The 69,528-nt window shown below is 47.3% G+C and overlaps 6 protein-coding genes across 19 annotated transcripts in view; 2 read left to right on the top strand and 4 right to left on the bottom strand.

The window, feature by feature from the left end:
- Ndufa6 (NADH:ubiquinone oxidoreductase subunit A6) overlaps window positions 1–1,345 on the top strand; it is a 4,294-nt gene extending 2,949 nt beyond the window's left edge. Inside the window, exons 2-3 of the mRNA XM_038342395.2 lie at window positions 1–36; window positions 1,127–1,345. The exon at window positions 1–36 is cut by the window's left edge and continues 80 nt beyond it. Of these exons, the coding sequence (XP_038198323.1) occupies window positions 1–36; window positions 1,127–1,258 (168 nt within the window). The 3' untranslated portion in view covers window positions 1,259–1,345. The remainder of the gene's footprint in view (window positions 37–1,126) is intronic.
- A 1,132-nt stretch (window positions 1,346–2,477) lies between these two features.
- Smdt1 (single-pass membrane protein with aspartate rich tail 1) lies at window positions 2,478–7,179 on the bottom strand. Its single transcript, XM_038343598.2, has 3 exons — window positions 6,895–7,179; window positions 5,265–5,405; window positions 2,478–2,707 (listed from the first exon to the last, which is right to left on the bottom strand). The coding sequence occupies exons 1-2, from the start codon at window positions 7,078–7,080 to the stop codon at window positions 5,268–5,270; spliced, it is 324 nt and encodes a 107-aa protein (XP_038199526.1). The 5' UTR covers window positions 7,081–7,179; the 3' UTR covers window positions 2,478–2,707; window positions 5,265–5,267.
- A 211-nt stretch (window positions 7,180–7,390) lies between these two features.
- Pheta2 (PH domain containing endocytic trafficking adaptor 2) lies at window positions 7,391–13,410 on the bottom strand. Of its 9 annotated transcripts, none has more exons than XR_005286965.1 (5): window positions 13,300–13,410; window positions 10,729–12,929; window positions 10,287–10,411; window positions 8,845–9,925; window positions 7,391–8,808 (listed from the first exon to the last, which is right to left on the bottom strand). XR_005286965.1 is itself a non-coding variant. In XM_038343597.1 (3 exons), the coding sequence occupies exon 3, from the start codon at window positions 9,715–9,717 to the stop codon at window positions 8,938–8,940; it is 780 nt and encodes a 259-aa protein (XP_038199525.1). In that variant the 5' UTR covers window positions 9,718–9,925; window positions 10,287–10,411; window positions 10,729–13,389; the 3' UTR covers window positions 8,823–8,937. The 9 variants fall into 9 exon arrangements, 1 of the variants encoding a protein (XP_038199525.1); XR_005286966.1 differs by having other exon boundaries at window positions 10,729–11,512; window positions 11,665–13,389; XR_005286967.1 differs by having other exon boundaries at window positions 10,729–11,751; window positions 13,300–13,386.
- A 214-nt stretch (window positions 13,411–13,624) lies between these two features.
- Naga (alpha-N-acetylgalactosaminidase) lies at window positions 13,625–23,426 on the top strand. The gene is made up of 10 exons (XM_038343697.1): window positions 13,625–13,725; window positions 14,179–14,260; window positions 15,038–15,173; window positions 16,073–16,244; window positions 17,609–17,786; window positions 18,043–18,137; window positions 18,737–18,898; window positions 19,902–20,099; window positions 22,228–22,371; window positions 22,810–23,426. Exons 2-10 carry the CDS (start codon window positions 14,245–14,247, stop codon window positions 22,924–22,926), a joined length of 1,218 nt encoding a protein of 405 aa, XP_038199625.1. The 5' UTR covers window positions 13,625–13,725; window positions 14,179–14,244; the 3' UTR covers window positions 22,927–23,426.
- An 18,598-nt stretch (window positions 23,427–42,024) lies between these two features.
- On the bottom strand, window positions 42,025–63,775 carry Wbp2nl (WBP2 N-terminal like). The gene is made up of 5 exons (XM_038343568.1): window positions 63,708–63,775; window positions 49,914–50,022; window positions 49,516–49,657; window positions 49,260–49,352; window positions 42,025–42,453 (listed from the first exon to the last, which is right to left on the bottom strand). The coding sequence occupies exons 1-5, from the start codon at window positions 63,767–63,769 to the stop codon at window positions 42,098–42,100; spliced, it is 762 nt and encodes a 253-aa protein (XP_038199496.1). The 5' UTR covers window positions 63,770–63,775; the 3' UTR covers window positions 42,025–42,097.
- Window positions 63,776–67,393: 3,618 nt separating this feature from the next.
- Window positions 67,394–69,528, bottom strand: part of Septin3 (septin 3) — a 23,945-nt gene continuing 21,810 nt past the window's right edge. For 4 of the 6 annotated variants that reach the window (XM_038342355.1, XM_042055668.1, XM_042055669.1 and 1 more), the window contains one exon: window positions 67,394–68,754. In XM_038342355.1, the coding sequence (XP_038198283.1) occupies window positions 68,689–68,754 (66 nt within the window). In that variant the 3' untranslated portion in view covers window positions 67,394–68,688. The other 2 variants (XM_038342354.1, XM_038342357.1) reach the window with 1 other exon arrangement.

Below are 69,528 nucleotides of genomic sequence, written 5' to 3'. Positions count from 1 at the left end.
ACCGACCCCAGAGTGGTTGATCTCCTGGTCATTAAGGTAACTAACCCTCTCTGATGAACTTAAAAGATCCGCCAGCTTGTCTTGTGCTTCTGAGTCTTCAAGTGAATACTACCTTCATTAAAAACCAGTTGCTGCTGGGTGGGGGCGCACACCTTTAATCCCAGCACTCAGGAGGCAGAGGTAGGCAGTCTCTGTGAATTTGAGGCCAGCCAGGGCTACACAGAGAAATCCTGTTTCAAATTCCCCTCCCCACCTAAAAGAAAGGGGGGCAGGGAGACAGCTCTTGACTTAGCAACTATTGCTGTTTCCTAGTTCAACTGGAGGTCACCATTTCTTTTATTTTTAAAGCCAGGGTCTTACTGTGTAGACCTGGCTTGGCCCTGAGATCTGTCTGCCTCTGCCTCTGCCTCCCAAGTGCCAGAATTAAAGGCATGGAGGTCTCCACTTTTGAAACACTCACTATGTAGCCTGGGTTGGAATCAGACAGCCTCTTACCTCAACCCCCAAATAAGCTTGTGAGATTGCTGAAGGGGAAGTCCACCAGGGCCTCGCATTTTGTGACATTTTAACAATGGAAAGCAGGGCAGAGGCAGGTGGATCTCTGTGAGTTCAAGGCCAGCCTAGTCTACAAGAGCTAGTTCCAGGACAGCTCGAAAGCTACAGAGAAACTCTGTCTCAAAAAACTAAAAAAAAAAAAAAAAAGGGAAGCAGGAAAGATGCCACCCCACCCCTGGAAGTCGCTGTCTCACCTGTATGCCAACCACCAGAAGAGGGAAGCAGGATGGCTTCGGGGATGGTACAAATGAGGTCAAACTATGGCCTTGTGTTTCTCAGGCCAGTCATGGTCCATCAGCAGTAGCTCATGGCAAACCAGGAAATACCACAGAACTGTTACATAGAAACATGACGTTAAACCAATTGTGTTGTGCAGTCCTGGGAACCTGTTAGTTACTTCTCTTTGAAAAGCGGCAGGTCATTGAGTCCCACCACCCTCCAAATGCAGAAACTCGCCTTAGAAGATTTACTTACCCAGGGTCATTAGCAAGTCCATACCAGAGTACTGAACTTGAGTGTTGTGCTCTTCATTTGATGGCTTGAACTGACTACCTTCCATTCACGTGCACAGGGGAAGATGGAGCTCCAGGAAACCATCCACGTGTGGAAACAGCGGACACACATTATGCGGTTTTTCCACGAAACAGAAACACCGAGGCCAAAGGACTTCCTGTCCAAGTTTTATATTGGCCATGACCCATAAGGTGCATGTTAATATTTAATTATTTTAGAGTATAAATAAACTCATTATTTGATGGTTGTTTGTGATAAACTTGCACTGGTGAACCCATTTCCTGTGGTCTCTCACTTGCATAAGTATGTGTGTCTTTGGTGTACATGCCATGTTTATTCCCTTTTCCTGGAGTGTGGCGCTTGCTGTCAGCTGTATAGGATCCTTGCATGAGGAAGCAGGGAGGGATAAGGCTTCTCATCTGTCCAGACTCTGTCCCCATAGCTATGAAGCTGAGTGAGTCTGTTACTGTAGTTGTGCTTACTATGCATGCACTTAGTTATTATAGTTGTACTTCTAAGATTGGGATCTTGGTGTTAAGGCTCTTCCTGTCAGAGGGAACAGAGCCCACACTATGGGGGCAGCAGTAGGACTGACAAGATGATCTATTTTGCCCTGGAAAATGGCTGCTCAAGGCCTAGACCTTCTACTTAGAAGCACTGATCTTTAAAATGAAATTAACTTCCTACTCATTGTGCAGGCGCACAATCATTCAATGCAAACAAAAAACAGACTCATCCTAGTACTTCTGCACTTTATTCAAACAGGATCTCATGTAGCCAAGGATAGCCCCATACTCACTCTATAGCCACGGATAACCTTGAACTACCAATGTTCTTGCTTCTGCCTCCTTCCCTGAACAGTCCTGAATGCTGGCGAAAGGTACTCAGTCTTTAGACATACTTACTGAGTGACCCCACACCCAGAAGCCCAAGTTTTACAAAACATTCTAACTATTAAGAAGTATCAAAACTCCACGTTTGGCAAGTGGCAACCCCTCTAGGCTTAAGGCTACAGTTAGCTTAAGTGGCTCTGAGGGAAGATTTATAAAGTAAACAGAAAATTTAAGTCTCAGGATGGGGGTTAAGGGGATGGAAGATGGCTCATTGGTTAAGAGCACTTGCTGGTTTTGCAGAGGACCAGAGTTGGTTCCCAGAACCCACTTGAGACAACTCATAATCATCTTTAACTCCAGTTCCAGGAGGATCATATGCCTTTGGCCTCCAGGGGCACCCATAAACAGATACACAGTTAAAAATAAGTAAAGGAGAAAAAGTTCTTGGTCCTCCCTGATGATGTCTGTGGTTGTGTAACAGCCTGGATATCCTGGCTTTTAATAAGATGTTTCCTGAACACAGAAGAGACGACAAAGTGCAACTGAGCCTGCTGGGAGTGAGACACGGGAGCAGCCTTTCAGTCACACACGGCTCTTGTTTATTATGTCACTCATAGCTTCCAGTGCTCTGTGGACAACACATTTGAGGGAAGCTCCCAGAAACAGGATTCTGGGCTGTTGTCACAAACCATAAGGAGGTGAGGCTGAGGGCTGGCTTTCTCTGACCCTTCTGCCAATAGGGAAGGAGCTGAGCGTGCGACCACTTCGTCTATTAGTGCTTTCTCCTTTCTGTACTTCTCCATGTCCTGTAAGAAAGGCAAGCATGAGTCACTTTAAATAATAAAGCACACACAGTCTCATGTAGTCCAGGGTAGTCTCAAACTCACTGTAGCCAAGGATAATCTTGAACTTGTCCCTGCCTCTACCTCTCCAGTGCTGGGATTACTGGTGTGTGCCACTAGAAATACCCAAGGCATTTCTCTTCTGCTTTCTGAGATAAGGGCTCCTGTTGCCCAGGCTATCCTTGAGCTCTGCTTCTACTTCCTGGGTACCAGGATCACAAAAGCTTGTGATGCCACACCAGGCTTTAGCAACAGTCACTTTTTTTTTTTTTTTTTTTTTTTTTTTTTTTTTTTTGGTTTTTCGAGACAGGGTTTCTCTGTAGCTTTGGAGCCTGTCCTGGAACTAGCTCTTGTAGACCAGGCTGGTCTCGAACTCACAGAGATCCGCCTGCCTCTGCCTCCCGAGTGCTGGGATTAAAGGCTTGCGCCACCACCGCCCGAACAGTCACTTTCAAATAGGAGATAAAGGGCCGGGCGGTGGTGGCGCACGCCTTTAATCCCAGCACTCGGGAGGTAGAGGCAGGCGGATCTCTGAGTTCAAGGCCAGCCTGGTCTACAAGAGCTAGTTCCAGGACAGACACTAGAAACTACAGGGAAACCCTGTCTCGAAAAACCAAAAAAAAAAAAAAAATCAAATAGGAGATAAAGGGAGCTGTAGCAAAGACAAGGAAGAATGGGTGGAGTTAAGACAGAGTGGTACAACAGTGGACTAATACTTGGAGACTAATTAGTGGACTAATACTGATAAGAATGCAGGTAACTCAAGAAGTGACTCAGCCTATCAGAGCCCGTACTGAATCTGGCAGAGGACCAGAGTTCAGTTCCATAAAAAAAAAAAAAAAAAAAAAATGGCTCTCAGCTACCTGTAACTCCAGCTCCAAGAGATCTAACAGTCTCTGGCCTCCATGAGTACTGTATTCATACACATAGACACATAGGCATAAGGCATATAAGTAAATATTAGAAGAATAAAATGATGACTCCTCAGAGAGCCCACTCTGGGATGACCACAGAAGACATGGCCCTCTCAAGGTTACTTCCTCCTGTAGCTGGGAATACGGAAGAGAAAAATGCCATAGGAGGTATGACCAGATCACAATAAGAATGTCAGGCAGAGAGACAGGAGTGTCTGCCTGTGACAGTCTATAGCCATGCAGCATACATTATAGCACAGGAAATCAACATGGGAAAGCTAAATGGGAAGAGTACTGGGAGCCCTGCAACAAGGGTTTGCAAGCAGGATACTGGCTAGGCTGGTGCAGTAACAGGGTACACATCTTTAATCCTAGCATTCAGAAGGCAGAGGCTGGCCGATTTCTGAATTTGAAGTCATCCTGCTCTCTATATATATATGAGTTCTAGGACAGCCAGAACTACATAGTGAGCTAACTCAAAAACCTGAGAGCAGTGAGGATTTGCTAGTTGCCTTTTAAAAACTGTATTTATATGCGTATTTAGCATGTTGTGGGTGTTGGATCCCCTGGAGCTGGAGTTACAGGCGGCTGTGAGCTGCCCAAGTGGGTGCTGGGAATAGAACCTCGCTCCTCTGCCAGGGCTATCAGCTGAGCTATGTCTCCCACCCCTTTGCCAGGGTCTAAATTTCAGTCAGAAGCTGTTGGCCTCACTAAGTTGGTTAAGAATCCTAGACACCAGGACCTAACTTTGCCATTAACCTCAGACACCAATTTCACAGCTGTCCTGATTCATCTGTAAAAATTCAAGATTCCGCGGCTGGAGAGACGGCTCAGTGGTTAAGAACACGGGCAGCTCTTCCAGAGGACCCAGGTTCAATTCCCAACATCCACATGGCAGCTCACGGTTGTCTATATTTCCAGGGGATCTGACACCCTCACACAGACATATACACAGGTAAAACACCAATGTACATAAAATAAAGACATTATTTTAAAAGGTCCAGGTGTTGGTAGCACATGCCTTCAATTCCAGCACTCAGGAGGCAGAGGCAGGCGGATCTCTGTGATTTCAAGGCCAGCCTGGTCTACAAGAGCTAGTTCCAGGACAGGCACCAAAGCTACAGAGAAACCCTGTCTCAAAAATTAAAAAAAAAAAAATTTTTCAAAATTCCTTGCACACTTCTCAGGACTGAGTGCCCCTCCCCTTCCCCATATTCCCTTTTTACTTGTCTCTTATTTCTACTTTCCCTTTACCCGCCTCAGGATTCACTGGTTTACCCCTCCACTTCTGAGGCAGAGGCTACATGACTTGTATAAAGTGTAAAGCATATTAAATCATCAAGAAAATGTCAGCTGACTGGATGAAGGTACATCAAGGGCAACTGAAAGGCTAGCTAGGATCTTAACCTATTGGCAGAGATTAACAGTGACTCTCTCAGTCAAATTACCCCATCCAACGTAAGAAAAAGACAGACGTCTCAAGTGGGTGAACTCAATGAGCCTTCTGCCTTGAGCGTAGCTGTGCTGCTACAGGCCAGACTGCATCATGACCAGAAGCTCCACCCTACTTCTTGTTCCTGTCCAATGAGGAAAAAGGCAAGTCTTACCTGTTAATCGTCATCGTCATCATCCTCTGGAACAAAAATGTCATGCTCCTCAAGAAGAGCAGCAAAGTTCTTGCTAATGAGTGTCCCAACATAGAGAAAGGGGATCACAATGGAGAACACACGGAGAAGACCAAAGGACATCTGCGGAGAGAGAAGTGCTGTGAGCCCTGGAGACCAGTGGCTGCACCTCAAGCCCTGGCCCTCAGGAGCATTTCCTCCAGTGACCCCAGATCCAGACGCCAGCTGGGTTTTAAAGTCTTTGGAAAAATTCAGAGCAACAAAAAGGCAGTGAGTTTGGTGGCCATCAAAACGGACGCCAGAAAGAAAAGCATAAAGCTAAACTAAATGTAGGAAAATAAGCCACTAAAAATTAGGGCACCACCTGCTAATTCCTTGCAAAAACCATAAACAACTGAGTGAGAGACCAGCATGGCTAGACTGTGGTCAGCTCTACACACAACAAAGTGAGTTTCAGGGGCTCGAGAGATGGCTCAGCACTTAAGAGCTGGCTCCTCTTCCGGAGGACCTGGGTTTGGTTCTCAGCACCCACATCAATTCTCATAAGGAAATAACTCCAGTTCCCTGGAACACCACGCCCACTTCCGGCCTCTGCGGGCATCTGGCATTAAGTGCTGCACAGACATACACGCGGGTAAAACAGCCAGACACATTAAAAAATGAATTTAAGAAGATGTGCAGTGAAAGGCAGTTCTCTCTTCAGTAACTGGTGCCTGCTGCCTGAGAAACTGCAGCACATTAAACTTTAAAACTATGAAAAGACAGTATGGACTGGAGGGAAGCAGGCGGCATTTCACGAGTGTTTGCTTTCTGGTTCCCCTAGCTGTGCCTTTTTATAAAACAGCTAAAGCTTCCTGCTTCTTGCTGTGAATTCCGACTGGTCAACTGTTAGTACGGGTCAGACTACAAAAGATTTCGTTAACTCTTCGCCTCTACACAGCCCCCCAGACAAAGGCACACCTTTCGTATCAGAGACTTTCCATTTTCTTTAAGAGCACTGAGGGCAAGTGACAGCGTTCAGTGGTGGAAAAAAACAGGACGTGGTCCTCGCTGTCAAGACCTAACTCTGCCACCAGCTTCGGACGCCGGCTCGGTCCTGATTCATCTGTAAAAACCTTTCTGCAAGATTCTCTGCACACTTCTCAGGATAGAAGGGCCTGCTTCTTCACGTCCTTTTTCCTTCATTTCTTTTTTTCTTTTTGCTTTTTTTCTTTTTTTGCTAAGAATATTACTTCCGCATTCCCTTCTTATTTCTTCAGGTTTGTTTAATCTCATCACCTCTGAGATAGAGATTGCGTGATTTGTATAAATTGACACAAATCTCTTCTTCTAGCCCTAGAGAATGGGTCATTGAGTCCCTCAAGACAAGACAGTGCACGTTCCGCTGCTTGCCTTCCAGCTTGTGTCCAGGAATCCAGCTTAGCACTGGTTTTAAGCATTTTTCCTCCACCTGTCAAAGTTAGCAACCCAACAGCGCAAATTGGGGTCCTAGGTTCACAGCCCAGTCCGTGCCAATACTATGATTGGCCTCTAAGCCTGTCAATCAACACAGACCACACACACTCCCCCAGTGACTGGCCTCGATCCCTTCGCCCCGCCTCGTTAGACTCACTTTCACCGGCTTGGGCAAGATGGCTCCGCTACGAGTGACGACGACTGACCTCGATGGTACCAGGCTGCGGCCTGAGCTACCCGGTACGACGGAGACATCGCCACCTCTCCTCCCGCTCGGCCCGCTCCAGAGAGCCCCTGGTCGGATTGCTATCCGGGCCAGCCGGCCAGCCGCCGAGGACGCCATCTCCTGCTCCGCCCCTCGCAGGGGTCCACACCCCGCACACCCAGTTTGGCCTTCTCGCAGAAAACCCGCCTCCAAGCCTCGCGAGACTCTCGAGTACGGACGCACAGCTTTTACGCCTGCGCAGTACCCGCGTTCCTGTCGCCGTGGGAAAGCCCCGGGTACCCGCCCTACGTGGTGACGTCAGGAGTACAACGACGCCCCTCCCGTGCTCCGGAGGGCGGGGCCGTCCGTTTGGAGCTCCCTTTGTAAAGGTGTTAGTGACCTTGGCCTGTGAAAGACTTGTATTAAGTAAGGAACCGAAATGTGTAATGAAAAACTTTACTTGGTATTTGAATTTATAAAAAGAAACTTTAACAATAAAAAGTTAACAAGAGCCCATAGCGTCTGTGAACACTCGAACAACAGGTGCAGTGAGCAGAAGGCTTCCCATAGGGCGAGGGAACAAGCAAGAGCAGAACTGTACCGGTGGAGGTTGCACCAGCAGGACAGGTTCCCGGACTCACTCAGTCGCTAGGTTCGGACTCTGGCTTCGCAGCTCCGACTCTTCATTTGTAAACACGGGTTATAATAACCAAAATGAATAATTTTTTTCTGAAAGGGTCTCGCGTGTAGCTAGTCAAAAACCTTAGATGGCCTTGAACTCCTGATCCTTCTCTACTCCTTTGCGACCACACCCTGCAAACTTTACTGTTCTAAGAAAACAAAAACCTAAAGGGCAGGCCTTCCCGAGAACCAAGAAGGGCTACAAAGCAAACAAAACCAAACAGGGTGTGGTGATTCATAACTATAATCCCAGTGCTTGCAAAGCTAAGAATGAGTTCCAGGCCTGTAGAGGCTACAAAGTGAGACCTGGTCTCCAAAAACCAAACTGAAGAATGAACACTAACAACGTTAGCAAAGGCGTAGTACTGTGTGTACAATCAAGGGCAGATGGCTATGACGCTATAGGCAGGCTGAGAACCATGCCTGGCAACACAGGACCTGGCCCTGGCCAAGGAGACCATGAAACTCAAGTCTCCTGGAGGCCAAAGACTGGCCTTTAGGCCTGGGTGGATCTGGGTCAGGTTGCCCCAAGTCCCCAGACAGGGAAAGCAGGGTGGTCAGGAAGAGGCAGTTTTGTTGGGGAAAGAGGTATAGCTCTATCAAGCCCCACATTTTCCCACAGTCACCGTCACCGCACATACATAAAGGGACAGATGGGCCTGGCTTCTGGCTCTGTAGACCCAGCCATTTGTCCTCTTAGAAGAAAACAACACTTGGCATGATACAGGAGAAAGTAGCCACGAGGGTTCTTGGCAGACAAGCCGTGGACAGCAGATCAGGAAGGGCCGCTCCTAGATAAAGGCTGCCTGCCTCTCCCAGGGCCATGGCCAGCACTGGGCACTGACAAGGTGGCGGGGGAGAAAAATCCCCCTTAGCACCGGAAGAGCCTCTCCTACAGAGAGCCCTGCACAAACCATGTCGATGTCAGTCCTCGGGCAACGTCTGCTGGCACCACTGGCATTCAGATGCCCAAGACTTCTTATGTTGGAAATTACAGCTAGAGTGTCCGGCAGGGGCAGGGGGCACGGCCCCTTCTGACATTACAGTATGTTCCCATCAGCCACCCGGCCTTTCTAGGCCTCAGGACACAGGTTGGAAGTCAGGATTCCTCAGTTCACTCCAGGCAGAGGGGAGGATTGCAAGTTGGAGAAAGTCTACAGAGCAGGAGGGGGACACACACACACAAACACACACACACACACACATACACACACACACACAGCAATCTGAGAAATGAGTAAACATTTAACTCCTGAAGTACTGACCCTGGCATCCTGGCCAGCAGGCCAGGGTCACAGTGCAAAGTGCCGGGACTCAGGGCCTGTCCTGTTGCTTGCTCTCTGGCTGGCTCCCCTTGGCCCTCTGCTGCCATCCTCGCCTTAGCTCCATGATCTCCTTCCCATACCAGTCATGCAGGGTAGAGAAGCAGGAGGTCTCAGGGGACACAGGGCTCTGTCCCCTGCTTAGGAGGAGGCTGGCAGGGCCCTGTAACTCCCATTCAGTCAAATCCCGACCCATTGGCCTGCTCCCCCTTTCTTCCACAGAACCATTGGAATTTCGGTCCCTAGGGAGAAAGTAGCCATTCTCAGGGCCTGGAGCTGAGCGGTCAGGAGTCCGAGGCTTACTGCAGCTGGCAACAGACTTCTGGGACACACAGCGATGCAAGGCCAGGCTCTGACGGGCATCCTGCAACTGGCTCTCCAGTTCTCGAACTACAAGTCTCATGTAGCCAAAGCTGGCTCGGGATAGTGCCTTTACCCAGGCCTCCTGGGCAACCTGCCCATCTGCTGCCAGCAGGTGCGGGTGCACTCCAGGGGCATCAAAGCGAATGGCGAAGGCAAATTCCTCAGGCACAGGAGCCTCGGCCAGCTCCACCGTGCAGCCCTCCAACACCACCAGGCTCAGAGGGGCCCGGCTTTCTCTATTCTCAAAAGAGAATAGCAGGTTGCCCTTGAGCACAAACCAGTATCTTCGGCCAGCACCACTGGAAGTAGGTGCTGTCCCTGGTCCCCCCCAAGTACGAAGGAAGCCAGTGTGATCTGCTGGAGAGTCACTCAGGGCATAGTGGGTCACGCTCCTCTTGTTCAGCTTCATGGCTCCCACAAGAACGCTGAGGTAGAGATGGTAGCCCCTGGAGGAAAGGACCCAAGCTCAGAAGACCTCCAGCCCAGTCCTGTGGCTGCTACTGTGTCCCTGCAGCTCTCAGACTTCATCTGTGAAGGACACTGACTCGTCTTCCTTGCTGTTCTTTTCAAAGGTCATGAAAGGACCACACACACACACAAACTGGATTATCAAAAAACTGTAACAGAAAAGACAATGGTATCAGAAGAACAAGAATGGCAGGACATTGATATGGTGGTTTTCTGTTTGCTTGTTTTTTAAAAGATAGGGTCTCATGTAGCCCAGGTTGCTCTCCAACTCACTATGTATCCAACTGTTTCCACCTCCCCAGTCCTAGGACTGCAGGCCTGCTGCCATGCTCAGAATCCCGTGACCTTCCTGGGCCCCTACCAGCCTCTCTCAGTGGTGCCCAGCCCACCTTAATAAGAACCTGTGATTTCAGAGCCAGATGGAGTCAGGGGAAGGGGCAGCCAGCAGTGGGTCAAAGGGGACCTGCTCTGTTAAACTCCAGTGGCACTGGAGGTACTGAAAACACCCACCAAATTCTGGTGCTCCAAGGTTCCTATGGCAGCTCAACCCGCAAGAGTCATAATGAAGGAGAAGCAGTATATGGTCTCACACCTTCTTGGTGGGGTCTTGTTGGTGACACACTTATCAGAAGAGCCTAAAGAGGGGACAGGGTGGCCTCTTATCTAACCGCACTGCTCAGCCACATGGTTCCCACAGAGCCTGCAAAACAGCTCTCAAGAAATGTGACAATTGTGTTCTAACTTTAGGGCCCAGTGAAAGGGCAGCCTCTTGCAGAAAGCCCTGTCTCCTGGTTTCAATGCCCCACCCCCCCCCCCCCCCCCCAGGGCTACTGAACTTCCCTCTGTGTCTTAGCCCACTGCCTTTTGACTGTAATTATGGACCCCCTGAGGCTAGGTAGGTCAATTAAGTGCCTGCCAAGGCTTTCCCTTTTAGCACTTGTGGGAACATCACCACAAAAATCTCTCGTGATCATTGCTGCACCCAAAGCGGCTTGTTCTAAGGTCGACTGGCCAGCAACCCTCCATTTTCTGGCTCTGTCCACGTCGCCTCCCTCTGTCAATGTTTTCACTCTTCACTGTCCCCATCTGCAGGGTGTCTATAAGCTTGATTGTCCAGTGACCACCAATAATCAGCCCCGTGCAGACTTGCTGAATTCGTAAGAACACATCGGGGGACAAAACTATGCCCCTGTCCTTCTGAAATCTACTTTGCGGTAGGAGAGACACGCAGTAAGCAAATACAATTAAATAATGAATTCATCAAGTAGTGATGAAATTGAAGCAAGGATGCGGGAGGGGAAGAAGGGCTCCAAAGAGAAGCAAGCAGGCCCGGAAAAGAGGAAGGCCCTTCTAGCCGCAGCCCTTCGTGGGCCCCACGGAGGGACCGAGCCCACGAGCGCCTAAAGATGAGGCCTCTCCCTGGGGCGGCCCTATGGGTGCCTGGATCCCTGGATCCCGCCCGGGCTCTTCAGCCACGCCCTCCAGGTCACCTCCTCCCGGAGCCCGCCCGACCCGCACTCACCTCCAGAGCCTGAGCCTGGCTCGTCGGGTGCTTTGCGACCTCTCTCTGCTCCGGACCCCGCGCCTCCGCCCGGGCCGCAGACGTGGCCGCGGGAGCCAGGAGACCCCGCCCGGGAGGCTCGTGTTACCGCCCCGGTCTCTCCCCGCCCAGTACACACCAGGCCTCGGGATCTGCAAAGTCGCCTCGGCACGCACACCGGAGGGAAACTGAGGACCTGGGCGGTGAGGACCCGCCTGAGCCACAGGACTTGTCGGTGATGGATGACCTCGAACCCCAAGCCCAACGTCAGGCTACCCGCAGGCCTCCAGCCCACCACCAAAGGAGAGAGAAATAGACAGTTTTTTTTCCCCAAAAGTTCCCCCTTACCGCCCAGCCAGTCCCACCCCACGCTGGCAGAGCCAAGCCGGGCAATTCATCGGATGGGGCGCTTCATAAGGCGAGCTCCTACAGAGCCTGCAACCAAATCCTTGGGTCAGCCCCATCTCTGCCTCTAGAAATTGGCCATTACGGCTTCTCTCACCCGCCAGTGAGGGTCTGCAGTTCACTTGTGGTCCCAAAGCTCTACCTGGAGTTTGTCCATCCAAACGCTTAAGGGAAGACTGCAGGATAGAACTAAGGCAGGCAGGACTCCCAGAAGCCAAGGGCAAATGCGTTCAAACGCCTGCCCAGGAGCTTGTGGGTTCCCACCTCAACCTCTTTTCTGCAGTTCCTGAAGCCCAGAGAGCCCTTCCTTCTCACCCAACCCCCATCACTAGCCTCAGAACTCCTTGACATTTAGGTCAGCTCTGAGGTCCCCTCCCTGACCTCACAATGTAGAGAAAGAGAGGAGTAGCTACACCCTGCTTTGAGTTGTGCTGGGTGGTTTTTGTGGGGTGCGGTGTTTGTTATTGTTGTTATTTACCAACTTTTCTTCAATTAAAAGTATCACCTGGAGTAAATATGTTACAAGGTGAAAATCATCCGGGGAAATGGAGCGTGAGCTTCTCATGGTGGGGAGCTTGAGGTTTAAATGGTCGGAGTAGACCTCACTTTGACAAATAATTAAGGGAAATGAGGGTATCATCAGAGAGAACTAACTGCTAGTTCCAAAGGCCCCTGAGTTACTGTGTTTGAAGAGCCACAAGCAGAGCAATGAGGAAGATAACTGTAGGAAACAGGATCAAAAGGCAGAGGGTGAGGCTTAGGAAAGCCATTTCTCCAAACTGAGAGAGGAATGACCAGGGTTGGGTTGGGTTCTATTTAGGTTATTTTATGTGTCTGGGAGTTTTGCCTGCATGTATGTATGTGTGCACCATATGCATGCCTCGGAGTTCAGAAGACGGTGTCAGATCCCTTAGAACTGGGGTAGTGATAGTTGTTGAGCCACCACGTGAATCTAGACACTGAACCCCTGTCCTCTGCAAAAGCAAAGAGTGCTGCTAAGCACTGAGCCATCTCTCCAGCCCACAGAGCTGCGTTTTCAAGGTTTGCCTTGTCTGCTGTGGAGAAAGTCTCCTTAGATGGAAGCAGAAGGTCACTGAGGGACTTCTGTGAACCAGGCAGACCATATGCGATGAGCCCAGGCTTACAGTGTGATGAGGTGAAGTTCGAAGGTAGAGAGCACAGGATGGGTGGAGAATTACATATGAAGGCTGAGGAAAAAAGAAGGAAGAGCGTACTGAGCATTGGATGGTGGCACAGAGAAGTACGTTTGCCATTACCTGGGATGTGGAAGACGGTACTATTCCGTTAGGGGCCGATTATGACTACCATCAGGGCCAAGGCATTCAGAAATAGCATTTGGCACCAGCATATGTTCAATAAATAATTGAATGGATGAATGAATTTGGGAAGTGGATGGGCGAACAATCCCTTGGGTGTCAGATGGAGGGGACAGCCTCCTAACCTTTCAAGGGCTGAATTCCCATCCAGCCTCTTCACTACCGTTTTTAGCGGTTAAAGACCAAGTTTCTGGGCTGTTTCCTTTGGCTATCAGTAGAAATTCACTGCACCTCCACTTACTGAGCGCGAGCAGTGCGGACCATCACCCGCGCCCCTGGGGCGGTGCACGGAGGAGATCAGGCAGACTCGCTGCGAGCCGGAACGCGCCCAGGGTCCCGGCGCCGATTCCACGAGGGCGCGCCTCAGGAGCGCGCAGAACGCGAGCTTAAATGGGCGGTGCTTATGGAGGCTGGGCGCTGGAGCATAGAGGGAGGGCACGGCGTTGCTAGGGGATTCTGATTGGTTGCTCCGGAAGGGTTGCCCCGCGATGCCCCGCCTCCCGGGTCGCTATAGGTACGTGGAGGCGGCAGCTGGGGGCTCCTGAGGCTAAACGCACAGTTTGAGCGACCGAGAAGGTGGACCTAGGAGATCAAGGAGTACTCTGGACCTGGGATCTTTGAGGACCGAGGCCGAGAACCCGGACTCCGCACGAGGATCCGGAAACTGGTAGGGCCCAACGTCTCTCTTCTTCCTGGGCTTCCTGGAACCAGTCGCCGCCGCTTTCGAGCACTAGTCTGGCAAAAGGACGATGTCCTAGACTCCGTGTAGTTCTAAAGGAATGAGCCCAGACTCGGGGTAGTGATGGCAGGGGAAGGAGCGTCTGTAATGAAAGCGACTTGGTACCACAACTGTCCTAGAACTCACTATGTAGACAAGGTTATCCTGAAACTCGCAGAGTGCTGGGATTAAGGGGTGTGCGCCTCAACACCCGGCAATAACATCTCCTTTTTGAATCAGGATCTCCCTATGTAACTCTGGTTGGCCTGAAACTCGCTGTGTAGACTAGGCTGGCCTGGAGCTCACAGAGATCCTCCTGCCTCTACCTCCCAGTGCCGGGATTAAAAATAAAGGCATGCAACGCTATGCCCAGTACGATATTTAACATGTTATCTTCCACAGTTCAACATATAAAGCTGATTGGAGCAGGGAAGATTCAGTTGGGTCCTGATAATTGACTCCGAGGCGATGCTGCAAAAGACAGGTACCCACAACCTACTGGGGTGGCTTTCCGGGAGGAACTGTGGAAGGGGAACCAGGACTCTGCCAAATACTTATTTCTCTTTCTTGATGTGAGTATGTGGGGAGAACACTTCCTCTCTTCTTCTTGGAGCTGGGCCAGGAAAAGCAAGGAGATGCTCCCCAGCCAGGAATCATTTCCCCTCCAAAGAGAAGCACTTCCTTTCTCAGTCTTGCTCCTGTGTAGAGGCCCTATCTTACCGGGTAGCAGCCTGACACAGCAACCCCGTAAAGTGGGTACAGTCACTTACATGTAAGGAAACTGAAATCCAAGAGGAGAGGGCTCATGTAGGTGAGCAGCTGGGTATGAGTCCATCCTGACCAACCTCCTTAGGCCCTTCTGCGGCTTTCTGAGGTGGAGAGAGCAAAGAGCCCCCGAGGCCTCAGCAATCTAGAGTCTGTCCACAGTGTACTGCCACTTCTGTGTAGGGAGGGAGAGAGGGATCTCGTTTCACATATATCAAGGACATGACTTCAGGGGTCAGTTCTGTTGATTCCCAGGCTGTGCCAACAGTGAGTGGGTTGCCCAGCTTTTTTAACATATTGTCGTGCCCCGTGCACCTTCCCCACAGCCGCAGGTGCAGACTGAGCCAACTCTAACCTGAACTGGGTAGTCTCAGTTCCCACTGGGCTGCATAAAGGGAATTAATGACTGAGGGGGACATGGGGGGCTGAGGTGATGATGAGGGTGAGAGGCTGTGGGAGCCACTTACATACAAGTCACTGTCCGCCTTCCCCTCAGTGCTCTTACTGGCCCTGGTGACCCAGGTACTGATGCTGGAGAATGGGCTCCTGCGAACGCCACCCATGGGCTGGCTGGCCTGGGAACGTTTCCGCTGTAACATCGATTGTGACCAGGACCCAAAGAACTGCATCAGGTGAGTAAGATGTGGACACCCAGGGCAGCAAAATGGGGATGGGAGACACTCACCAGCACAAAGTGCAAGGTTGGAATTGCCAAGCCGAGGGAGACTACAGACTGATACCTAACCCCGTGACCTATGCGGGGCCTCAGTGGAGCCTCAGTGGGGCCTCAGTGGATAGGGTCCAGAGGTGGACCTGGCCCCTAAGGTAACTGAAAAGAGATAAAAGACCAAGCAGGCCCCTGTGCTTCCCTTGGCCTGGGGGCCAGACCACCCCTTTTGCCCCACCCTGACACAATCCTGGAAGGTCATTTACTCTTGTTATCTGGTCTAGTCCTCAGCTGATAGCAAAAGCATGATTTTTTTTTCCTTTTGGCTTTGTGTGACAGGGTTTCTCTTTGTAGCCCTGACTGTCCTGGAACTCACTTTGTAGACCAGGCTGGCCTTGAACTCAGAGCCTGCCTCTGCTTCCCAAGTGCTGAGATTAAAAGGTACATGCCACCACTGCCCAGCTAGAGGTATGATTGTTTTTTCAAGACAGGTTTTCTCTGTGTAACAGTCCTGGTTGTCCTGGAACTAGCTCTTGTAGACCAGGCTAGCCTGGAGCTCACAGAGATCTGCCTGTCTCTGCCTCTCTACTGCTCCGATTAAAGGCGTGCGCCACCACTGCCCAGCTAGAGGTATGATTTTGTTTGTTTGTTTTTGTTTTTTTGAGACAGGGTTTCTCTGTGTAACAACAGTCCTGGCTGTCCTGGACCTCACAGAGTTCCACTTGCCTCTGCCTCCCGAGTGCTGGGATTAAAGGCTAGAGGTATGACTTTTATAGCCAGAATTCACACTCAGAGCAGAGGAAAGAGCAGGAATGCAGGACAGCCTGAACTACTGAGCAACACCATCCTTCTATCCCTTGCTAGTGAACGGCTCTTCATGGAGATGGCTGACCGGCTGGCCCAGGATGGATGGCGGGACCTTGGTTATGTGTACCTCAACATCGATGACTGCTGGATTGGTGGGCGTGATGCCAAAGGCCGCCTGCTGCCTGATCCCAAGCGCTTCCCTCATGGGATTGCCTTCCTCGCTGACTATGTAAGTCCCAGTCCAGCCCTGCCCCTTAGTATGAAGGCCATACCTCTCTTCCTCCCTTGTGCCTGGGGCTCATTAGCAATGTCTCTGTTGAGAACTCCGTGTAACGATGGAAGCTGGAAAAAACAAACACCTGCTTTTGACCTAATGCGGTGAGAGCTAGAAAGGGACCTTAGCAAAAAGATCCCTGGAGGAGGCATTGGGTTGAACTGATCCCAGAGGTGAGGCGTCTGGGGCAGTAAAAGGCCTCAAGGCAAGAGAGCTGGAGGAAAATGGCCTAAGCTGGCAGAAACCAGCCAGCTGGGACTTGTCTTTCAGTCAGCTGGAGCCACTGAGGGTTCCCACTGTATTTCATTGAGAGAGGGACTCGCATAGCCCAGGATGACCTCCAACACTGTAGCTGAGGATAACCTTAAACTTCTGGTGCCAACTGGGTGTGGTGGTACACATCTTTAATCCTGTGCTCTAGAAGCAGGCAGATCTAAGTTCAAGGTCAGCCTGGTCTATGCAGAGAGTTCCAGGGCAGCCAGGGCTACATCGAGGGGCCCTGTCTCAAGCAAACAAAATGCTTGATGCTCTGGGATTTTAGGTGCTTGCCACTATGCATGGTTTATATGCAGTGCATGGGACTAGAACCCGGGGCGTCGTGGATGATAGGCAAACTCTCTGCCAGCTGAGCTACATCCCCAGCCCTAGGAGCCAGTGAGGGGTTTTGTTTGTTTGGTTGGTTGGTTGATTGATTTTGTTTTTTAATTTAACTTATTTATTGGTTCTTTGAGAGTTTTACATCATGCACCCCAATTCTGCTCACCTCCCGGTCCCCCATATTTTCCCTTCACCCCTGGAGTACTTCCTTGCCAAAGAAAACAATACAGTAAGCAAGCAAACAAACAAAAATAAGAACAAAACAAACCAAGTAAAACAAAACAGAAACCAACAACACCAAAAACCTCTTTGCTTCTCCTTTCCTGCCTCTCCAACACCTCTTCATCCATCCTGGTGGCACTGGGGGCCTAGGTGTGTCATGTAACACATCCTTTTGTCTATTAGCTTCACCAGCAAATGTTCATTGCAGCCAATCACTGGTGTGGCTCAAGGCCTCTGGTTTCTGGTACACCATCATCTCAATGCCATGGTGATGCCCAGGCCAAAGCTGCATGAAGGCTATGTCTAGGTCCATGGCCCTACTGCAGCCAGGATCTGTGCCGATGTCCAAGGCTCCCGTTACTATCGAAGACCATGCAGATACCCGAGATCAGGGGCCATGTTGGTACCTGAGGGGCTGTTGAAGGTTTTAATGGTCTCTGTCAAGATATGACTATGAAGAGGGTCTCACTTGATCTACCATTGTCTCTTCAACCCCGCAGGCCCATTCTCTGGGTCTGAAGCTAGGCATCTATGAGGACTTGGGCAAAATGACCTGCATGGGTTACCCTGGTACCACTCTGGACAAAGTGGAGCTGGATGCCGAAACCTTCGCTGAATGGAAGATTGACATGCTGAAGCTGGACGGCTGCTTCTCTACTGCCAAAGAGCATGCACAGGGTGAGTTCATGCCTGGCTCGATCATCATCTGGAGAGAGGGCAGCAGCTGTGGGTCTCAGTCTGCCTGTACCCTGCGGCGGTAGTTTTCCCAAATTCCTTACCCCTGCTTGCCGCTTCCCGGCCCTCTAAAGATGCAATGGCACTGTAGCTACATAGCTTCCTCCTTGGCACCCAGGAAGTAAATCTTTAGGTACAAGTAGGCACTTCCTAGACTGTCCCCTATGCCTGCTCAGTCGCCAAATTGGGGTTTCTGCAGGGTATCCCAAGATGTCTGCTGCCCTGAATGCCACAGGCCGCCCCATCGCCTTTTCTTGCAGCTGGCCAGCCTATGAAGGGGGCCTACCCCCCAAGGTAAGCCATTCCATGTACCTGCCTGCCACAGCTTCTCTCTCCCAGGCCCTGTCACCTCCTATGTGCCAGGCCAAAGGCAGGCTGCCCCCATAGTCAGAGTTGCTCTCGTCATAGTTAGCCAGCACACCTATTTCTAGGTGTCTAGAGACCACCAGGTCCCTGAACCATAGAGGAAGCCTCAGGCAGCTCATCAGGTAGGTTGTTGGTGTTAGCATCCAAGGCAGGCAAGCAAGGCACAGGCACAACGTTCAGCAAGCGATCAGAATCCCGGGTGGGTCCCCATGGGCCGGAAGACCCAGAAGGCTATTGAGGCCAGGCAGAGCCTCGGAAGGGCTCAGACCTTCAAACCTGAAGGAGGCAAGTGGTGGCACTGTCACTGAAGAAATGCACACTGTGTACCTGGCACATGGTGGGGAGGGTGATGGGCACACCCCCTATATGGAGGGAAGGCCTGGGCAGCCTCTAGATGGGGTCACCTTCCCAGACCACACACCCCTGAGGACTAATCCTCTGTCTCCGTCTGCTAGCTTCCCCAGCTGGCAGATGGCCCCTGGGCATCAGGGTGACATGTGTTAGCTCCTACCTTTCCCACCATCCAGGTGAACTACACTCTGATTGCCAGCATCTGCAATCTTTGGCGTAACTATGACGATATCCAGGACTCCTGGAAGAGCGTGCTCTCCATTCTGGACTGGTTTGTGAAACATCAAGACATACTGCAACCAATGGCGGGTCCTGGACACTGGAATGACCCGGACATGGTAACTGCATGGAAGGGGGAGGTCTCTAGCCCCGCCCTTCTTGCCATCCCTCCAGTCCCTGCAGCCTAACCCCCAGTGCACTCCTATAGGGCAGTGGTTCCCAACCTTCCTAATGTTTCGACCCTTTCATAGGGTTCCTCATGTTGTGGTGACCCCAACCATAAAATTTATTTCACTGCTACTTCATAACTGTAATTTTGCTACTGTTATGAGTTGTAAATACCTGACGGGTAAACCCCACCAGGAGTGGCGACCCACAGATTGAGAACCACTGTTCTAGGTAGGGCCTAGATTAACACTAAACTATGTCCCTGGATTGGGTGTGTTAGGGTCTTCTAAACCCCTCCTTGTCCCCCTCTTTCACATCATTGTTAAGCACCTCCCAGGACATTCTGCTGTCTCAGAGAGCACTGAGCACCCATCTGCAGCATCCATTCGGCTTCCTGTGCTCTTCTGTCCCCTTCCCTCTCTGCCTCTGGTTCCTTTGCTGTGCCCTCTCACCCTGCAAAGTCTCCAGTGTCCCCCTGCCCCCAACACACAGCCTGCATCCTGCTTCCAGTCATTCGGATCTCAATCATAGCCCTGGTGACGTCCACAGATGCTTTCAGGAAGCATCACCAGTCAGTGACGATGATGAGGCAGGAACTCACCTGCCTTGGAGCTCCTGCTCCAGCTCTCGGCTTCATCTGGGCAGTTCCAGTCCCTTGGTTTCTTTCTCTCTTTTCTTTTAGATGGGGTCTTACTATGTCACTATAATATAATGCAGAGACCCATTGTATCATCTGAGCAGCTCAAAAAGACCATCACCTCCTCTGAATGAAAGAAGCTGATGCTAGATGGGATGTGGCTCGGCTGTGTGTGCTAAGCCATGCAGCCTTCTCCCCAGTCCCTGTCTGCTCTTGCCTTGGCCACATGTTTGACCAAGGCCCTGGTGCCCACCTCCCTGAGGAGGCCCACCTCCCTGAGGAGGCCCACATTGATTGCTCCTTTCCTCTGTCCCCAGCTGCTCATCGGGAACTTCGGCCTGAGCTTTGAGGAGTCCCGGGCCCAGATGGCCCTGTGGACAGTGCTGGCAGCCCCCCTCTTCATGTCCACAGACCTGCGCACCATTTCCCCCCAGAACATAGACATTCTTCAGAATCCACTCATGATCAAAATCAATCAGGACCCCTTAGGCATCCAGGGACGTAGGATCTTCAAGGTACTGGAATGGGGGTGAGAAGAGGAGGCTTAAGGAGCTGGGCTCCCCTGAGAGCATGGGAGCTGGCCCTGGGTCTCCGTCCTGGCAGCATGAATTTGGGGATGCTGCGTGGAGCTGCTGGCTTCTTGTCTGGGTCAGAGTACTGTTTTTTTGTTTTTTTTTTAATTTTTCGAGACAGGGTTTCTCTGTGGCTTTGGAGCCTGTCCTGGAACTAGCTCTTGTAAACCAGGCTGGTCTCGAACTCACAGAGATCCGTCTGCCTCTGCCTTCCTCTTGTCTGGGTCAGAGCAGGACACTTCCTAAGTCTAGGTGGGGATACATGATAGGAGCACAGGGGATCAGTGAGTCACAGCAGCTTCATACAGGTGATCTCCTGGAGAAAATGAGGACTTTTTTCCAGTTTGAAGAATGGTTTAGCCAGATACACTGTTGCTACTGCTAGTATCTACTGTATACTGTTTCTACTATCAGTGTCTACGGTATACTGTTGCTACTGTCAGTGTCTACTGTAAACTGTTTGCTACTGTCAGTGTCTACTGTATACTGTTTCTACTGCCAGTGTCTGCTGTATACTGTTGCTACTATCAGTGTCTACGGTATACTGTTGCTACTGTCAGTGTCTACTGTATACTGCTACTACTGCCAGTGTCTACTGTATACTGTTGCTACCACCAGTGTCTGCTGTATACTGTTGCTACTATCAGTGTCTACTGTATACTGTTGCTCCTGCCAGTGTCTACTGTATACTGTTGCTCCTGCCAGTGTCTACTGTATACTGTTGCTCCTGCCAGTGTCTACTGTATACTGTTGCTACTATCAGTGTCTACTGTATACTATTGTTACTGTCAGTGTCTACTGTATACTGTTGCTCCTGCCAGTGTCTACTGTATACTGCTGCTCCTGCCAGTGTCTACTGTTTATTGAGCACCACTGAGGGCTGAGCGTCCTGCACACATTTTCTCTGTAACTCTGATTTATTGAAATTGGAACTTCCCGAATTTAAGCAACTTTTTCCCAAGGCCACACATTTGTACTTGAATTCAATACAAATTCCCCAAAGCCTTTGTTCTGTGCATAAATCCCTGCCTCTAATGAAAAGAAATATATCAAACTATAGAAGGGACTTGTAGAAAACCAGCAGGGTGGCTCAGCTGTTAAAGCTGCAGACTCTGATGGATTCAGTCCTGAGATCTACAAAATGGAAGGAGAGAACCAAATGCCACAAGTTCTCAGATTTCCATGTGTTCTCTGATGTACACACAACACACACACACAGACACACACACGTTAATAGCTAATAAAAGTTGGCAGTGGAAAGATGGCTCCGTAGTTAAGAATACTTACCCCTCTTCCAGAGGACTCAAGGTTCAATTCCCAGAATGTGTATCGTGTGTGTAACTCCAATTCCAGGAATCTGGCACCCTTTTCTGGCCTTAGGCATCACATGCATGCAGTAAAAACATTCACACATATAATAATAAATCTTAAAAGGTAGTAATGCACACCTTTAATCCCAGCTCTCGGGAGGCAAAGGCAGGTAGATTCTGTGAGTTCGAGGTCAGCCTGATCTACAAAGTGAGTTCCAGGACAGCCAGGACTGTTATATAGAGAAACCTTATCTCGGAAAACAAAACAAGCAAACAAACAAAAGCAGAAGGCACTGGCCAAATTAGTGATGTCCCAAGGAGATAACTAGTCCCTGCCAGAGGTGCCAATGGTGAAGCTGTGCCTGAGGACTGTTCTGGATAATGAAGTGCTCTCTACCTGAGGCCAGCTGCACACCTTTCCCCAATCAGTGTTCATTGTCCTCTCCTAGTAGTGTCCCCAGCTGCAGCCCTGGAATGGTCTTGGCAGTGCTCATACGGTGTGCCCTCAGATCTTCGTGTCTGCACCTCTTGGGATTCTGTGCAGGGCCTGGAACGGAAGTAGTTAGCATCTGCTGAGTCAGGGAGGAGGGGAGAGAAAAGTCTAAGTGCTAAATGGCTGTGATGTTACATTGTCCTCAAGTCTGTGACAGAGCCGTGGGCTGGGGTTAAAGAGAGAGCCTGTGGGGAAGGGCCTGGGAGGCAGGGATGGCAGGACCAAACCGAACATGAGACTCCAGCCAGTGGTTCTCTTTTATGCCTAGAGTAAATCCCAAATTGAGGTGTTCAAGCGGCCTCTGTCTAATGGGGCGAGTGCCCTGGTCTTCTTCAGCCGCAGGACAGACATGCCTTACCGCTTCCATTCCTCCCTCTTGGAACTGAACTTCCCCGAATCCAAAGAGTATGAGGTGAGTGCCCTGTCTCCGCTGGGATCCAGGCGGTCCTGACTCATACATGGTGTCCCCTATGCCTTAGAGCCCTAGAAAGAGCCTGGGGTGGAGGGCAGCGGGAGGCCTCAAGGGCTGACTGGTGCTGTCTGCACTGTTGTTCCAACCACGTAGGTGGAGCTGCTGGGTATGAATGGGCACCCTTGACATCCCCAGCTGGTCCTCACTCCCTGGTCAGCTTTCGCATCATTGTATTTAGAGTTTTCCACAGGGTGGGGCTTTTCTGTAGTCTGCTTAAACATCTGTGAGCCTTGCTAATAAATGAGTGGGAAATTCTCACTCCTATGGGGTGTACTTGGAAGCCTAGCACGTACAGGCTTCTAGGTCTTGTGGGGAGCGGGTCTCTGTATTGCTGTTCTTGTGTTAGCCTCAATAATGATCTACACCTCCCCAATATAGGGCCAGAATGTCTTCACAGGGGATGTTATCAGCGGCCTCAAGAGTGAAACCAACTTCACTGTGATCATCAATCCTTCGGGGGTTGTGATGTGGTACCTATATCCCGTGAGGACCTAAGAATGACAGGCTATGACAGTCCCACTGAGCCTGGACCGTGGAGCTTTGGCATGCCAAAGACATGGCAGGGTTCTGTCCTCCCGAGGCTGCTTGGCGATGTGACCACATCATACCCAAAGTGCATTTGCAGGGCCAATTTCCATGCCCTGCCAGAGCCGGGGCCCTCTTGGAAACTAACCTTGGGACAGTTTCCTGTGGCCTTTGGACCTCTGCCACCACAACTCTGCAGGTGGTTGCTGAACAGCTTGGCCAGCCTCTTGGGCCCCCACAGGAGCTCACCAGACTCTAGCCTCTGACTTTGCTGACTCAGAAATCAGGATTTGGAATTTTTTTAATTAGGAGCGGAGATCTGACTCTGTGCCAGGAGCTCTCACGGATCATGTGACTGGCCTTCCTCCTGGAGAAGGCTTTGCAGTTGACACCTTGGGGAGTGAGGGATGGATCGGAGACCTCAGCTCCCTTAGGTCACCAATAAAGCTGTTTAACTGTTCTCTCATTAAGTAGTGGTATTGTGAACTTGGGGCCAAGGGGTTGGGGCTCAGTGAAAGAATTTGGTGGCAGTACCCAGATGCCAGCTTCAAATCCCACCCCACATGGAAGATGTATAGCACCTTCTGGTCCTTCGTTTTCCAGAGTGACATTTGGACCTGATTCTCTTTTCTGCGTTTTCTACTTCCTGGAGATGCCAGGCTTGCCTCCCAACAGGGGCCCGGCCCTGGTGTGCCTAAGGCTGGTGAGATGGTGACAGCATAGTCAGGTGGAGAGGCAAGATGCCAAGGCCCCGAGCAAAAGCTCTGCCCAGCGGTGTTCCTGGGTACCTCCAGCTCCTCAACCTGGTGGCTTCTTTATCTCCCAGTCTAGCAGCAGAAGAGATTCAAATTTCCCTTCTGTGTTCACGAATCCGGGGGTTCTTTTCTGTCCTGGGGTCTATTGCCTCCTTCTTTGACTCTCTCTCTCTCTCTCTCTCTCTCTCTCTCTCTCTCTCTCTCTCTCTCTCTCTCTCTCCCTCCCTCCCCCCCCTTCTCTCTGGTTTTTTGAGACAGGGTTTCTCTGTAGCTTTGGATCCTGTCCTGGAACTAGCTCTTGTAGACCAGGCTGGCCTTGAACTCACAGAGCTCTGCCTAACTCTGCCTCCCGAGTACCGGGATTAAAGGCATGTGCCACCACCTCCCGGCCCCATCTCTTTATTTTTTTAGCTTAGAATATGAGACACCTCTTTTACTGGGAGGCTCTGGTTCTTTGCCATTCACAGTGCTAGGGGAGGAGCAGGCTAGCTAGGTCCTTCTCCGGTCTTAAATGCAGGAGTGCCCTGTGCTTAAAGCCTTGTCTCGGTCCTTCTGGATAGATCTATACTCCACCTTCAGAGTTTTGAGGTCCTTGAGTCTACAGTAAGGTGTGAAAATACCTAGAACATGTTTGACAGTGTCATGTGTGGGTTCATTAGCAGAACTGGTGTTTGTGTGTGTTAAAGGATCAATTAAATTGGTTTAGGAAAGCCGGGCGGTGGTGGCACACGCCTTTAATCCCAGCACTCGGGAGGCAGAGGCAGGCGGATCTCTGTGAGTTCGAGGCCAGCCTGGTCTACAAGAGCTAGGTCCAGGACAGGCTCTAAAAAAGCTGCAGAGAAACCCTGTTTCGAAAAACCAAAAAAAAAAAAAAAAAAGAAAAAAAAAAGAAAATTGGTTTAGGAAATATGGTCAAAATGGTCCCAACAGTAGCAGACTCACACCTGGAATGTCGAGAGCCCACAGCCACTAGGTTCTTGAGGCTGAATGCCTCAGCAAACATAGGCCAACAATGGCTGTCTCACGTTCTAGAGGCTGACAGTCCTGTAGTTGTAGTTCCAACCTAGGGGGGTTCCTGGAGAGTCACTCCAGTCTGTGTTGAAAGCACAGAGAAAAACTGGTTCTGATATCAAAGGACTTATCAGCAGTAAATTAACTCAATGTTGATAGGAAAAGTCAATACTCTTCCATCCCTGTTCTTTTATATCTGGGCTGCCTCCAAAAGGTGCTACCCAATTTTAGGTTGGGTTTTCCCCAATGAATTAAGGCAATTGTCATAGTTAGGATTTCTGTTGCTGAGGAGAGACCATGACCACAGCAACTCTTAGAAAGGAAAACCTTTCATTGGGGCTGGCTTACAGTTTCAGAGGTTTTAGTCCATTGTCATCATGGGAGGACATGGCAACAGGCAGGCAGACAAGGTGCTGGAGAAGGGGCTGAGAGTCCTACATCCAGATGGATCAGCAGGCAGCAGGAAAAGAATGGGTGTGGCTCGAGCTGCTGAGACCTCAAAGCCCATCCCCTAATGTCACACCTCCAACAAACTGCAACAAGGCCACACCTAATATTGCCACTCCCTACCGCCAAGCTTTCAGTCACAGGAGTCTATGAGAGCCATTCTTACTCAAACCACCACAGAAATCAAGACAACCCCACTGACAAGCCCAGGGGCCAAGCTGAATGTAAACAATCCCTCAGTTGAAGCCGGGTGATTAGGTGACTCCAGGTTGTGGCAAAGAGACTGGAACTTTGCTGAAGGAGGCCACCATCTCTGACCAGTCTGGCAGTTAAGTCACCCGAGAGAGCTGCCCTTTCCCCAGAGGACCAATTCCATTTTTGTCTGTCCTTTGTTTCAAGGATAATTTCAACGAGCGTGGCATTTTTAGCCGCTTCCTCGCACTCTGTGAGTGGTTCCTGGGGAGCAACTGATGCTCTTGTCCTTGTTCTAAGGGTAGGAGTTCCCTCATCCCACCCCGGAAGATGCGCCTCCGTTCTGCGAGGGTCTCGTTCTTCCTGGTCGTCCTATTGTACATGCCTTACGCCTCTTGTGACTTGTGCACAGCTTACCTTTCACTTCCTCTTCACCTTGTAGTCTGTATATGTGTGTGCAGAGGTGAACACACTTTGTTCATTGCGCCAGCCAAGAAGATTTTAAGTTTATAAAACGTTTTATGTTATATCTCTATTCTAAAAAAAAAAATAGCTGGACAGTGGTGGCACATGCCTTTATTACTAGCACCAAGGCAGAGGCAGGTGGCTCTCTGTAATTATGTTCAAAGCCAGCCTGGTCTATAAAGTGAGCTCCAGGACATCCAGCACTGAAACATGGAGAAAACCTGTTTTGAAAATTAATTAATTAATTAATTAATTAATTAATAAGTGGCTAAAGAGTGCCACAGCTATGTTATATGCCCCAAACACTAAACCCCAGAAACTGGAATATTCCTATCCTATGATGAAGCAAACAGTGACCTAAACAGTCTGGCAAAGAGCCCACACAATGTCTCTCCTTACCTAAGGTGTGGTCAGGTTAACAGAAACTGACACAGAGATATATGTCTAAGTATGCATTTGCCAATTGTGTTCAACACCAGGGTTCTAGGAGATTTTAAATAAGAAACAATATAGATATGTTTGATAAATAAAGTTTATAAATCCTTAAGGCCTACTTAATTTAAGTCACAGTAATATATGTCTAGCCTCTTTGTCTTTGCTAACTTTGCTAAGGTTATATCTCTATATGGATAAACTGAGTCATATAAGAGACTGTAGTTGGAGCTAGAAAACATTCTGAGTGAGGTAACCCAGACACAGAAAAACAGTTATCACGTGTACTCGCTCATAGGTGGTTTTTAAACATAAAGCAAAGAGAACCAGCCTACAAATCACAATCCCAGAGAACTTAGACAACAATGAGGACACTAAGAGAGACTTACATAGATCTAATCTACATGGGAAGTAGAAAAATACAAGATCTCCTGAGTAAACTGGGAGCATGGGAACCTTGGGGAAGGGTTGAAGGGGAAAGGAGAGGTAGGGAGGGGAACAGAGAAAAATGTAGAGCTCAATAAATATCAATAAAAAGAGAGAGAGACTGTAGTCTTCTGTAATGGTGCACTATAAAAGGATCAGGAAAGTTCCCAGTCTCTATGGACTGTATTTATGATTTAAAGTTTTATTTTGATGCTAAAAGATCTCCAATTAAATCTTCAACTAAAATTAAGGCTCAGTCTTAACAGAGATAAAGCTGTCCAATTTTAATCTTATAAAAGCTACTAACTGGGGCTAGAGAGATAGCTCAGCGGTTAAGAGTATTGCCTGCTCTTCCAAAGGTCCTGAGTTCAATTCCCAGCAACTACATGGTGGCTCAGAACCATCTGTAATGAGGTCTGGTGCCCTCTTCTGGCCTTCAGGCATACATGCAGAGAGAATATTGTATACATAATAAATAAATAAATATAAAAAAATAAAAGCTACTACCTTATTGTAAACTGTCACATATGAGTTAATACTCATCACCTTATGAATAATCTAATTCTTTTGGGTTTTTGAGATAGGATTTCACTGTGTTACCCTGGCTGTCCCAGAACTTACTCTATAGTTCAGACTGTCCTTGAACTCACAGACTTCTGCCTGTCTCTGCTTTCCAAGTGCTGGGATTAAGGGCATGCACTATCATCTCCTGACACAATAATCAAATTCTTTAATGTTCTCAGAATTATGCTTGTAGCCATGCTAAATTCAAATATAATTCGTTTACAATGAAAAGCTTTATTTTGCCTCCTGTATGTGTTTTCAAGATTAAGCCTAAAGCCATTAACTAAAAACAAAGTTTTTAACTCCAATATGCTTAACAGATTATTGTCCTCAAAGTCTTCAGAGATCTGCTGAATACAGCATTAAATGTTTAGTGAAAAACGTTTTCTATGGTAAACATAAATGCAAGCTCCTAGCAGCAACCCTAAGGTCTCCAAAGAAGTCTATGGAGCACAGACTACACTACCTGAATTGTGGTAACACTACCCACTGGGCAAACCCCATGCCTCACCCACTGTCGGGACCCAAACTGTGGACAAGGCAGACACTGGAGAATTGATTGCTTCACTTTGCCTAGACAAGGTGGGCCAGATCCCCAGTTCCTCCTCCTTAAGAAAGTCTCTCTGATCTTCTGGGCCTGGTGGTGGAAGGTCAATGCTGCAATGGGACATCTGCCCCCAGCGAAGCCATTGAGAGCTTAGGGTGACTGTCTGGGTAGAGGGGAAGTCTCTGTCATTTCAGCTGACACATACGCTGTTTGTGTAAAACTTTAAGACAGTTCTGAGGACAATTCTGAGCCCTGTCAGTCTCAGCTGTAGTGCTCCCAACCCCTCGGGAACCAAGGACCTAACAACTACACCTACACGTACTGAAATGTTGGGAACTTTCCATCATCTCCCTGACTCCTTGTGAGTGTTCTCCAAATAGAACTCAGTTGTTGAATAGGGGCAAGATAACCCTTAGGTGTTGACTCAGTTACTGATGTTTGACTCAGTCCCTGGGAAAGGGGCAAAGTGACCCTCAGATGGTCCCTCTTACCTCACCTGATCTGGCAACCACTCTCCAGCCAATTATTGGTAATAGCCCTTTTAAATAAGCCAATCATAATAGTTAAAGAACAACCTCCAGACACTCCCTTGTTTCTGTGGCTTTTTCCTTTAAAAGTAGCCTGTACCAGCCATTTGGGGTCTTTCTGGCCTCTCAAATGCTGAAAGACCCTATCATGACAGAATTAATAAAATCATCATGCTTTTACATCAACTGTGGTATGAGAGATGGTCTCTGGGGGGAGACTCCTCCTTGGTGATTGGACTCAAGGGTCCAACAGGTGCCGAGAGAGGAAGGAGAAGATAACTGAGGTGCAGAGGAGAGGCCAATGAGACATGAAGGGAGTCGGACATACAGAATAGAATAAAAGTAAAAAGACACATGGTACAACAGATTAATAAAAGGTTACTTTAAGTTATAAGAGTTAATGGGACAAGCCTAAGCTAAGGCTGAGCTTTCATAATTAACTAAAATTTTGTGTTGTTATTTTTGGGCTGGTGGCCCAAAGAAAAATCTGACTACATATAAGTTTCCCCCACCTGCTTTTTCCTTAGGGTGGTATCTCTCTCTCTTTCTCTGTCTCTCAGAGCGGACCTCACTATATTTTTCTTATTTAAAAACCCTGTGTGGCCAGGCAGTGGTGGTGCATGTCTTTAATCCCAGCACTCGGGAGGCAGAGGCATGCAGATCTTTGTGAGTTCGAGACCAGCCTGGTCTACAAGAGCTAGTTCCAGGACAGGCTCCAAAACTACAGAGAAACCCTGTCTCGAAAAACAAAAACAAACAAACAAACAAAAAAACCTGTGTGGCTGGGTGGTGGTGGAACACACCTTTAATCCCAGCACTCAGGAAACAGAGGCAGGGGGATCTCTGTGAGTTTGAAGTCAGCCTGGTCTGCAAAGCAAATTCCAGGACAACCAGGGCCACACAGAGAACCCCTGTCTCTTTTGTTTGTGGGTTTGGGGGGTTTGTTTGTTGTCTGAGACAGAGTTTCTCTGTGTAACAATCTTGGCTGTCCTGGAACTCTTTGTAGACCAGACTGGTCTTGAATTCACAGTGATCCACCTGCCTCTGCCTCCTGAGTGCTGGGATTAAAGGCGTGCACCACCACAGCCCGACAAGAAACCCTGTCTTGGAAAACAAAAATAAAACAAACAAGCAAAAACCCTATGTGGTAGCCATAGCTGGAGCCACGACCCTCCACATGGAGATTTTAGTGTGGGTTTTCACAAGATGGCTGATGGATTCCTCTAGGAAAACTTGACAACCACAGTCTCTTTCCAGAGGTCAACGTCAGGTAGCTGTAATTCTCTGCAGTCATAGCTGGCCTGGTGTTCACTGTGTAGACCAGGCTGACCTTGAACTCACAGAGGTCCACCTGCCTCTAGATTTAAAGGTGGCACCACAGCACCTGGCTGCCTCCACCTCTGAATGGTTGTAGACTCTGGTTTTCTAAGGCCTACAAACCTTATTATGTATAGCTGTAAGATGAAGCTAGAAACAGCACCTACCTCCTTGGATCTCTATAGAATTAAGTTGGCATGTTGCCTAGCAACCAGCTGTGGTAGAAAGCATTTTCAAAAACCTTTTGAACACAGAGTCTGTGGGACCATAGAACTTGCCAGCTTTGGCCAGCTGGAACCCTATAAACCACAGGGGGAGGAATGGTGGAACAGATCCCTGCCTCCGACACCGAGTATCTCAAGTGGCCAGAGAAACCATAGCTCTCCCCCAAGTCTGAAATTTTATTTTATTTTTCATTTATTTGTTTGTTTGTTTGTTTTTGGTTTTTCAAGATAGGATTTCCCTGTAGTTTTAGAGCCTGTCCTGGAACTAGCTGAAATTTTATTTTTAATCTCTTCTAACAGTCTGCCAACAAAAATGATCCCACAAATTATAACCTTCACCTGGTGGTTATAAGTCAGCTGTGTGTTTGTGTGTGTGTGTGTGTGTGTGTGTGTGTGTGTGTGTGTGTAGTAAATCCAGAAACACAATGTGTCTTTAACAAACCCTTGGTAGCCACCCACTCTATGCAAAGCCCTGGCAATGAGACATAGCCTCTGTTCTCCTGGAACCTTGCAGGAGAGAGGAGTCCACACACAGTCCCTACAGGATTGACACAGCCCTCTGCTGGCACACACAAAAGGCACATCACAAGCTCAGCAGAAGGCAATTAGCCCAGACACGGAGCTCAGAATGCGCTCTTAGGAGAAAGGACTTCTGGGCTGTTTTGAAAGATAAATGGATGATGTGGGGAGGAAGGCACAGAGGCAAAGCCAGCTCACTTCAGTGTCTGCCAGAGTCCAGCACAGCTGGATCACACAGCTGGAGAGGTCAGAGTAGGCCAGATAGAGCCCGAATAGTAACAAGGTCCTTGTATACACCAGGACCAGAAGTCCAGCCTTTACCCCGGAGACTGTGGGGAGCAACTGCACAGTTTGGAAGCAACGTGGAACCAGGCAAGGTATTCACTTATCATTTAAACTAGTCATTCAAAAATATGTTCTACGTGAACACAGAACAAAAGATACAGAGTTTATAGTGGAGTTTGCAGCTCCCAGAAGCATCCTATTGACGCTGTCGAAGGTTCTCCCCAAGACCTGCTCAACAACCACAGATGTAAGGGTAGCAGTGACGTAATGGGATGAATTGTGACTCACTTTTTCAGGTGTTCTAATTTGGAGGTTAGACTATGGTTGCTTTGCTTTGTTTTGTAACAGGGTCTCACTGTACAGCTCAGACCAGCCTCCAACTCACTATTATCCTAACGCAGTCTCCCAGCAGCTGGCAACATGGCTCAGAAGTTAGTGGCACCAGCGACAGAGTCTGAGGACCTGACTTTGATCCTGAGCATCCGCGTGGAAGGAGGAAAAACTGACTCCCCAAGTGCTGTGTGGTGCTATGCCTGCCCATATTACTTGGGACATTTTCTAACAGTTGCCAGCATCCCCACAAGAAAAATTTAGATTGTTCTAGCTTATCAGAAGGGGCCTGCCTTTCAGCTGGAGCCTGGAGAAGAGACTGGGACTAGGGGGTACCAGTGACAGCAAACATGAAAGCCAGGGAGACGTTACAAATGAAGAGACAAGGTGAGTGGCTTTGGAAGGGCAGCAGGCTCCAGGGTCAGGAAGAAGCTGGGTGGTCAGTTATAGCGTCCCTGCCACTACGTGTACTACGGTACTATGCCTGTAGCATACGGCATGCACTACGGGATGGTTCACAAGCCAGGCAAGGGCCTGGAGATTGAAACACACACAAACACACACACAGGGACACGGGCCATCCTTGAAACAAGAACGCCAAGAATACCAACTGTTTTGTGTTCCAGGGCAGCTTATACAGTGCCTTCCCTGCCCAATGACCACATCCTAGTTCTAGGGATCCTTCAGCTGCAAGCCACCAGAAACTACTTCCCTGCCATCCCCTGAGCTCATGCTCAGAGCAGCTGCAAACAGTTGCAAACATAGCAGCTGCAAGCACAGGAAAACAAACTGTTTACTCCAGCTAGCAAAGGTTCTTAGAAAATTCAGGTTCCGGGGGTCCGCAGTCCCCAATAGTCAGTACTAACCACCTATAGTGTAGAACTTTAAGCTGAGGCCTCTCAGCAGTAGTGCTCCCCCCCCAAGGAACCAAGGACCTAACAACTACACATGCACGTACTAAAATGTTGGGAACTTTCCACCTCCCTAAGACCTTGTGAGTGTTCTCCAAATAGAGCTCCATTCCTGAAATTGGGAAAAGATAACCCATAGATGTCCACAGATGTTTTGACTCAGTCCCTGGGAAAGGGGCAAAGTAACCCTTAAATGTTTCCTCTTAACCTCATCTGATCTGGCAACTGCTCTCCAGCCAATTATTGGTAATAGCCCTTTGAACAAGCCAATCCCAATAGTTGGAAAGCAACCCCCAGACTCCCCCCTTGTTTTGTGGCTTTTGCTTTAAAAGTAGCCTGTACTAGCCATTCGGGGTCTTTCTTGCTTCTAGAATGCTGAAAGACCCTGTCGCAGCAGAATTAATAAAATCCTCATGCTTTTACATCAACTATGGTGTGAGAGTGGTCTCTTGGGGTGACTCTTCCTCGGTGATTGGACTCCAGGGTCCAACAATAGGAGGCAGGAACTCTTGGTCCTGAGTGTAGGCTAGAATCCCTCTGTGCCATTCATTACACTATCATTGAAAGAGTGTTCCCAGCAGTGTAGGATGAGTGTGTTCTCTCCTCGAATTCACTCAAGGGAAAACCAGGACAGACACTACACACACCCCTTGCTACCTAGGGTCTACCTAACCTCTGCAGCAGACTGATATTTTGCAGTATTAATCTGGATTTTGTCTCTGTTTTGAAGATATCCACACAAACATACAAGATTTTCAAACAATCAGCCAAGTGCTGAACAAAGAAGGGCCAGTCAATGAGTATTCAAAGGCCCATCCGTATCTTCTGTGGAACAGGAGTTCTAAGGTTATACCCTGGGAATGCTCAGGAGATGGGAACAATACAGATCCCCATCTGGGGGAAATCTGGGAGTCTGGAGAGAGAACTGTGGGTCTCTCAAGGAATGGGCATTAAGGCTCTGTTACACTGTCCACTATGAGTAGTGTTGGCATAAGGCTGGATGCCTGACATACAGAGCTCTAAATCCTCCTCCAAGGTGCCCATGTCACAAGCCCTTAGACTGGATGAACTGCAGGACCAAGAAGTAGCAGTCTTAACTTTAGGTACTTTTGCAAAATCCTGGGAAAACATATCAACTAGAGAGACAATGAAGGGTGCCTTAGCAACAAAGTTAAAGAAACAAAGACGCTGGGGCGGTGGTGGCGCACGCCTTTAATCACAGCACTCAGGAGGCAGAGGCAGGCGGATCTCTGTGAGTTCGAGGCCAGCTTGGTCTACAAGAGCTAGTTCCAGGACAGGCTCCAAAGCTACAGAGAAACTCTGTCTCGAAAAACCAAACAAAAAGAAAAAAGAAACAAAGACATGCCCTGTGTCTTTTGAAGCTTAATTTATGAACCAAAAGCATACCAGCTATACAACCTATATATTTCTTCCTGGATTTCTTGAGACAGTTGACAAAAGAAGGCTCCATTTGGCAGGCTGTTGGGCATGTATCCACCTGCAAAGAGGAACAGTTAGGGGTTCATTTTGTGAGTCAGGTTATCAGGCCTAAGGGCATTCATTCTTTCCAACCCTTCTTATTCCTAATAGAGATTATATGTGCCTGGGTGGCCTGCACTGTCACTGGGGACCACAGTGTTATCTGGGTCAGGTCAGCTGCTGAGGGCCATGTCTTGGTCCATGACCCTGCCTTAGCCAGGGTCTGTGTTGATATCCTTGGCTCCTAATACCATCCAAACCCATGCTGATACCAGAGGTCTGGGCCACTACCTGGAGTCATGTTGGTGTCTAAGGGCCACACTGCCACAGGGGCCATACTGGTCTGGGTGGCCTACACTGCCACGGGTGCCATGGTGACATCTGGGCATGGGCTGCCGCTGAGGATCATGTCTGGGTCCATGGTTGTAATGGTCTGTTCTCTCTCTTTAAGAGACAAGCCATGGCCCCACCCCCACCCCACCACTGTCTGCTGAAACAGGCTGATCTTCAGCTTCCAGCCTGAGTTCCCTCTCTTTTCCGTCTTCCTCTTGAAGAGGCAGTGTCTGCCTCTCCCACTTCTCCCCTTCCCCCTCTGTCTCTCCCTCTCTCTCTCCCTCTCTCTCTCTCTCTCTTTCCCTCTCTCCTCTTCTCCCCTTTTCCCTTCCCCCTCCATAACCCACTGAATAAATATCCAACCTCATTCTGCATGGTGTGCCTATCCATGTCTCTTCTTTTGCCCAATGCCGTGTGTCTCCCTGCCTGGGATTGGCCACTGCTCGGGGACCTGCAGCTGTCCCTGCCTAGGACTGGCTGCTCTCGGGACCCCTTGCGCACTACCTGCCACCACATGGCTCACTGACACCACTTGGGGATCCTGCAGCATTTTTAATGTTTTCATTACAGTGGTGCTATCAGCCGGGGTCTATGTTGATGTCTGTGGCCCATGATGATACCAAAGACAACACAGATGCCTTTGGTCTGTGTGCAACCTGTGGCCACGTTGGTGCCTAAAGGTTGAAGCAACCAGGGCCCTGCTGATATGGGTAGCCTGCACTGCCACACAGGGCCATGGTGTTGTACAGGCCTGGACTGCTGCCTAGTACCGTATCTGGGTCTGTGGTCCAGCAACAGTCAGGGTCCTGGTTGATATCCATGGCTCCTGTTGCCACCAAGTGCTGTGCACAGTCTGGACAGCCACAGGAGACCATGTTGGTGTCCAAGAGCCTTTCTACCTCCAGGGTGTTATGGTTTTGGTCCCTGGTCCCTTTAAGAGACAAGCCACACCCACTCCCTCCCCATCAGCTTCGCTTCTCCCTCTCTCCCCACTTCTCCATTTCCCCGTCCCCCCCTCCTCTCTCTCTCTCTCTCTCTCCCTCTCCCTCTCCCTCTCCCTCTCTCCCTCTCTTTCTCCCTCCTTCTCCCTTCCCCCTTCATAACCCCCTGAATAAATATTCAACCTCACTCTGCAAGTCATGTCTATCCATGTCTCTGTCTCCCGGCCGCATGGCCCGCCATCACCGCTCGGGCCACCACTCTGCGACCAGCAGCCGTCTCTGCCTGGGACTAGCTGCTTGCAGGGCCTGCTGTCTGCTGCCACATGGCCCACTACCACCATTTGGGACCTACAGCATTTCTGCCTGCCTACAGCTGCCGCCTGGGACTTCATAGCATTTTTAAAAGAACAACACAGGGTCATATTGATCTAGGTGACTTATGCTGCCACTAGGGTTATGGTGACATCTGGGCCCGAAATGCTACTGAAGATTGTTGTAATCTGCTGGCCTGGTCTGAAACCTGGGACCCTGTCCCTTTAAGAGACAAGCTCCTCCTACTCCCAACCTCTCATTCCCCCCCTCCCCCCACTGAGGCAAGGGGATCTCCTACCTCTTCACCAATCCTCTTCCTCTCTTTCTCTCCCTCTCTCTGTCTATCTGCCCTTATGGAGAGGAAGCTGCCTCTTTCCTTCCCCCACTTCTCCCCTTCTCCACTTCCCCTTCTGTGGAGGTCCAAAAAGGCCTATTTCCACATCGACCAAAGGCCAGAGAGTTGGGCCTTGTTTCTAGTTCCTTCAAGGTTATTGTGTTTCTACCTCCTTCCTCAGACAAAAGTCCCACCTGGTTGTAAATCAGAGATTTCTGCTCTCTCAAGGCTACTGTCAAAGGGTGTGGCTAATAGTCAGACCTTGCATCGTGGAATAGAGAAGTAGTTTGTTCCTAAATCAAACACAAGTTTTAAGGATCCGATTTGTTCCAGTTCCCTTTATGGAAATAACTTGGGAGTCCACCCAGGGATTGTTTTGCCTACAGCATGATTTGGTCTAGGGCATGAACATGACTTGGTGACTTATTTTGTTCTAGCAACAGAAGTTTAACTATGAATGTAGGCCATGACTTCCAATTGGTATGTTCATGTTCTTGTATCATGTTAGTGCAGTCTTTTGTTTTATTCCTACCTTTTGGGGTCAGGGTATTTTAAGCAGTTGGAAATTAAACACAGGCAAATTTTCAGTACTCGGAAATTCCCTCCCAATACTATCCTATATGTTTCTCTGTTTCATTATTTTCATTCTCATCTTCATATTCCTTACTATATATTAGTAAGTAGTATATAAGTAGTATATATTCCTTACTATATATAATATATAATATATATTATATTATATATATATTAGAAATATATATATTTCTAATCCCCATGCCCATACTCTGGCAAGAGGTATTTTTGTCAAGGCTGGTCCCCAACACCCTTCCCCTCCCCCCTCCATAACCCACTAATTAAACTCTATACCCAGACCCTCTCTGTATGGCATATCTATCTGTCTGTCTCCCACTGAGGCCTCAGGTCACCTGCCAGGGGACCCGCTGAGGCCTCAGATGACCAGACACCACCCCTTGTGGGACCAGTCCCCCACCACTTCTTTATAAATGAAAACAAAGACCATGTCTTGGTCTGTGTATCTGCTACAGCTGGGGTCTGTGATAAAGTCCCTCCCCCATGTTGCCATGGGGGTGATAGGAAAAATGCATGCTGAAACCTGAGGGCCATGCTGAGCTGATCCTGCCCCTGCCTTCACTGTCCCTGGGATGACTGGTTCTGACCCTCACTAGACACTGCAGCAGGAGAGCTGACCCCTACACTTGAGATGGCCCCCAACTCTCACCATGGGATCTGCACCTCACTGGAGGGGGGCAATGTAATGATCTGCTCTGTCCCTTTAAGAGACAAGCCATGCCCACTCCCTCCCTTGTGGGTGGAGGCAAGCTGAGTCCCCCTTTTCTATCTCCCTCTCAAAGAGGCAGCTCCTGTCTCTCCCTTCTCCCCACTTCTCCTTTCCCTCTTCTGCTTCTCTCTCTCTCTCCTCTCTTTCTCTCTCTCTCTCTCTCTCTCTCTCTCTCTCTCTCTCTCTCTCTCTCTCTCTCTCTCTCTCTGCTCTTCTCCCCTCTCCCCTTTCCCCTCCATAACCCACTAAATAAATACCCAACCTCACCCTGCACGTTGTGCCTATCCATGTCTGTCTCTGGTCCACCACATGGAAGACCTTCAGAGACCTGTGGTGTGGTCTCGTGGCATGCCCATCATTCTGTCTCTCCTTGTGGGACTGGCTGCTCCATCGAGGTCTCTCACCCACTACGTGGCTCCCTGTCTGGGACTGGTGGCCTGCTGCAGCCACTCGGGGTACTGTGCCATCCCTTCCTGGGACTGGCTGTTCTAGGGAGCTGCTGCCCACTGCCTGTCACCACTTCGGGGACCTGCAGCGTGGTCCCAGGACCTGCTGCCCACTGCAGCCACTGGGGGACCTGCAACATTTTACTTTTACCATTACAGGCAATCCCAGTGGCCTGGACTGACCAGCTCAAGTATCACCTATAGCCACATCTTAGGCCTTGGGTTGGCCCACCCTAATATCTACCCCATCCATGACCTGCTGGAGGGTGAAAGAGGCTGGTCCTGCAGAACAGTAACCACAGGCTCTGCATGACACGGGGCAACAGCAGGATATCCGAGAGGAGTTTCAGTGAGGGTCCCGTGATGATGGTGTTCCAGAGGCCTTGAACCAGACCAGCCACTCGTTGCACTGCACAGTGTGTGGGCGGGGCTGACTGGACAAAGGAGTACACTGCATGGCACACTGCAGCTCCCAATGCCACTAGGATGAATGAAAGACGGAGAAGCAAAATAGGGCTTTTGGTTTTTTCTTGTCTTTGATTTTAAGGGATGTTGTAGCGTGATGTTTTACTCTTTTGGCTTTTTGGGGGTCCACCACTCAGCTCCCAAGTGAATCACATATCAAGGTTTATTCTTTGTTATGAATGCCCCACCTTTGCTTGGCTTGTTTCTTGCCAGCTTTTCTTAAATTAGCCCTATTACCTTTTGCCTCTAGGCTTTCTCCTTTTCTTACTTCTACACATCTTACTCTTATGCTGTGCCTGGCTGCGTGCCTGGCCTCTGTAGTCCTCCTCCCCTTGTTCTCTTGTTGCTCCACCTTCATGTCTCCTATTTCTCTCTCTGCCTGCAGCCCCACCTATCCTTGTTCCTGCCTCACCATTGGCCATTCAGTTCTTTATTAGGACCATCAGGTGATTTAGACAGGCAAAGAATCAGTGTCGCAGAGTCAAACAGATGCAGCATAAACAAAAGTCACACAGCTTAAATTAATATTCCCCAACAGAGTGTTGTTGGAGAAGCTGCTGCAGGGGTGAGGGGAGGCTTTGGAGAGACGGGGAGGTGAGGTGAGTGGGATTGGGGTACATGTTTTGTAAGTGTTGCAGCTCTGAAGAAAAAGGTATCCTAGCAGTCAGGAGCCAAGGAATACCACACAGTCACACCAGGCAACAAACCTCACCTAAGAGATTAGGAAAGACAAGAGAGTGGCTGCCTCTGCTTGGGAGAGAAGTTGCAAAGGATTGAGCAGAAGACAGGCTGCATATAGGATTTATTGGGGGACACAGAGCTTTGCAGGGTGACCTGATCTTGGGTTCTTTTTTTTTTTTCTTGTAGGGCAGAATTTGGCCACCTGTGTCTCAAGGGGCTGGAAAGGCTGCCATGGCCATTAAAGTATTCTGGGGCCAGGGCCTGGCTGCTCACTGCTCCAGGGGCTTAAACTTCCTCCAGCAAATTATTCCATTATCTTTAAATCCGTTATCTTAAATTTCAACTTCAAGATCAGAGCAGAGTGAAACTAGATTCTTGACAGAAGTGGCCCCTCGTCCAGGTCATGACAGAGTCCTTGTTCTCCTCTGAAACCTCATGAGCTCAGCCCCAACTGTTCACGTTTCTCTCAACACTCCTGTCTTCCCTTCTCCCACCAGAGTGATCCAATATGATCCAAGAGATGGCTTTCAAATGCCTGTATTCCAGCTCCAGGGGAATCTAAGGCCTGTTGGTCTCCGCAGGAACCAGTATCCACAGGCATACTCCCACCCCCCACACAGACACAGAGACACATACTTTTTAACAACAACAAAAGAAAAACACCTGCTGGATGGTGGTGGCGGCAACAGCAGCAGCTGCACACACTTTTAATCCCAGCACTCGGGAGGCAGAGGCAGGTGAATCTCTGTAAATTCGAGGCCAGCCTGGTCTACAGAAGGATCCTGTCTTTCCCTATCTTCAAAAAACAAAAACAAAACAAAACAACAAAAAAAGAAAACCTTTGCCACCTGGAGAGATATTTCAGCAGTTAAAAGCACTTTCTGCTCTTGCAGAGGACTCAGCTTTGATTGCCAGAATTCCCATATGGATTCAGACCAACCTAAAATTCCAGTTCCAGGGTACCTGACTCTTGCCTCCATAGGCACCAGGCCTACACACACACACACACACACACACACACACACACACAACCTTAAAGTTTGACTAATAGTTAAATATCCTCCTATAGGGCATTTATGGTATCATAATTTTACTTAAAATTGTGTGGAAAGTGTAACTATTGACAAATTTCATTGACTATATATGATGCTGCAAAATAGTTATTATATATAAATATATTTTTGTTTTCTTGAGATAAAGTCACACTGTGTAGCCCAGGCAGTCCTTGAATCTTTTTCTTTTTCTTTTGTTTCTTTCTTTTGTTCTTTTTTTTTTCTGAGACAGGGTTTCTCAGTAGCTATGGAGCCAGCCCTGGAACTCGCTCTGTAGAGCAGGCTGGCCTCTAACTCACAGAGATCCACCTGCCTCTGCCTCCCAAGTGCTGGGATTAAAGGCATGTGCCATCATCACCCGGCAGGCCTTGAATCTGATCGTCCTACCTTAGTCACCAAATGTTAGGATTAAAGGTGTATACCATTGTACACAGTTTAATGGTGGTGGTGCACACCTTTATCCCAGCTATTGGGAGGCAGAGACAGAAGGATCTCTGTGAATTCGAGGCCAGCCTGGTCTACGAAGTGAATTCCAGGACAGCCAGGGTGGTTACATTGGGAAATTCTATCTCGAGAAACTAAATATATATTTGCTTAAAATGTCCTATTACAGAGTTTCATTCTGATGGAGCTGGAGACTAATATACCTCCCCCAACCTGCTTTCCTAATTTAACAGTCTTAGAAATGGTTAGTATATGGCATGAGTGCACTAGATTCCAGACTTCATATTAATGGGCACATGTCTTGTTAATTCTTCTCACTACTATGATCAGATAATCGACAGAAGGCAACTTCAGGGAGAGATGGTGTTTGGGGATCACAGTTCAAAGCAATATTCTCATAGGGAAGACATGTGGTAGGAGTGGCTGGTCCATAGCGCTGATCAGGAAGCAGAAGAAGGGGGATGGCAGTGCCCACCTGCCCTTTCTCCTTTATGCCCTTTCTATGCTGTGGAGGATACCACCAGCACATGGGACAGTGTTGATCACATTCAGTGATTTTTCTCAGTTAAACTTTTGGAAATACCATCACAGGCACACCCACAGGTGTGTTCCCGTAATGCTCAGGTGTTTCTTAATGATCAAGTTGACCAGAGAAATTAACCATCATTGGTCGGGCACAGTGGTGGCACATACCTTTAATCCCAACACTCAGGGGACAGAGGCAGGAGGAGCTCTGTGAGTTCAAGGCCAGCCTGGTCTACAGAGTGAGTTTCAGGACAACCAGGGCAACACAGAGAAACCCTGTCTCAAAAGCAAAACAACAACAAAAAAGAAATTAAACATCATTAAGTTATTTCTAATTTTGTGCTACTGGAAACAAAGAACTCAACAGAACCTTTCCATATGCATCTTTGTGAGCATGTGCAAGTATCCTGTAGGGGTAGACACTAGAATAGGAAGCTGCTATAGCAAAGATTCAGGTAGGGGCAGAGAAGGTATCTAGTGGTAGAGGACTGAAATACAGTCTCTGACCCAGGGGCTCACTGATTCAGTATGACTGCTGGTCAGCAAACCCCAAGGATCTTGTCCCTATACCCCCCACCCCAGGAATGGAGTTACATGAGTGTGCTTCTTGAACGCTAGTGATCAATGGCAGGCCCTCAAGCACATGCACAACTGAGCCACCTCCCCTGATCTCTGCTTCTTTTTCTAGCTCTTTGCATATTCTGACTGTAGACTTTTTAAATGAACACACATACTCCCTCCCAGTAGGTTGCTTTGGGCCTTTTTCCCTTATTGTTTTGCTTTGGTCCTAAAGGCTGCCTTCTCTATAACATCTATGTATTCTATTGTATGAATATGGTGTAATTCATAAGATCCCTCTCACTGGAAATTAAGGTTGTTCCATTCTTTCTGTAATGTAAATAATACTGTAAGAAACAACTGTGTTCAATGTAATGAGGTTTTGATTTTGTTTTTGAGGTGGGTTCTTTTTGTTTTTTTTTTTTGTTGCTGTTGTTGTTTTGGTTTGGTTTTTTTGTTTTTTGTTTTTTCGACACAGGGTTTCTCTGTAGCTTTGGAGCCTGTCCTGAGACTAGCTCTTGTAGACCAGGCTGGCCTAGAACTCACAGAGATCCGCCTGCCTCTGTCCCCCGAGTGTTGGGATTAAAGGCGTGCACCATCACCGCCCCGCCTTGAGGTGGGTTCTAAAGTAGCCTAGGCTGACATTTAACTCCCTACATAGTCAGAGATGATCTTGAACTTCTGAACCTCCTGACTCTTCCTCTCAAGTGCTGGGATTACAGGCATGTGCATCCATGACTGACACCTGCATTTTCAATTAATCAATTAATTTTGGTACTGGGGATTAAACCTAGGACCATCAGCATACTAGGCAAGCACACTACAGTTGAGCTCTATCCCCGGCCCTTTTTATAGTCTTTGAGACAGGCTCTCACTAGGCTGCCCAGGTTAGCCTTGAACTTATCATCCTTCTGTTTCATCCTCTAAACCTGCACCACCAGGCCCAGCTCCCAAGTGACATTTTAGCAGATCTTAGCATCTACCAAATAGAGTATTATAAAGGTTTTCTAATGCAGATGAGGAGAAAGGCAGGAAGCTTTTTGCAAGCTCACGTCAAGCTATGTTTTAAAATGCATCCAATGTCAACCAAGTCATTAGGGAATTAGCCCTCTGGTGCTACTCCTTCATCCAGCATATCAAGAGTGACACTACTTTTTAAATCAAAGCATGGAGATAAATCTTACTTCTGTCCTATGACTGAACTTCCGAGGTGGGGGACCAACTACCTAGGATGAGGCTGGGATCATATACCTAAACGTTCTTTCTTGACTTCAATGCTAGTGTGTGGTTTTGCTTGGTGAAACTTCAAGGTTTACATCTTAGAGGCGGGGAGAATGAGCTTGTGAAGATGAGGTAGAGGGAAAAGATGCCTGGAATCCAGGAGTCTGGGCTGCCACAGGAATGGGATGCCCTGCTTCTGACTGAGCAGGTGGCAAAGTCTCAGAACCCATAGGTGGGGCTTCATATCTGGGAGGTGGGGAACTAGACATCACAGCTGTACTTCCGTAGCTGGGAGGTAGGACTCCATATCCAGGAGGCAGGACTCCATAGTCCACAGGAGTAGCTCCATATAGAGGAGGAGGGGATCCATACATCCTAGCTGCATATCCAGGAGGCAGGACATCATATCTGGGAGGTGGGGCTCCGTGTCCTGCAGGTGGAACTCCATAGGCAGCTGGGAATGGCAAAAAGAAGGGAAAAATTGTTACCCTGTGAGCAAAAAATAACTGAAGAACATAGAAAATGATACCAAGGGAAACTCACACATGAGAATTTAGCCAAGCTAGAACCTTCCCTTTAGTCATCACCAGACAAAAGCCTTATCGTTTTTTTCTGGTAAAGTGATCTGAATTACCTGGAAATACCCTTCTAGATAACTGGTCATTACTCAGAGTTGTGCTGATACATATTTTATTTGATAATGTTTGTTGAGTTTATGAAAAGGAAATACCCTCAGTGAGGAGCATAATTTGAAAACCAGAAGGAAAAATGTGATTTTAAAGGAGGGGGTGGCTCTAGAGAGACTGCTCAGTAATTAAGAGCACTGGCTGCTCTTCCAGAGGACCCCAGTTCAATTACCAGCAGCCACATGGCACAACCATCTGTAACTCCAGTTCCCTCCTCCAACTCTTCCTAGATCTTCCCACCTCCCTCCCTGCTTCATGTTCTCTCTTCCTTTCTCCTCCTAAATCCATAAAACAAAAAACAAAGGTAGAAACAAACAAAAGCATTAAGACAAAACCAAAACCATTTTGTGTCAGCCTGTCACACTCCTGAGCACAGGGTGTGCCCTGCAGTGTGGTTGATGTACCCAGACACTGCATTGGGAAAAGCTGATATTCCCTTTCCTAGAGGGTATTCATTACAAATAGCTGCTTTGTGTCCACTTCCCCTTCTCCATGCTGGGATTTTTGTCTGGTTTAAATTTGTGAAGATCTTGTATGTGCCATCTATCTTTTTGAGCTATGTGCATCTGTTGTGTCTACAAGTCCCTGGTTCCTTGGCATCTGTCATCTTTGGCTCTTAATCTTTCTGCCTCCTCTTCTGCATGGGTCCCTGAGCCTTGAGAGGAGGAGGTTTGTGGTTGTTGGAATGAGAATGGTCCCCAGGGGCTCATATATCTGAACGTTGGGTTCCCAGTTCTGGACTGTTTAGGAAGGATTAGGAGGTGTGGCCTTGTTGAAAGTGCTGGGGGGCAGGTTTTGAGGGTTCAGAGGCCCGTGCCAGGCCCTGTCTTACTCTGTCTGCTTATGTATTAAGAAAACCTCGCTGTTGTTCCAGCACCATGCCTGCCTGCCTGCCACCACGCTCCTTGCCATGATGATCATGGGTGGGTTCCGCCTCTGGCACCGTAAGCGAGCTCTCAGCCAGTGCTTTGTCTTATGAGCCGCCTTGACCATGGCGTCTTTTCACAGCAACAGAAAGCAGCTACAGCAGGACCGGTGAAGACATCCCATCTAGGACCGAGTGCTGCAGTCTCTCACTCTCTGCATTTTATCCACTTGTGGTCTCGTGCTAATTGCCACCTACTTTAACGAGAAGCTTTGCTAATGCAGACCACGTGATGCACTGATCTGGAGGGATGTCAGCATGTCACTAGGTCTCATTTTGTTGCTATGTTCCTCTAGCAGAATAACGGTATTACGTTTCCTCTGGGCTCAGGATCTATCTAGTCTTAGGTTCCTGGCCACTTTAGCAGTGTCAGGTATGGTTCCTTAATAGAGTGGACCTTAAATCCAATAGAAGTGGTTAGTTATTCCCATGACATCTGTGCCACTATTGTACTAGTGTATCTTGTAGGCAGACTGCACAGGGTACATAGCTGGGCGATACGGATTACCTTTCTTCTTCCAGCACCATGAACACTCAGACTACCTGAAGCTTCACCCTCAGAACCTACATGGTGGAAGGAAAGCTGATCCCTGAAATTGTCTTCTGACTTCCACATTCCTGTCACAGCATGTGCACACATGCATATATCCACACAAAATAAATGTAAAAACAGAAGAAAACATTTTGTTTCATTTAAATTTCTGTGTGGTATACATATGTGTACAGTATTCATGTGTGTAGTTGTGTAGTTACATGTGTGCATTATATATGTACACCACAAATGTGGAGGCTGGAAAGCAACATCAAGTGTCTTTTTTTTTTTTTGATTTTTCAAGGGTTTCTTTATGTAGCCTTGGCTGTCCTGAAACTCACTCTGTAGACCTGGCTATCCTCGAACTCACAGAGATCCACCTGCCTCTGCCTCTGCCTCCTGAGTGCTGGGATTAAAGGCATGTGCCACCACCACCTGGCATCTTTAGCCACTCACCACCTTATGCTTTGAAATAGGGTCTCTCACTGATCCCAGAGCTCACTGATTGGCTGGACAAGCTGGCCAGCAAGCACCAGGATCCGCCTGCCTCCACGATCTCTCAGTACTGGGGTTACAGACACATGATCCTATGTCCAACTTCTTTTCATGCTAGAGATCCAAAACTCAAGTCTCATGCTTATGTGATAAGTACATTACTAATTGAACAATCTCCCAAGCAATAAGTTAATTTTTTAAGACAGAGAATCATTGTACAGCCATAACTGGCCTGGAACTCACTATGTACATAGGCTGATCTTGAACTTACAGTGATCTGCATGCCTCTGCTTCCTGAGTGCTGGGATTAAAGGTGTCCACAACCATATTCAAAGCCAGAAAACTTTTTTATTTATTTTATTTGTTTTTTTTGTTGTTGTTTTCTTGTTTGCTTGTTTGTTTTGAGACAGGATCTCTACATAGCCCTGGCTGTCCTAGAACTCACTATGTAGACCAGTATGGCATCAAATTCACAGAAATCCATATGCCTCTGCCTCCAGTAAGCTCCAATACAAAAGCAGGTGTGGTGGTGCATGACTTTAGTCCCAGGACTCCAAAGTGGAGGCAGTAGGATCGAGGCCAGGGCCACACAGAGAAACCCTGCCTTGAAAAATAAGCAAAACAAAACAAAAAACAAACCAACCAACACAAAGAAAAAAGAGCTTAGAAATCATCGTTTCCATCCTCACTACACTGAAGAGACGGGGGACACACAGACCAGCAACTGGACTTCAGTATAACAATGGTTACAAGTGAGGAAAATGAGAACACATCCTTCATTTACTATGGAAAGGCAAAGACAACAGAGAAGGGGAAAAGAGACAAGAAGAAACTAAAGGCCCTGGTACCTATACCCAGAGGAAACTAAAGTCACTCTTCACACCAAAGCCCTACAATCTGGCTCTATAATTTAATATGTCATGACTAGAATTCAGTAAAAAGCCAAGACATCCAGGTGTAGTTTTATACACACACAATTATGAGACTCGGTTCAGCGTCAAGGAGATGCTGAAAAACAACAGCTGGGAATTGTGGCACATCTTTAATCCTGAGGCACAGGCAGCAAATCTTTGAATTTAAAGCCAGTTTTGTTTACATAGTAAGTTCTAGATCAGCCTAGGCTATATGAGGCCCTGTCTCAAAAAAAAAGCAATAAAAATCACAAAAAAAATCCAACAACAAAAATAAAAACAAAAGGCCAGCAAGATAGCTCAGTAGACAAAGGCGTATACCACCAAGCCTAACAACCTATGCTCAATTCCTGGGACCCACATGGTGAAAGAGTGAACTGACTCCCACAGTTATCCTCTGAGTTCCACATGAATGCCATAGCATGCACACACGTGCACGCATGCACGCACGCACGCGCACACACACACACACACACACACACACACAAACATGAAAACCCACAAGATGACACCCATAACCCCAGCACTAGTGAGGCCGAGGCAAGGAGGACTGTCACAGTTCAAAGCCAAAGCCAACCTGGTCTACATAATAAATTTCAGGCCAGTTTAAACCACAATGTGAGACCTTGTCTTAAAACAAAATAAAAACTAGGTATGCTATTGGATAGCTATAATTCCAGTATTTGGGAGTTAGAGGTAGGAGAATCAGAAGTTCAAGGGCATCCTCAGCTACTGAGTGAGTTGGAGATCAGTCTGGACTACTTGAGATCCTGTCTCAAAATAATAATAAACCTTTTTTTTTCAATAATTGTCTCAGATATTTCATTACAGTAGCAGAGAGATGGGAACTCTGGAAAAGAACCAACATTTCATTTTCTGCACCCTGAAGTTTGGAGTTTGGGTCTGACTTGTCAAAGGCTCCTTTCAAAATATCTATATATTATGTAGATATAAATTTAAAGATAGATAGATAGATAGATAGATAGATAGATAGATAGATAGATAGATAGATGGGGGTTCTATATTGTAGTGGCTATCCTAGAACTCAGTATGTAGACCTAGAGTTACAGATGTCCAACCAAGGTTACTACACAAATACACAAAGCACCCTAAGATAAAGCACCCAATCATTTGCCTGTCAACCTGTTAACAAAAGACCTATGTCTCAAAGCATATCTCACTGGGCACTGCAAACCCTGGCCTCTGGTCCTGTAACCTTGGGCCCTTGTGTTGCCATGGTAGATGACTCAGCTCCTTGTCGCTTGCTCTAAGAATGTGCTTTTGACCAATGAGAAGTAACTCATATTTTTTTTATCACTTCAAGGCTCCTGGCATAAAGAGAGATTTTAGGGAGAGAGAAGGAGCTAGGAGATGAGACAAGGAGAAGTTAGAAGTAGGACAGGAGAATTGGAATAGCAGCAGAACAATAAAGAAACTGACACGAAGAAGTATGGAGTGAGAGATTCATTTACATCCTTAGATCCCAAGCCTTCTGATGGCTGTAGATTTCTTTTCTGAACCCTGAGAGGGCATTGGGGCCAGCTTCCAAAAAGCCCTCATTACCTCACCTTGGCATGTCTGTGGGGCACACGTGCCCCTCTCTCCACACCTCACCTTGGCATGCCTGTGGGGCGCACCTGCTCCTTTCCCCACACCTCACCTTGGCATACCTGTGGGGCACACGTGCCCCTCTCCACACCTCACCTTGGCATGCCTGTGGGGCGCACGTGCCCCTCTCCCCAGCTATGACAATGATCCCTAGAGGACTCATCCAGAAAGCTGAGACTGTGAGTGGAGTTCCTTGGGCAGCTGAGAAGACAATTTGACAAAATAAGAACTATATTATTTTCAATTAGATATACAGCAGCTATGAACTGAGTAACTAACAGTATTAACTACCACCTTACATGAGAGCCAACAATACTCTGGTGATACTAAGTAAAAATACATGTGGCCCTCTTCTTAAACCTTCTTGAGAGCAGAAATCTTGTCTCATTATCTGTGGTTATTTAGGACCTAATAATAGTACTTACTATACAACCATCACTTACTTGGTTTCCCAGCTATCAAATGAGCATAATATTAGCATATGTATATATAACAATATGACATATATATGGTATATATATGTCACCACCACCCAGTTATGTCATAAGATTTTATGAGCATTAAACCGATGGTTGCAAAGGGCCTAGGACACTGTCTAGTATAGAAAATACTTAAAAAGCGCTAACTAAATTACATGATTTTAAACTAACCTCATTTATTTTCAAACTTACAATAATTATAGGTCTTTTTTCTTCTGTTTTGTTTTTTGTTTTTCAAGACAGGGACAGCTTTGGAGCCTGTCCTGGATCTAGCTCTGTAGACCAGGCTGGCCTCGAACTCACAGAGATCTGCCTGCCTCTGCCTCCTGAGTGCTGGGATTAAAGGTGTGCACCACCACAGCCCAGCTTTGATTATAGGTCTTGACCATATCTACAGCATCATAGTACATTCACTGTACTAAGCTAGACACTTTATACTCTTCCATCGTGTCTGGGGCACCATAGTCAATGTTTCTATTAAAGCAAATATATACACATCTGCAAATGGCCATCTTTACTAGGCTGTGTTTTCAACATCTAGATTGGGGCTGGAGGTAGAAAAAAAAAAGAAAGGCACTGAGCAGTGGTAGCACACACCTTTAATCCCAGCATTCGGAGGCAAAGGCAGGTGGATCTCTATGAGTTCAAGGCCAACCTGGTTTACAAGAGCTAGTTCCAGGACAGGCTCCAGAGCTACAGGGGCACACTGTCTGAAGAAAAAAGACCAAAAACCAAAGAGAGAGAGAGAGAGAGAGAGAGAGAGAGAGAGAGAGAGAGAGAGACTGGCCAAACAAAATGACAACTCAGGAGAAGAGTGGGTAAGGTACAAAGTGCAGTTTGACTGGATTCTAAGAGTGTGGGCGGCAGGAAGTGAAATTAGGTTGGATAAAAGCAGTATAAATGAATGTTTCAATTACAGAGAGCATTCTCTGGTACAGCCATTAGGTCAACAATGTAGGACAGTAGGGACCCTATTCCCCTCTCATGGACAATAAGAGCAAATGGAAGATAAACAAGGGCAAGGCCAAGGCGAGATCAAAATACAGGTGACAAAGCCTTCCCCAGGTTAAGCTCGGGAATTGGCGAGGATTTCCTCTGGCCCAAGTACAAATATTGACAAGACTGTACAGAAGCATTTACTGAAACTTCCTCGCCCGGCTTGGTCACAGCCTGAGACAGCTCCCATACAGAGACCTCCCACCAAGAAGACCTGACCTCTCCCTCCTGTGTTCAGATAGACACTGAGTTTCTGAGCCGCATGCTGGTGCTGCTCCATCTGGGTGAGCACAGCCCACCTGGTCTCAGGCTTTTTGTACAAGAGTATGTCTGTTCTTCATTCCCAGGTCACTCCAGTCAGGTTTCCAGGACCAAGCCATGCAGGAGGTGGCACAAAAGAGCACTGGTTTTACATTAGTCATACAGGTGTCTGACTACAGGGTCCCAGCTTCCCCAGGACAGGGCGAGGTAAATAAGCATACAGTGTAGATAACAGGTAAACTCGGGAAATGCTTGTTGAATTCATGTAGAAATGCCAAATGCCTGAGTACAGGCTAGCCAGCTCTGCTAAGAAGTAGTACTACTTCAATCCCTTAATGCCTACAGCCTCTACTGCGTTATCACTCACCAGCGGAGGCAGCTTTGGCCAGCAGCTGGGCAAACTCGATGGCACCTCCTTTCCTAAAGGCCAATTTAAAAGTAGCTGATCCTTCCCAGCCACCTGGGGGAAGAAATGGCAAATACTCACAAACCCTGAGGAATGCACCCTCATGTACGCAGCTTGGCTTTGGTTTGAATCTTAACATGAAGCAAGTCGGAATCTTAAACTCGCTAGCATCTTTTTGGGGGGCATACGGGAGGCACTTCTAAGAAGAAAAACTTACCATCTGGAGCGGCCTGAATTGTCCCTTTAATGTAGTTTGCACCAAAGATTGGTTGTTCAACAGTGCAGTTAGTCATTAGATGAAATGGCATCATAAAAGACAGCATGGGATCATTGTCTGAACGTGAAGTCACAAAAATCACCTAAGTGAGGAAGGAAACTTTGGAAAAGGAATACAGAATTTCTCCATGGATAGAGAGTCTTGCAGAAGCAATGCCAAGGTCACTTGGGTAGTGTGGCCTAATTGAGAAACATCATCTCTTTCTTCCATCCTTCTTCAAAATGGAAGTCTCAAAGTAAAAATGTTTTAAAACACCTTAAAAGCCAATGTTTAACTTTTTTCAGCTTCATGAAAAACAAATGTAAGCTAATCAGCCAAATAAGAAAAGTATACATTACCCGATATGAGGTGAGAAACAGCGCACCCCTCTTTGTACCACTGAAGAAGCTGGAGCCTGGCGGTGGCTGGGGGAAGGAGAGGTCCACACCTGAAGACTTCTTTAGGAGACTACAGAAAGGCAAGGCGAGCAGCACATGTTAAAAAGTACATAAAAGACACACACGGGGCTATGCATGTAGCTCTAAGCTAGAACACCTGCCTAGAACTGCTAGTCCAAATGTGATCACCAAAGAAAACACCAAAATGGCACAAACAACGGTATCAGTCAATATATATTAGCTGCTACTTCTATTTTAGGAAATGAAAAGGATTCAAGAAATACTATTCTTGGACAACTTGTTCCTATTCTTCCTTCTTGAAAAGATTTTGTTTGTGCCCATCAAAATCCCAGCAAAATTCTTCAAAGATCTCAAAAGAGCAATATTCAACTTCATATGGAAAAGCAAAAAACTCAGGATAACCAAAACAATCCTGTATAATAAAAGAACTTCGGGAGACATCACAATCCCTGACTTCAAACTCTACTATAGAGCTACAGCACTGAAAACAGCCTGGTACAGGCATAAGAACAGAGAGGAAGACCAATGGAACCTAATAGAAGACCTGGATAGCAATCCACACATCTTCAAACACCTGATCTTTGATTTAAAAGCAAAAAATATCAAATGGAAAAGAGAAAGCATATTTAACAAGTGGTGCTGGCATAACTGGATATCAACATATATAAGAATGAAAATAAACCCATATCTATCACCATGCACAAAACTCAAGTCCAAATAGATCAAAGACCTTAACATAAAGCCAGCCACACTGAACCTTATAGAAGAAAAAGTGGGAAGTACACTTGAATGCATTGGCACAGGGAACCACTTCCTAAATAGAACCCCAGCAGCACAGACACTGAGAGAAACAATTAATAAATGGGACCTCCTGAAACTGAAAAGCTTCTGTAAAGCAAAGGACACAGTCAACAAGACAAAACGACAGCCTACAGAATGGGAAAATATCTTCACTAACCCCATATCAGACAGAGGTCTGATCTCCAAAATATACAAGAAACTCAAGAAATTGGACACCAAAAGATCACATAATCCAATAAAAAAAAATGGAGTACAGACCTAAACAGAGAACTTTCAACAGAGGAATCTAAAATGGCTGAAAGACACTTAAGAAAATGTTCAACATCCTTAGTCATCAGAGAAATGCAAATCAAAACAACTCTGAGATTCCATCTTACACTTGTAAGAATGGCCAAGATCAAAAACACTGATGACAACTTATGCTGGAGAGGTTGTGGGGAAAAGGGAACAAACACTTCTGCATTGTTGGTAGGAATGCAAGCTGGTACAACTCCTTTGGATGTCAGTGTGGTGATTTCTCAGAAAATTAGGAAACAACCTTCCTCAAGGCCCAGAAATATCACTTTTGGGTATATAATCCAAAGGCTGCTCAATCGTGCCACAAGGACATGTGTTCAGCTATGTTCATAGCAGCTTTGTTTGTCATAGCCAGAACCTGGAAACAACCTAAATGCCCCTCGACTGAAGAATGGATGAGGAAAATGTGGTACATTTACACAATGGAGTACTACACAGCAGAAGAAAATGACAGCTTGAATTTTGCAGGAAAATGGATGGAGCTAGAAAACATTATTTTGAGTGAGGTAACCCAGACACAGAAAGACAATTATCACATGTACTCACTCATAGGTGGTTTTCAAACATAAAGCAAAGAAAGCCAGCCTACAAGCCACAATCCCAGAGAACTTAGACAACAATGAGGACACTAAGAGAGACTTACATAGATCTAATCTACATGGGAAGTAGAAAGTAGAAAAAGACCAGATCTCCTGAGTAAATTGGGAGCATGGAGACCTTGGGGGAGAGTTGAAGTGGGGAGGAGAGAGGCAGGGAAGGGAGCAGAGAAAAATATAGAGCTCAATAAATATCAATAAAAAATGTCTTAAAAAATTTTTGTTTGGACTGGAGCAATGGTTCACCAGTTAAGACCACTGGCTCCTCTTCCAGAGGACCCAGGTTTGAGTCCCACCACCCACAAGGCAGCTCACAATAGTCTGTAACTTCAGTTCCAGGAGATCTGATGACCTCTTCTGACCTTCAAAGGACCTTCATGCATGAGGTGCACAGGCAGATATGCAGGGAAAATATCCATACACACAAAATAATTTTTAAAATAAAATGATTTTACTTTTACTTATACATTTAAGTTTATGCATGTGTGTATCTGTGTGAGTGTATGCCACATATGTGTGGATGTTCACAGAGGCCTTTGGATCCCTTGGAACTGGAGTTACAGATTACTGTGAGCTAACTAACATGGGCACTGGGAACCAAATTTGGGCCCTCTAGAAGAGCAAGAAGTGCTCTTAACCACTAAGTTATCTCTCCAGCTCCTCTTCCCTTTTTATGGCTGGATTTTGTCTTTTCAAACTTCTAGTCTCAATGTTTGCCACTAATTCTTAGATTTCTTGTGCAATAACTAGGAAGAACTGGGCTCTTGGAATGTTTGGCTGGTAAAGAAGACCAAGCACAGACACTTTCATGCCCCCAACCCCACACGTTACTCCAGCTTCACTCCCCCCACCAGCCCCACACATTACTCCAGCTTCACTCCCCCACCAGCCCCACATGTTACTCCAGCTTCACTCCCCCCACCAGCCCCACATGTTACTCTGGCTTCATTCCCTCCCCACCCCACCCCACCCCACATACTACTCTGGCTTCACTCCTGCCCTTGAGTCACACACATTACTCCCGCTTCACTCCCCCCACCAACCCCGCACATTACTCCCGCTTCACTTCCTGTAGTAGGAGCTGTGGGGCTGTGTCCAGCCACCCAGCTAGCTTTACACCTGAAATAATTAACACGGAAATTGTATTCATTTAAACACTGTTTGGCCCATTAGTTCCAGCCTCTTATTGGCTAACTCTCACATCTTGATTAACCCATTTTTAATCATCTGTGTAGCACCACAAGGTGGTGGCTTACCGAGAAAGATTCTAGTCTACATCCGTCTTGGGTCGAAGAATCATGACGACTGCCTGAGGCGTCTGCCTGACTCTGCTTTCTTTCTCCCACAGTTTTGTTCTGTCTACTCCACCTACCTAATTTTCTGTCCTATTAAAGGGCCAAGGCAGTTTCTATATTAACCAATGAAAGTAACACATAGACAGATGACCCTCCTCCATCAACTCCCCCCCAAACCCTGCACATTACTCTGGCTTCACCCCCCAACCCCACACATTACTCTGGCTTCACCCCTCACCAAACCCTGCATATTACTCCAGCTTCACTCCAAATAGGGACAATTTGGACTTGAGTTTGCCTCCCTCATAGAATCTAGGTGTTTTTTTAGTTTATTTGTTCAGTGCCTATCCCCCCCCCATGATTATTAGAGAGAACTGTCTGCTTCACTACTATAACTCTAGCAAATTGTAAGTTGCTAAATATTTATTTTAAGAAAATTAAAAAGGGAAAAAGAGAGGAAACATGAACAGAGAACATAATGCAAGTAATAGGAGACACGTATCATGTAAATGGCACAAAAATGTCCCAGTAATTTAACAGGACAGATTGTTTATGGTGGAAACAATTGTGAAAGATCTCTCAGAAAGGACCCCGCTAGAGCTGATTATTAAGAAATAGGTGATGTTTAAGGCAGAGGTAATGGTAGAAGAAACGATTCGGTCAAGTGCATTGATAGGAATGGAGATGCAGATAATGGGAAGTAAATGCCTCCTCGGGAGGAAAAGGCCATGTGGATGTCACACAGCATGAGTAACAGGGAGAAGAGAGACACCAGGTTGGGAAGTGGTTTGGGATGTGAGCTTCTTGGGAACTCACTGGACAGCCAAGAAAAACTGCAAGCTCTGGATTTTTCAGCGGGGAAGTTACATAACTGAGGAGAGGGTGATATAGTGGAAGGATCAGTTTAAGATCATAAAATGAGAATTATACATTGATAGTGATAATACATAGAACTGTAATGTGTGACAGTAAAGTTTTGGGAGTGGGCGGAGCCACATAGGACAAAAGATTTTTTTGTTGGTGTTATGGTTTAAATAAAACTGCTACGGATCCCCAAGTGGATGCAGTGGGCAGCGGGCCATGAGACCACACCACTGTGGATCCCTGGGTAGTGGCAGGCAGGGAGCCTCATGGAGGATGAGAGACCAAGACCACGCCACAAGTCTCCAAAGACAACTGGTCCCAGGCAGGGAGCCACATGGCGGGCAAGAGACAGAGACATGGACACGCATGCCATGCAGAGTAAGGTTGAATATTTATTTAGTGGGTTATGGAGGGGAAAGGGGAGAAGAGCAGAGAGAGAAGCACAAAAAGAAGGGGAGAGAGAGAGAGAGAGAGAGAGAGAGAGAGAGAGAGAGAGAGAGAGAGAGAGAGAGAAACAAGGGGAAGGGGAGAAGTGGGAGAAGGGAGAGACAGAAGCTGCCTCTTAGAGACAGAAAGGGAGGGTCTCAGGCTAAAAGCTGATTATCATCTTGCCTCGGCAGATGGGGAGGGAATGGGTGTAGCTTGTCTTAAAGGGACAGGACAGACCATTACATTCCCATCTCTTTTTTTATAATAAAAAGGCAGGAGGGTAGGCAACACAGGTTAAAGGAATTGGGGTGGCGGATTCTCAAGACTGCTTCCTGCTTATTTGTGGGTATCATCTTTGGGGAGGAACCTGAGAAAGCTGGGTGCTGGTCACATCCTGGTGTAGCTAGTCTCTTTGCTCCTGTTCAGTGTTTGTGGTATGGAAGTGTCTAGTGTCTCTTACACCTGTTTAAGAGGGATCCTTCAATTTGACTCCCTGAAACTCACAAGAATTCTTTGTGAAAACAGAAGTTTTAGACATATATGTTGAATAAACAAGAGCATATTTATGTCAGAATGACTGTGATAGATATTTTTGCACAATAAAAAGTATTTTTTTTTTTTTTGGTTTTTTGAGACAGGGTTTCTCTGTAGCTTTGGAGCCTGTCCTGGAACTAGCTCTTGTAGACCAGGCTGGTCTCGAACTCACAGAGATCCGCCTGCCTCTGCCTCCCGAGTGCTGGGATTAAAGGCGTGTGCCACTGCCGCCCGGCTAATAAAAAGTATTTTTAAGACTATGGAAGGCAGTGTGAGAGAGAAATTTGATAACTTGTATTTTTCCTCACAACTTTATAACTTCCAGGTCTTATATTTTTATTTTGTTGAATTTTTTGGTGTGGTTGTTCTTTTAAACTGACATAACCTCTCAGCTGTCAAACTGTATCAGAGATCTTTGAGAAGGATAAAATTTTACTTGAGTTATTGATTAAAAAAACAGCAGAGAACTTACTTGGTTGGCACCTAGAGCTACTCCTTAGGGTCCTCCATGGTCACTGAAGGTCATATTTGCCTTTTGCTGTTTAGCACAGGGCCTGCCAGGCTCCAGAAGATCCTGTGGGCTAAGAAATCTGCAGGAAGACAAGTCTACCTTGACCTGAGCAGCTAGGCTGTCAATTCCAGCGATTCTGTCCACGTCTGGAGATCTTCAGTTTAGATGAAAGGCAGTTTTTCCCAGTGGTCAGCACTTGGCAGTTGAAATGAATTGCAGATGGACGTTGTTCTGTGCCCATTTGTCTTCTGTCTTCTTTGGAGGAAGTAGAATGCTGCTGCTAGGAGCCAACCTGTCTCTTTTTGTTATGAAAAAAGTCTTTTAATAATTAAATATTTAAATGCCATTATTTCCCAGATTTCTGAGCAGTTGAGGGCTGTTTATCAGGTATAACTACAGTATAGAATCTGCCTGGAGAGCTGGGTTCGAGCTTAACTGTACTGGCTTTCACCTTAACAGGTAAGATTTACACTCGTAAAAAGAAAAAAGAAAAAACTTCTTGCAACAGAAGGTTAATGGCAAAATTGACAATAGTAGAGAACATTTTAATATATTTTAAATGAAGGTTGGATTAAATATAAAGTATTTTGTAATAGACTTAAAAGTACATACCAGTTTAAAACATGAGACTTATTGTTTTGCAGTCTGAAATGAGATGCAATGAACAGACAATTATAACATTTAACAGCAAACATAGGTGCATTTAGGTTACATCTATGAACACACAAACAGAGTGAGCACGAATTGGGCCAAGTGGATGCTCTTGGTGGGCCCTACCAAAGGAATGCCACTGCACAAAACACATATGCAACAGAGTCAGAACCGGGGGACCAGACAGGGAATACCTCGGTAAATATGGCGGAACTTGGTTATCTGACCTGGTTCTCAGTTAAGATGGCAGTGAAGTCACCTGACCTCAGTTAAGATTATGGTAAGGTCACCTGACCTCAATCAAAATGGCAGCGGTCACATGTTGTAAGGAAAAGTCACGATTTTTGAGCTGCAGGAACTTTAAGTTTAATAAGAGAGACCTAGAGGCGTGATCTGCCCTGTCACTGAACTGCCATGCCACAACAGTAGCAGGGGAGCAAAGGCTGGAATTGAAAACAGCTGCCTCATGGATCCCACCAATCTTGTTGGCAGCAGTAGCGATGGCAGGGGCAGTTTTAGGAAAAGTGGAGCCAGTGACAGGGACACCGGTGGAGTGAGGGTAGGAGCTGAAGAACAGGGGTAGGAGCTAAAGGAATGGGGGTACCTGCCCACTGAGGTAAAAAAGGCAGAGGTTCATTAGCTGGGTCCAGAGCAGAAGTGTAGGGTTCTTCCAGCTCAGATGGCATAGCCAGGAACATGTGAGCAGGCAAACAACTTGCAAGGACAAAGGGCTTAGGCTTAGAGCTTAGATAGTAAAAAGCTTGGATGTAAGGAAACTTTCCATTTGCCTGTGCACTGACAGTAGTTAGAAAGGTCCCATAGAATATCGGGATCAAAGGTGCTGCTAAGCGGCCACTTTAAATTGTTGTCTAAATTGTAAGGAGACCATTTTTTGAACAAAGATGAACAAGTGTGGGAATCTGTAAGTAGGGCATTAAGGCCTGGGGTTTCAGGGCCTCTAAAAGGCATCCATCCCAGGGGTACGCTGGATTGATGGGCTTGGATGGCTTGCTACCCATAGCTGAAACCGTGAACCCACGAAAACAGCGACACCACACGGCCTATAAGGGGACATCTCCCCCTCCCCCCATGGGCAGGGTGTGAATCAGAGGCGAACACCACAGGGTCTCCAGTCGGGGCAACTCGGAAGCCAGAGATACCATGACAGGAACCACCAACAAGTGGGCAAAAAGAAAAGAAAAAAAAAGGAGAAAGAGAAATCCGAGGGACCCTGGGCCCCCAGTAGCAGGACGACTGAAGATTTTAGCTAAGGGAAGCAATCCAGAGATGAATGTCAATGAAGGGTTCAAATGTAGCCGTTAAGGGTTGGGGGCTGTCGTTCATTTCTAGGAACACCACAAGATTTCCTGGAGCTCAACGGTCCATTCCTTGGATTCAGAGAAACGGTTAAGCTGACCAGAATGGGGGAACTCACCAACTGAAGCCGGTGGTGTGCGTAGAAATTGTGCTCAGGCAGACAGAACGGGAGCTACTGTAAGAAACCCTGGTTCCCAAGTCCAGGCTTCCACGTGTCCTCAGCCGGCCCACCCGCGGGTGGGAGGAAACATGGAGAGCCTGGCCGAGTCTCACAGCACCACTGTTGATTTGAGTTATATTATTGTAAATTAAGATGTTAAGTATAATCAACAGGTCAAACACAAAGAAAATCACTAAAATATATCCAGAGAGAAGTAAGGATGAAATTAAACGGCATATTAGAAAAAAAAATCTCAGAAACAATAGACAGTAGTGAAGGAATTAAGGAACACAGAAGATAGAATGGTATAGAAAACAAACAGCAAAACTGCAGGTTTTTTTTTTTTTTTTTTTTTTTTTGAGACAGGGTTTCTCTGTAGCTTTGGAGCCTGTCCTGGAACTAGCTCTTGTAGACCAGGCTGACCTCAAACTCACAGAGCTCAGCCTACAAAATTGCAGATGTTAAGTTCTTTAACAATTACATTAAATATAAATGAATCAAACTCCCTAACTACCTACTGGACATAGTAGTACATACCTGATCCCAGAACTTGAGAAGCTGAGGCAAGAGAATAAAGAATTCAAGAGGGCTAAGGAGATGGCTCAGTGGATATGAGGACTTTTTGTGAAAGCAACAAGACCCAAGTTCAAATCTCCAGCACCCATGCAAAATATAGGAATAGCCACATGTACCAATAATCTCAGCATTGGGAAGACACAGGGAGATCACAGGAGTTCATTCATCAGTCTAGCTGAAATACTGAGCTTCAGGTTCAGTGAGAGCTCCTGCCTCAGAGATCCTTTACCCAGAAGAGTGAAGAGGACATCCATGGTACTACTCACAAAAATGCATGCATGCACATCCACTACACTTACAGCCCAAGCACTCACTTCTATACATAGAATTTAAGGCTTATAACCTTGGTTTACAGAATAACCCACTGGGTTCAATAGTGAAATCCTGACTCAAAAACAAACTGAAAAAAATAGGGCTAGAGAGATGGCTCAGTTGTTAAGAGCACTAACTGCTCTTGGAGACAACCTAGGTTGGCTTTTCAGTACCCATACAGTGGCTCATAAGCATCTATACAGTCCCAAGGGATTCTACACCTTCTGGCCTCCACAGGCATTGCACACACACACACACACACACACACACAGTACACAGACATACATGCAGGCAAAACACCCACATAAAATAAAAATACATCTCAAAAAAAATACAAATGTCTTAGAGTTTCATTGCTTTTAAGAGATACCATATTATGACCACAACAACTCTTATAAAGGAAAGCATTTAACTGGGGCTGGCTTACAGCTCAGAGGTTTACTCCATTGTAATCATGATGGGAAGCATGGAGGCATGCAGGCAGACATGGTGCTGAAGAAGGAACTGGGAGTTTTAGATCTGGATCAATGGACAGCTGAAAGAGTGACACAGAGCATGGGTTGAGCTTCTGAAACTCCAAAGTCCACCCCCGTGACACACTTCCTCCAAAAAGGCCACACCTCCTAACAGCGCTATTTCCTATGGCCTACAGGGGTCATTTCATTCAAACCACCACAAAACACAAAAATTCTCACACAATCGGGCAGTGGCGGCGCACGCCTTCAATCCCAGCACTCGGGAGGCAGAGGCAGGCGGATCTCTGTGCCTTCGAGGCCAGCCTGGTCTACAAGAGCTAGTACCAGGATGGGCTCCAAAGCTACAGAGAAACCCCGTCTCGAAAAACTAACTAACTAAATAAATAAATAAATAAATAAATAAATAAATAAAAACTCTCACACAAATCAATCAAACATTAATATAGCTTTTATAATGGGATTACAATAGCATTAGTGTGATAGTTTTTTTGTTGTTGTTCTTTTGTTTTGGTTTGGTTTGGTTTTGGTTTTTGAGTCAGGGTTTCTCTGAAGCTTTGGAGCCTGTCCTGGAACTAGCTCTTGTAGACCAGGCTGGCCTCAAACTCACAGAGATCTGCCCACCTCTGCCTCCCGAGTGCTGGGATTGAAGGCGTGCGCCACCACCGCCCAGCATGAGTGATAGTTATTCTTTTCCTACTTTTATCAAAATTAATTCAAGATTAATTGCTGACAAGTCTTGATTTTTAGTATAACTTGAGTATCAATGAAATATTCAGGATCTGAACAGCTTTGAGTTTTAGAATATTTGCATACACAAGAGATTTGGGGGGACTGAGACCCAAGTCTTAATGTGACATTCATTTGTTTCATATATACCTTATACATATAACCTGAAGGTGACTTTATATAATATTTTAAGCAATGTTATGCATAAAATAAAGTATCATGGAGTAAAATTTTCCAGATGAGGTATTTGGTGGGACTCAAAGGTTTTAACTTTTGTTTGTTTTGTTTTGTTTTTTGTTTTGTTTTCCAAGATAGGATTTCTCTGTAGCTTTGGAGCCTGTCCTAGAACTAGCTCTTGTAGTCCAGGCTGGCCTCGAACTCACAGAGATCCACCTGCCTCTGCCTCCCGAATGCTGGGATTAAAGGCGTGTGACACCACCTCCCGGCTTTTTTTTTTTTTTTTTTTTTTTTTGGTTTTTCGAGACAGGGTTTCTCTGTAGCTTTGGAGCCTGTCCTGGAACTAGCTCTTGTAGACCAGGCTGCTCTCGAACTCACAGAGATCCGCCTGCCTCTGCCTCCCGAGTGCTGGGATTAAAGGCGTGCGCCACCACCGCCCGGCTTCCCGGCTTTTTTTTAAGACAGAGTTTCTCTGTGTAACAGCTCTGGCTGTCCTGGAACTTGCTCTGTAGACCAGGTTAAAAGGTTTTCTTTGTTGTTTTGAGACATGGTCTGGCTATGTAGCCCAGGATTTCCTGGAACTCACAATCCTCTTACATCAACCCGAGTGCTGTAATTTTCAAGGCAGTTTCACCACATCCGGAATAATTTTTTTCAAATTGTGTATATGCCCTTTGTATGGCGGAGAGGGTATATGCATATCTGTAGGTGCCCTTGGAAGCCAAAGGTCTGGAGCTGGAGTTACAGGCAGTTGTGCTCCATCTAGTGTAGGTTCTGGGAACTGAACTTGGGTCCTCTAGCAGAACAGGATAAGCCCTTACTAAATGAACTCTAACCCTATCACACCTGAATTTAGGGGAGCATTTTTGATTTTGGATTTTCAGATCAGGGATGTTCAACCTGTACTGGGAGAAAACAAGATAGAAACACAACACTTTAAAGTTCTTAATTTTTTTCCTATGGACAATTTTATATTTTTTAAAAAAGCTGTTTGGTAGTATGTGTTCTTATGCTCAAGTAATCTCTAGATTTTGACCAGCTGAAGTGTGTACTCTACAGAGCCTTTATTTTAATGATACTAACATAAGCATGACACCAGACCCTAAGTTCCTCTTTTATCCTGGGGCATCTTAAATCTGATAAAGGGACCTGTGCCTTGGTTTGCCATTCATCTCCTCCTTTGGTTTTGGTTTGTTGGGATGCCTTGGCCTGACTGAGCAGGGTCTTCCCCTTATAACAACTTCTTTTTGTGAGCGGAAAGGGGAAACAATGCATACACTGTGCTAGTTCTGGGGACCGAGTCATGGCTGGTTTCCTCCATGGGGTGGGACTGGGACTCCAGAAGGACAGCCTCAACCCAGGCTCTTCCTTGCCTCTCACAGCTTCCTTGGCATCACAGGTAAGGCACAGAGACAGGTTACGGTACCAGCCTCAAAGGCACATTTTGATAGACTGGTAGAGATACATTCTCAAGCAGGTTCCCTGAGTAAAGGCACTTGCCACTGAGCCTGAAGGCTAAATTTAATCTCTGGGACCCACATGGTAGAAGGTGAGAGGACCCCCATAGGTTGTCCTATGACCTCTATGTGTGCTGTGGCACGTGCACATATTAAAAATTCTAAACCGTCATGCATATAAATGAGGAAAAGGACATTGGAATAGTTCATATTGAGAATTAAGCAAAGATTTATGCACACTGGAGTATTAGCCATTGACAGTAGCAATACAGATATGGGTACTGGAAATTGCCTCAAAAGATTGGCAAATAAGGAAAATTAGTTCCAGAGCTGGTGAAAAGGGGGGAAACAAACATGAGTTTCCATAGGGAAAAGGGAAGAGAAATCCATACTAAGATGTAAAAACTACTGAATGCTGAAATTTGGGGAATTAATTTTTTCTCTGATTTTCCTACAACATCAAGTATCATCTGCCCAATTTTTTAAAAAAATGGATAAAATAAAACAATTTAATTTTTTTTATTTTTACAACACAGCCTGGCCTGTACATTTATGACCTCTCAGTCATAATGACAAATGCACTACAAGCCAGGTATGGCGGCACCCCGATTCCAGAAGGCATGCAGCATCCCCTGTGATCCCAGCAGACCTTCAGCATCCCCTGCAGTCCCAGCAGACTTGCACCATCCCCTGTAATCCCACAGGCCTGCACCATCCCCTGCAATCCCAGGAGACCTACACCATCCCCTGTAATCTCAACAGATCTGCACCATCCCCTGTAATCCCACAGGCCTGCAGCATCCCCTGCAATCCCAGCAGACCTGCACCATCCCCTGTAATCCCAGTAGACCTGCATGATCACATCTGGCTTCAGTGGAGCATTTTAAGCTTTTAGATTAGGTCTGTTTAACATATACTGTACCAAGGCAAAGATACAAACAAGAAACTTTAACTCCAACTTTAGTCACTGAATTCTTCCTCAATAACACATGTGCTCCCCCAACCTCTTTGTAATTTATTTTCCTCATTTACCAATACATTGGGAATGCTTTTAAATGTCAATATCTATATTATTACTGTCGATGGTTGGTATTTCAGTGTAAACAAACCCTTGCTCAATTCCAAATCTGAGATATTCTGGGATGTTTGTTGTAGTTGTTTAATTACTACAAAATTCATTGGGAGGCTGAGGCAGAAGATTCACAAGTTTAGGGCCAGCCCTAGCTAAATAAATAGCAAGACTGAAGTCAACACATTCAACACACCACAAATTGTACCTAAACTCTGAAATGTGTATCATAACTGTAAGGAAAATTAAAAACAGAGCCAATTCCTGCCCCCCTCAACTATTTTCTTACAGCAGTTTGTATCTGGGAAAGTCATAGCCAACAGGGTCTTTGACAAAGAGAAAGCAGAAAACAAAACTTTTCTGAAGGGCAGCAAGAGAAATATGCACATGATTCCAAATCCAAACCTGGGCTTTGTCACACACACTGAAAATGACTCTGAGCAAACCGTGTCTTATATTTCTACCCGCAAAATGAGAGGAACAGCTCTGCTCCCATTGCAGACATAGCAGAGAGAGGCACGAAGAACAATACTTGCCATAATTAGCTGTTCAATGAAAACTATCGGTACATATTCAAGAGCACAGACTCTAAAACTTCAAAGGAACAAAACAAAACAAAAACAAAAAAAAAAGAAAAAAAAAGAAAAAAAAAAAACCAGGGCTTTTTTCTTTTCTTTCCTTTTTTGAGACAGGGTCTTTCTACTAAATAGCTCTGGCTATGCTAGAACTCACTATGGAGACCAGGATGGCCTCAAACTGGCCTTCAAGTTCATTTGAGCACATCACTGAATTTGAGTCTCACTGCCAGGTGGGAAATAAAGGGAAATCAGCAAGAGATTATCGAGAAGTGGAGACACAGTGTAGGGAGAGTGAGTAAGGGGTGTACTAAAGAAGGGCTTGGGGTCAAGGTCTTAAGTCTGCCTGGAGATGGGCCTCCGCTGACCGAGAAGCCACCTTACAAGCCTTAGCACGGAAGAGGTTGAGGGCGCCATTCTTCCTGAACACCCTTAATTTTTTGTTCCCAGTCTTTTCAACAAAGGTGACGCTGTCTTCTCCCAGATTGAAGCAACAAGAAAGCGAGCTCTAGGGAATTTCTGAGGAAGGCTCTCGCCAGTTCGGGGATCTTTCCACAGTTACCTACCTACACTCCACATCCTAGCGCCTCTTCTGAGCTGCCTAACTCGGGTAGAGTGAGGCGTACCCAGGGCCCTCAGGGTGACTGTCACCCCGTAAAGTTGCACACAGTCGATGGCGGCCACACTGCGCGATGCAAGGGCTGACCAGCTCTTCACACCTCTCTCGCTCAGACCTTTCTGAGGACGCTCACCCTGGCACCCGGCACACGCGCCAAAGGCTCCCAGACAGCGCGTGCCCTCAAACGTCAAAGGACCACGCCCGGAAAGGGCGGGAAAGTCGTTGATTCGCGCAAGGCTACCCTGAGCATCTCCTCCCTCCTCGACAGCAGCCTGGAAGTCCCCTCAGGCACCTTTCGCCACGAGGGATGGTGGCCCCACGGCGGTCCTCTGTGTGGTTCTGATTCACCGCCATCTTGGTCCCCTCCCACCTCCGTCTGCCCTTCAAATGGGAAGGGGCGGGGCCTACAAAGCATGGGGCGGGGCCCTGAGGAAAGGGCGGAGATTATGGCGCAGAAACCTGGAGTTGAGTGGGGCAGCTGTCACAAGAGGAACTGGCAGAGCCAGGAGAGGGAGCCCTGAGGGGCGTGTTCGGGGGGGGGGGGGCCTGGAGGATGGGTGTGTAGATCTATCCTACAACCTATTTGTAGACCTGCAGCCAGGCCCCCTTGCTCCTGCTAGGAATTGGGGGTTTTATTTATTTATTTTTATTTTATTTATTATTTATTTATTAAAAATTTCCACCTCCTCCCATCCTCCCATTTCCCTCCCACTTCCCCCACTCCTCCTCCTTCTCCCTCTCCAGTCCTAAGAGAAGTCAGGGTGCCCTGCCTGTGGGAAGTCCAAGGCCCTTCCCCCTCCATCCAGGTCTAGGAAGGTGTGCATCCAAACAGACTAGGCTCCCAAAAAGCCAGTACATGCAGTAGAATCAAAACCCAGTGTCATTATCATTGGCTTCTCAGTCAGCCCTCATTGTCAGCCACATTCAGAGAGTCCGGTCTGATCATAAGCTCATTCAGTCCCAGTCCAGCTGGCCTTGGTGAGCTCCCATTAGGTCAGTCCCACCGTCTCAGTGGGTGGATGCACCCCTCGCGGTCCTGACTTCCTTGCTCATGTTCTCCCTCCTTCTGCTCTTCATCTGGACCTTGGGAGCTCAGTCCAGTGCTCCAATGTGGGTCTCTGTCTCTATCTCCATCCATCGCCAGATGAAGGTTCTATGGTGATATGCAAGATATTCATCAGTGTGGCTATGGGAGGCAGCCAGTTCAGGCCCCCTCTCCTCTCCTGCTCAAGGACCTAGCTGGGGACATCCCCTTGGACACCTGGGAACCCCTCTAGAGCCAAGTCTCTTGCCAACCCTAAAATGGCTCCCTTAATTATCTTCTTCCCTGCTCCCATATCCACCCTTCCTCCATCTCAACCATCCCATTCCAAGCTCTTCCCAATCCTCCCCTTCTCCCTTCTCTCTCCCCATCTCCCCTTCCCCCCACCCCACTCCCACCCCATGCTCCCAACTTTTGCCCGGCGATCTTGTCTACTTACAATATCCAGGAGGATAAATATATTGTTTTTCTTTGGGTTCACCTTCTTAGCCAGGCCCCCTTGCTCCTGCTAGGAGTTGGGGTTTTTATTTAAAAAGCAGCCATTAGCCCAAAATCTCAGCTCAGGTTACCCTAAACCAACCCAGATCAAGGGTCTACATCCTGATGGAGGAGAGTTATCTGTCTATGTTTCTTTCATTGGTTAATTAATAAAGAAAACTGCCTTGGCCCTTTAAGAGACAGAAAATTAGGTAGGTGGAGTAGACAGAACAGAATTGTGGGAACAAGGAAGTAGAGTGGGGGAGACGCTTCAGGCAGTCTCCATAGTGAGTCTCCATGCTGCTCCTCTCCGAGATGGACGCAGGTTAAGATCTCTCCTGGTAAGCCACACCTCGTGGTGCTACCCAGATTACTAAATATGGGTTAAAGGAAGATGTGAGAGTTAACCAATAAGAGGCTGAAACTATGGGCCAGGCAGTGTTTTAAAAGAATACAGTTTCCGTGTAATTATTTCGGGTGTAAAGCTAGCTGGCGGCCGGGTGGCGGGACACAGCCCCGCCGTTCCACACTACAACATCCCTCCTCTCTTTAAGACCAGAGCTTTCTTCCAGCAAAGAAGGCCTAGAATCCGAACCGATGGCATCCGGAAAAGGTGAGCTAGATCAGGAAATGGACTGTGTGAGTTTCAGCCTTCAGTGGGTCTGACTCCGGGATCCGCTGAGCCTTTGTAGGTGTCACACTCACTGTGTTAATCAAGACGCTCTGGAGTATTGATGTGCCAGGAAAGAAACAATTGCCAAATAATCAGACTGCCATCGTAAGACATGTCCTGATTTCCGATTTTTTTTCTTTTGTTGTCTTTTGAGACAGTTTCTCTATGTAGCTCTGACTCTCCTGAAACTCACTATGTAGACCAGGCTGGCCTCAAACTCACAGAGGTCCTCCTGCCTCTGCCTCCCAAGTACTGGGTTTAAAGGTCATGTGCCACCATGCCTAGTACAGATTCTTTTGGTGGGGGTGCATTTCTCGTAGCTTTGAAACCTGTCCTGGAACTCACTCTGTAGACCAGGCTGGCCTCGACCTCATAGAAATCTGCCTACCTCTGCCTCCTGAGTGCTGGAATTAAATGCGTGCACCACCACCACCTGACTTTCTTTCTTTTTTTTAAGTGCAAGACTTACTAGAATTAAAAATTAAATTCAATAAGAATAGTATACAGTAGTGGAACAAACATCAAGATCTAGTCTCTCCTGCATGGCCAATGCAACCCTAAGCAAGAAGATTAGATTGTGTTCTCTGGACTTCACCTGCTGCATTTGTATGGTGGTGGGATCAGATTGCTTAGGTTTCTTGTGGCTGAGACTGTTGATGTTCACCAAACGGCTGTCTTTCAAATTCCACTTCCCTTCATCTGGGTTGTGTTGCCACTAGTTGCCATCATTATTTTCCCTGCATGGTTTCAAGAGCCTCTTGACTCATCCTTTTCCAGCCTGGCCCCTCCAAACTGTTTCTCCTCATTCATTTATGCCTTATGTTCACCTCACAGAAAGTCAAGGTCCCAAATGATTGCTTACAGTTCACATTAAACTTTAGGGAAATAAACGAGAGCTGCGTTGCTTAATAAGCTACAAGTGAGGGAAAAGATCGTCCTATCGCCAAGAAAAAGGCTAGTGTTTAACTTCCTTTAGGTGTACAAGCGGTATACGTGCACGTGTGTGTCTGGCTGTGCATGCCTGTGTGCACTCGAAGAGGCCAAAAGAGAGTGTCCTCTCATTCTCTATTTCTTCAAGAAAGAATGTCTCGCTGAACCTGGACACAGGCTTGTGACCAGCATGCCCCAGGTAAGCATGGGACCATACCTGGTTCTTATTTGTAGGTGTTAGGGAGCTGAATTCAGGTCTTCATGATTACACAGCCATCACCCTTACCAGGTGGCCCATCTGCCATGTTCCCTTTGAATCATGTATGTTAGTGTGTGTGTCTGTGTGTGCGCGAGAACACATGGAGGTCAGAGGACAACTTCTGGAAGTTCTCTCCTTCCACCGTGTAGAATTCAGGGATTCAACTCAGGTTGGCAGCCTTGGCATTAAGGGTTCTTCCCATCTGAGCCAACTCACTGGCCCCTTTATATTTTGGATATGTTTATGTTAAAAATGTTTTCTAGGCAAGACTAGGCTTTCATCGGTCCTTATGCCTACAGGGTGTAGAAAGAGGGGATATTAAGAAGTTAAGTAAATGGAACTAAATGCTTTTTGGGAAAACACAGGACTTGTAAGATCAAGTATCAGCTCTCCCACTCGTCACTGGGGTTATGAAGTTCCAGGAAGTGGCTGGGATATGACCTCATGTCACCTGAAAATGAATAGATTGCACATGTTCAATCTCTTAATATCTGTGACTACTTCTTGCCAAGAGGGTCCCTAGCTCCCACACGGGCGAGATGTCATCCTTGGCTGATCTGATCGAGGAGGAAGGAACACAGCACAAAGACCAGGCCGTTATTGTTCAAACAGCAATGTTTAGTTGTACAACAGAGGCTAGCAACATTTACATGACCAGTCTGAATGTCTGTTGGCTTGTTTTCAATTGGGAAATTCAACTGGAATATCACCAAAATATTGGTTGGGACTAATAACATTTTAAAAATGGGTCGTTCCCGCATCCCCTAGGCTTGGGCCTCTTGTTCCATCGGGACTTGTAGATGAATGGCCCACAAGTCACCAGCCTTTGAGCAAGTTGTATCCAGGTGGAGATGGCAGGGGAGGTGGCCAAGGGAGGGTTCTATAAAGACACAGTGTATGGGGCAGTGGCAGCCGACATTCGCAAACATTCATGCATCTGTTGGGGGCTTTGCCCTCCGTGGAGTATTTTCCATTAGCCCATAGCGACCACCTGTGGTCAGGCTAATGCACTGCTCACATTAACAGGGTGGGAGATGGGCGTTGGAATGCTCAGGGTAGGTGGGAAGAGATCCCTCTTATTGCTAAATGTACAAAAGGGTGCTTTTTTTCCGCCTAGAGTGTATAGCTTGTGGGTTTGGGGTGGTTCATGTGTGTGTTTAATTCACTTTTTTCCCCCTTGTTGTTGTTTGGGGATAAGGAAGTCAAACCCAGCAACTTCTTTTCAGGGAAACCACTTCCGAAATGGCCACATTTTTTGGGGGGGGGGGGGTAAAGAGGTTGTCTACACACACACACACACACACGTGCGCACACGCACACACACACACATACACACACTGGGCCAGACACCAGTGGTGATTTAAGTGACGCTAGCCCTCATGCTCCCCAATCTCTGTAATGAATCACCCTTATACCTTTAAGCAATGAAGGAGACACCCTTGTCCCACATGGGGGCTCACACAGCTGACCTCAATGACTGACAAGCAGAAAAAATTGCTTTCTTGACCGTTTAAGGGAGCCAAGAAGAGTACTCATGCAGATGAATGGCTAGGAAGCAATGCCGGTTCCCTTGGAGATGGTTACAAGTCGCTGGAATGGGCTTGCAAGCTCTCGGTGAGTTCCTTCTCTCTACACATGGGCTGGGGCTGCTGACAGACGATGGAGCAGGGCAATGCTGGCTGGCAGGAACTCCATTCCAGTAGGAGGAGAGGAGTCATTTGGCTAAATGGAGGAAGCTACTGATCCTAAAGAGGCAGCCGGCCCCCTCCCACCTGCTGAGGGCTGAGAGGGGTTGTGGTGGCGGGCTGGACAAGCACAGCATTAAAGGGGGCTTGGCCCTGCAGCAAGAGCAGCTGGAAGGAATGAGGGAGAAGCAGCGCTTGAAATGGCCTTCATTCAGCAGAGGGACAGGGGGTAGCTGGCACAGGTGGAAGGGCAGTACCCAGAAGGCCTTCTCCCTGCAAGGGGAGTTGAGAACGGTTGAGGGCGTGGAGACCAGCAGTTTGCAGCAAGCACATCCAAACAGCTTCTCCAGGGAGAGTGAAACCATCCATAGCTTAACGAGGGGTCAGGCACCATTCTGCTACTTAGGCTATCCAACTATCCAGTGCTCACCCCCCTGATCCCTGCTGGCCCTAGGTGACCCCACTGGAGTAGCCAGGGAGCTCCAGAACACTGCTTCCATTCTAGCCTGAGAGGTGCCGACTTCGGAGTAACTTACGGGAAAATGAGATGAGGGATGAGGGCTAGATAGGTAGAGCTAAGGAAAGGCTAAGACCGTAGGACTGGGGTCACATGATCTGATCATCCCCTCCCTCCTTCACTCGGTCCACTGAATCATGGGATCCATCTCTTTTGTTTCTCCTAGTGCCTGAGTGATAAAGGATTGCGACTATAAACGGTAGCATTCAGTGAGGACCAGTTAATACCCAGGCTGGACCAGGAGATGGGATAGCGCATAAAGGCAGTGGTAAACAGAACCCCTAGTCTCTTCCCTTTCCTAAGGCTAAGCGGTTTTCCTTAAAGCAGCCTTAGAAACCACAGGAAGAATAACTTGTGTGTGCAAGGAGCAGTGGACGTGTGCATAACTACAGGGCTCTGGAACAAGGCAAGAGAAGGCTAAATGTATGGTTGTGGATGTTCCTGGGACTATCTAGAGGATTGGAAGATGGGGAAACTGGGTTGGGGAAGAGGGGAGAAGCAGAGGAAAACAGACAAATGAGAACAGAAAG

This window comes from Arvicola amphibius, chromosome 9 (assembly GCF_903992535.2).
Source record: "Arvicola amphibius chromosome 9, mArvAmp1.2, whole genome shotgun sequence".
NCBI lineage: Eukaryota > Metazoa > Chordata > Mammalia > Rodentia > Cricetidae > Arvicola > Arvicola amphibius.
The sequence above is the reverse complement of the archived record's forward strand: the minus strand, read 5'-3'. Positions and strand labels throughout refer to the sequence as shown.

Coding starts and splice junctions, on each gene's coding strand:
- Naga (XM_038343697.1), top strand. Junction 16,245..17,608: donor TTGCCTTCCTCGCTGACTAT/GTAAGTCCCAGT, acceptor TCAACCCCGCAG/GCCCATTCTCTGGGTCTGAA. Junction 20,100..22,227: donor AGGGACGTAGGATCTTCAAG/GTACTGGAATGG, acceptor TTTTATGCCTAG/AGTAAATCCCAAATTGAGGT.
- Pheta2 (XM_038343597.1), bottom strand. CDS start 9,717: ATGAAGCTGAACAAGAGGAGCGTGACCCACTATGCCCTGAGTGACTCT.
- Smdt1 (XM_038343598.2), bottom strand. CDS start 7,080: ATGGCGTCCTCGGCGGCTGGCCGGCTGGCCCGGATAGCAATCCGACCA. Junction 5,406..6,894: donor TCTTGCCCAAGCCGGTGAAA/GTGAGTCTAACG, acceptor CTCTCTCCGCAG/ATGTCCTTTGGTCTTCTCCG.
- Wbp2nl (XM_038343568.1), bottom strand. CDS start 63,769: ATGGCGGTGAATCAGAACCACACAGAGGACCGCCGTGGGGCCACCATC. Junction 49,658..49,913: donor TGTTTCTCACCTCATATCGG/GTAATGTATACT, acceptor TTCCTCACTTAG/GTGATTTTTGTGACTTCACG. Junction 42,454..49,259: donor GGCCAAAGCTGCCTCCGCTG/GTGAGTGATAAC, acceptor TGCCATTCCCAG/CTGCCTATGGAGTTCCACCT.